The 60738-nt window shown below is 45.8% G+C and overlaps 1 pseudogene; it reads right to left on the minus strand.

The window, feature by feature from the left end:
* Positions 1-4870: 4870 nt before the first annotated feature.
* On the minus strand, positions 4871-42293 carry LOC115310438 (annotated as a pseudogene).
* Positions 42294-60738: the final 18445 nt, after the last annotated feature.

Here is a 60738-nt window from a genome sequence, read left to right on the forward strand (position 1 = left end):
GGCGCTACCCACAGCAAAATGGCGCTACCCACAGCCACCCTCAAAACAAGACGAAGCATAAGCGAAGTAAACGCTAATGGTTAGGCGACGAGGAGTTCTGCCGTTGGGGTTACAATCAGCGTGAACAACTGTTTACGATGACTGCAGGCCGCTAAAACCCACTCTTGTCACTCATTAAACTGAATAAACCAACTATTTAGGCAACACCCCCTCGCCTCCCCTCCTCCCCTCCTCCTCCTCCTCCCCCCCGCCTCTTTTGCGTTTTTATGATACGGTGTGCAAGTGCAGTTGCTATTCCTGGGTTTCGTGCTTCTGTATGCCTGCTACTTTCGAATCAGAGTTAAGAATTCATCAAGAAAACACCATCAAGTGCCAGCAATGGCATCAAATTGATCCGCAGTCCACCAAGACAAGGAGTAACCTTGACGAGTTTTTTGACGTCAGCGTGACGTTTTCAAAATGGCCACGCCCTTGATCAATATGCAACAGCCATGGTAGCAGACTATTAGCGCATCGCGGAGGAACAGTGGCCTGCAGTAATGAGGGTCTGGTTGGAGATTGTGGCACGTTCTTAACTTGTATCCATATGACTTTTGGAGATGGCAGCCATAGATGAAGAAAGAAGAGAGTGAAAGACGGCGGAGCGCGGGACACGGGTGCCCAAGCGGGCACGAGGGACTCGGGCAGTAAGTCGTTTGGCCGGAACCAGAAGGAGGACGGAATACTACCTACAGACCACGTTCGAAAACTATGAGATTAAACCACTTAATCACGCCTTGCGTTGTGCGACTTTCTTCGGTGATGAGCGGGGTATGGCCAGATAAGGCTGGGTAAAGCCATCGATCGACCCACGGACTTTAGATGAAAGTACGGGCTGTCGGTTCTGTTCTGTCTCATTCAATAACGGTGCCTTCGTCTACATTCTCGCCGTGCCCCATCTGCACGTTATTTTTCTTTATTTTGTGGCATGACCCTTTTTGATTCTTATTATTTCCAAGAGCTAGTGTTTAGAGTCTCATACGCAGAAGTAATTTGAGTATTGGGAGAGGAGGTCGAGCAGTCACCTTTATTTTTATATATGTATATTGTCAATCTCATCAATGGGGGACGACATGGCCAGTCTTACAAAGATGAGCCTATAGAGTTTGCTCGTCGCACTTAGTGTATCTAAGCGTTAATACGATGACTGATGAACGACTTAAGGCCTGTTCACACATATAGCGGAGCGCTTATGGCGAATTCCATTGGTCGTTTTGGAGCGCGCCGGGATCGACTTTTCTGGAGCGAGCCTATTTCACTGGGCGATCAGGATCGAGACCGACGTGTTTCACTGGTCGTTTTGGATTAGCTCCCGCTCCAGATCTCGATCTGGATCCGAGGAAAGTCGCTCCGACGATTTGGGGGGATTCAACCGGAAGCCAGCCGGGCCAGCCCTCGGCGCACACACGCTTCCTTTCTCGTGGGGCATCTCGCCTGATCTCGCCCATCTCGCCTCAGGAGAAGAAGAAGCACGTCGCGGGCTGGGCTCCTAGATTGTCTCGACATCAGAAGAATTCGTAATGGCCTCTTGCTTACCCCTTTAGTCGACAGCCGGTTCGTTTTTCAGGAAGGAGAAGAGAAGATATTTGCCGCGCTACGGGCATTCCGGCAATTTTTGCTAGAAGCGCCTGAGCCATTCCTGCCGCTCGTGCGTCGAACACGTACGTGTTAGCGCGGCGATTGCGAAAACGTCTTCGAAACGACCGCGGCGGCCGCGGAAAGGGGATTCCCGGGCAGTTGCATGACGGGAAGGCATCCGCTGATCCCGGAGCAGTGGTCATGTTTCACTTGTGATCCGTAGGCGGCGCGACCCCGTTCGGATCGTGTGCTCCAGTCCGGATCTGGTCAACTGATCCCGGTGCGCTCCAAAACGCCCATGGAATTCGCCATTAGTCAGCGCCAAGTGAGCGCTCGAAAGAGCGCTCATGTGGCGCTTCCTAGCGCGTGACTTAGTTCTATTATAACGCGCGATTAGCGCTTTAGTAGCGCCTTGTTAGCGCTTCAGTAGCGCCTTCTTAGCGCTTCTTGTACCGCTGTTACTGCTGCGGATTAGCGCGTGCACTGCGGTTCCGGTTCCTATGGTTAGGTGTGCATCAGAAGCACCATGGCATACATGTGGGACTCTGAAATAGAAGCGCGACAAATGCTGGTGCATACGAAATTTGTGCATATATGTGTGGACGGCTTAACTCCCAGAAGAGACTTCTGGGAGCGCGAAATCTTTCGCCTCCGAGATACCGACCGGTACCCGGCGAACCTTGTTCCCCGGCTGAGGAACCGAGACACAGAGCTCTTTCGAAGTTGATTATTTTTTTAACTGCGTGTCCTTGAAACTAGGGTCAAGCATGTCGAATAGAAAGCGATTGAGTCGTACCCAATCAACTAGTGGCTCAAAGTCCATATCTCTGAATCGTCTATACTCTGTTTCACCTTATGATGTACCGCACGAAAGGCTACAAGCCAAGCTCCTTGCTCTAGGGCACATCTCGGCGGCACAAGCTCTCGTGCGTCAAGAGCAGCTCCCAATGCTATGAGCTCGCGCTTCTAGCCTTCTCTGCGGTACGACATAAGGTGAAACGGAGTATACTCCACCGTTTGGTTGGAGAGTGGCTCTTTTACTTCCTCTTTTTTCCACCACCAAAAAAAAAAAAAAAAAAAAAAAAAAAAACATCGGAATTGCTGTGCACGTGATGTTCCGCAGCAGCAAGCACGGCATAAGGAGCGTGACAGCGCCTACACAGCGCTGCTAAAGCGCTAACCTAGAGCTGCTGAAGCGATGAAGGGGTATTCACACGAGGGAGAAATCCCCGGGATTTCTCCCCGGCACGCGCACCCCACGACGAAAACGTCAGGCTTTCCGATGTGCAAAAGCCTCGCGTTTTCATCTCGTGATGCGCTCGTGCCGGGGAGAAATCCCCGGGATTTCTCCCTCGTGTGAATACCCCTTAAAGCGCTAACCGAGTGCTAAGTCACGCGCAAGTCGGTGCCACCTGAGCGCTGTTTCTAGCGCTCATGAGGCACTAACTTAGCGCCCTTTGTATGTGTGAACCGACCTTAAAAGTCCAATTTCATCTTGCTATAATCATAAGATTCTCCCAAATTCGAGATTGACTTCACACTGCAAGTCAACAAAATACGACACTTAACAGCGACGTGACGTACGTGCGCGAAACCAAAGGAACTCCCGACTTATTGTTTACAACATAGTTGCAAAGCAAAGCACTACTGTAGAATACGAGTCAATCAGAAGGCGGTGATTTGATTTGACGCCGTTCCTCATCTGCTCGCTTCTGAACTGCTCTTAAAAGGATATGTACTTAATCTTCGTAGTTCTTCAGTTGTATGACATCTTGTTGAGAGGATTAGTATCAGACGTGGTAATGAAAAATGTTTGAAGCACCTAGCAAAGGATTTAATTAGCGGAAACGTTGACGATTATTCACAATAATACGAAGGTTGTCGGCAAATAATGATTTGTGGTTCTCGAGGAAAAAAAGATCAGGAACAGGGCAAATAGTCTAGCAAGACGAGAAACAAAGCACGCATACATACAAACAGGCATTCATGTTGATTTCGATCGGGTATGATCGTGTCACAAAGACAAGCTTTATTTCAGATTTCTAAGAGATCACCCAGCGTGGCGGATGAGCCAGAATTGCGTTGCAGATCACTTGAGTCCATTTAACACGTGTAGTAGAATTAGCTCACAAAGCGTAGTTTCGCTTGTCGTAAAATTTATACACATCGCGAGAAGCTTCAAACAAGCTTTCTGCTTTACTTGAATGACTGAAGAGGTTAAAACCAGCTCATTTTTCGTGGGGAAGTCCGGTTTTACGATAACGACCGCTCGGCTACTGACAGACAGTGGCGTCGGAGTTTTTCGGAGGAAGATGGGGGGGGGGGGGGGGGGGGGGGCGGTCAGTTGCCATATTGTTTATTTGGTTGTTTTTTTCTTCTTTAAATGTCGGGGTGGGGGAGGGGGGAGGGATTCCACGCCCCCTGTTCCGACGCCACAGTACACAGATGGCGCTCGTGCTAGGTTTGCCAGCCTGGTATGTCAAACCAAGCTGGCCCTCGATGTATTTACGTCAAGTGCTGGATTCAGTAGCATGGTCTCGTGCTTTTTGTGATAATAAATTGTTTTAATCGCCATATAATCTACTTCTGTGGGTCATGTGGCGAGTATCTCGTGCCCGCCAAGCAGGTGAAAACAAAACATCCACCATACAAGTACATGCGGTATGGGGTGGATATGCGAGCGCAGCTAGGGGCTGGCACCCAAACGTTTTGTTGCTCTCTCCCGCGATTCATTTGCAACATGGATGACAGTCAGGCGGCGACACTTTCGATAAAATAATGCAAACATTGCTCATCTTCTATTGCATTACCCAGACCTCGAACAAGCAAAACCGATAATGACGAAACTATACATGCGAAGCTATGAGAAGGCTGCATTCTTTAAGAGGATACACGCCTTTCGTGTGAAAAAGTGAAGTGAACAGAATAAATACACAAAATGTGTGGCTCATTATGACCATGCCCATGCACATTCGGCCGGGCTATCAAAGGTACAGGCGCGAGAGCGCAGCTGGACAACAATCTTTGTTTGCACTAAGGCACTCGCCAGGAAAGCACGTTCGAAGGTCACTGGGTGCACGGTGTCTGTCCGCGCACCGCATTAACGGAAGGAAGCCTCTCAACTCTTCTATGGTTGCCTTCCTCTGTCCTTTGTTACTCCTGAGGGTTGCTTGTTTTGTACACAGCTCTCTTTCGTTTTCCAAGCGCGACGTACCCGGTTTGCGCTCTTGTGAAGGAAAGTGGGCGGTAGTATCTAGCACCCCGGTTGACTTGACGCCGGACGCCGCCGCTCGCGTTGTCTGCCGCCAGGATGCTGTGGATCCAGGACAGGTAAGGCACCACGTTGGTGTACACTCCGGGCGAGTTGGGGACGGCGCAGCTGCGACCCCAGGACACGACGCCGATCTGAACGGCTGTGTCATTCAGGATTTGGAAGAGGGGGCCCCCGGAGTCGCCCTGTAGAAACATGAGACCAGCAATAGACTGGGCGCCGGATTTACGAAGAGTTTCTTAGGTTATGACAACTTAGCTAAGAAGTTCGTCAGTTAAGAACATCGTAAGCGGAGAAATTGATAATCACAAATGCGCTCTTAAGTGAGAGGAAGAACGCAACGGGTTTCGTATGGAGAAACTAGAACTTCCGGTGTCCCGCAAGCTCCCGATCCCCGCGAGAGCCGGCTGTTGCTATGTTGATGGCCATCTTCAGCGACACGAACAACCAATCGGAGAGCTCGGCATGGTTCGGAGCACGTGGATTTTCAATAGCAAACGCTGGCAGCCTTTTCGCTAACGCTGGTCTGTAGTTCGTGTCCGCGCAGTAAAATGTTGACACTAACACGATTTAAACGGGCCCGAATGCCGTGGCCGGAATAGGCGCCTTCGTCGACTGGTACGAACTCGATCGCTACGAAGTGAACACAACCGCCATCGTTGCTAAAGGAGACGGTTCACGCCGGTTGTTTCCAAAGTGGTGTAGAGAAACAAACCGCCGCGGCGTTTTTCGCGGCCTCAGAGATGCAGGAGCGAGCCGACATCCAAGATAAGTTTGAACCAGGGTTAGGCGGAAATACTCTCAAAAGTATGTGGAAATACAAATACTGGGATGCACGCCAAAATCAGCTAAAATACTGCTACTGCAATACAATCATAAAAATGTATCGCGATACTTATCAGAAATAAATTTGAAAAATATAAAAGTGTTTGGAAACAGAAATACAGGAATATATTTTGGTGGGGCTGAAGTACATTTTTGAATTACATTGTTATAAAAATATTATTTTGGATATTTTGGTGTGCACTCCTTAGAGCATACGAAGAGAAACAGAAGCACGTTCTAGAATACTAGATTTTGTTTTTAAACAAGCGAGCGAGTTCTCATGGCATGTTTGAGCCTGCATTAAGGTCGAATCAAATTTAACGCTGAATTAACATCTTGTATTTTGGGAAGTAGTAAGGGAAGAAAGCGATTTTTCATCGTGGCTCGAGCCAGTTTTATTTTGGCATCTCTTATCTTTCTGAGATAAAATTCCAGGGACATATAAATCAGTTTTGTGTCCTCCCAAACAACCTTAAAAAATCACTATGATCATGTCCAATCCGGACGCCTCCTTCAGCAGTGACCTTATAACGTCAACGTGGAATGAAGTTTAAGGAACTCGTATCCTTTTAAATGTTAGTTGGGTGCGCCGACAGAGCCTTCAACTTTTAAGATCGACTGCAATAGTTGACCACCTGAAGTGCGGGAAAACTTTTGTCAACTTTGTGGGCACTCTGGCGGCTGCTCAGCCCAGTTGCCCGACTACGGCGCACGGGGGCGAACTTTCCCGCGGCGCCGCGATGTGCACCGCGCGCGATTGAATCCGCTGTCTCTGTGTTATTCCTCTGGGTCGGGTATGCAGCAAGGCAAACCGACCACAACGTTTGCACAATAAAGAAGAGAGTCACGTGCGGTCAGAGACACAAAACTTCCCTGACGAAACTTGGTCGCGGTACGAAGAATGCACCCGAAAATGTATTTCGATGCAGAAATATCAAATCACAGTTCAAAAATTGTATAGCGATACAGAAATGTAAATACATTACGTATTTCTGAAATACTATCACGATACTGCCTAACCCTGGTTTGAACATCGAGAGTGTCAGCGAGAGCCATGTGAAAACCTGTTTACACTCGGAGCAAACGCGCGCGTTTGATCGAAGTGCTGGATTCGCGCTGTTGGACCGCGTCTAGGTAAGCGCTTCGGGACCGATCTTTTACGATTGCGACTCGATGCTGACGTCACACTCGGCAAACGGTGGTTGAACCGGCATCACGTACCTCCCATGAACTGTTCTACAGGGTGGAACAAGGAGACGCCAGGCTCTTTAAAGCGGCCGGAAAATTCGGTTTCTTAACCTATCGCGCTACGACTTTGTGCGGCGTTGCCCACAGATGGTGCATTTGTTTTTGTAAAATTTGCAAAGAACAAACTTACCCTAGGAAAAAGTAAAAGAAAGAAAAAGGCTTAGCTCCTATGGAAACGCAGCGACACCACCGGTCTGCAAACAACACGGCGCCGTTTCGCACAGGAGACAAGAGATGGCGCAAGCGGTCGCGACGCCAACTGCCGCCAACGAACGAGCAGACGACGCAGAGAACCGGCCCTTTTGCAGAAAAGGAACTGCAGTTCCTTGTTGTTACCGCGCCTGTTCTTGTTTCTGCTACTCTTGCCGCCCGCGGAACGCGCTCCGCTTTAGAGTCGAAAAGATTGTCTGCTAAAGACGCTGGCTCTCGGCGCCGTATGCTCGTTCGTTGGCGGCGTTCGTTGCGCCATCTCTTGTGTCCCGTGCGAAACGGCTCTGTGTTGTTTGAAGACCGGTGGCGTCGCTGTGTTTCCATAGGAGCTAAGCCTTTTTATTTCTTTACTTTTTCCTTCGGTAAGTTCGCTCTTTGCAAATTTTACGAAAAAAATGCACCATCTGTGGGCAACGCTGCAGAAAGTCGTAGCACGATAGGTTAGGAAACCGAATTTTTCGGTCGATTTAAAGAACCTGGCGTCTCCTTGAACCACCCTATATATATAAAAACAATCACCACAATATGAAGCCAATATTAAGACATTTTAAACCGAATCTAGTGGAGTTAAAGACGAAGAAAGCAGTTGCTGCTGCAAATATATTCGTGCCATTAATGGAGATAATGGGATTCGGTCGTTTGTTCCAGTCTTTTATAGCCAATGGTAATGTAGACAAGAGATAGTGGATGATGAAATGGCACCTAATTTACAATAGTGATTGAAACAAGAGATATAGACGCTTTAGACACGCGCCAAATTACAGCCGCCATTGCGTTTCAGTTTAAGTTGACACGCAACCGACGTTACGAGATGATGGGACCATTCAAGCAGCGTCAAAGGTGCAAGTCACTGAGCCTTTTCTGTTTGTGATTGGTTCAGCGATCATAGAACACGTACAGAAACATGACGAACACCATGACGACGCGCTTTTGACGCTGTCGGATTGGTCCCCTCAGCTGGTAGCGTCGGCTGGGTCTGGACGTAAGGTAAAAAAAAAAAAAATAATAGTTTCTGAAAAAAAAAACAAAAAAAAACGGAGGGTGTGGCGACTCTTTTGAGTCCTATTGTCGCTTGACAGCCAATGATATTGCCGCATTGCGTGATAAAAACGCCGAAGAGCCAATCACGAAGCAAGAAGTGTGAACATAGGAAGCCACGCTCCGCGCCTGATATGCTGCGCAGTGACCATAATTCCTATCACCGCGAGAAGTTAGTGGCAGTCTTACGGTGCAGGCATCCTTGCCTCCCTCTGCAAAGCCAGCGCAAAGGTTGGTGTCCTCGACAAGAAACCTGTTCAGTTCTTTGCATCTTGTAAGGTTGACCAAAGGAAGCTCCACCACTTGCAGTACGTCCGCTGTTGGACCATCTGTCGTAGAAAAAAAAGAAAGCAAGAAAAAGGGTGAATTGTATACTTTTCTAACGCGGGGGAGAAACATCTGAAGTATTGAATTCTACACTTTGACGTATCTCGTATTTCGTTACGAATTTCTTTAAGAAATACCTTACGTATTTCACAACGTATTTCGTTACCTTTTCCAGCAACGCCTACCACACTGTTCCTGGGTGAAAATATCTTAATCGGTGTCCAAATGCAGATATCATTTCAGGGTAAGAATGCTCGCTTGGCCTCGCCAGTTTCTAGGATTTTAAATTTAATTGCGGTGTTGGTTTTCTTAGAGTACTCCGCGCAGTTATATTGAGGCACGAGATTTTCTTTTTTGACTGCAGGCTCAGCGCCAATTGAGACCCTGGTTCGTGAACCATGGCTGTTGAACCACAGCGCCAGCCCTACCGTGTGAGCACAGTGATTGAGTGGCCATGGCAGTTTGACGCTTTGAAAATACATGATTTCTTGCTCGTGAGAGATTCAAAGACGCGTCGTTTTGCCGATCTCTTTGGGAAGGCGAAGTTGCCCGTTCGTACTCTCGGAAAGGTATCCCCAACCGGACACGAGTGCCCGGCCCCGGGGCTGGAACCCGGGGGGCGGCAGGCAGATGGTGTTCACGTATCCGCCGAGCCTCCAGAGCGGCACGCGGTCCTTGAGCCGGATGAGCGCAATGTCGTTGAGCAGCGTGGCCTCGTTGAACTCCGGGTGAATGAGCAGAGCGCACGGCGACGTGCGCCACTGGAAGAAGGACGGAAACGACATGCGGTGCACGCCCAGCCACACCGTCAGGTTCTTGGCCGTCTCTCTGCGCACATGGAAACGAATGCGCGGGACATCACCAGGCCGCATTCCCGCTGCTCGTTTATCATACAAAAGGCAGTGTTCACCGCAGGCACAAGGAATGAGAGAATTACCGACGGACAGGCGTCAAGCATTTTTGAAGCGTGCTTGCTTCTCACACATGCATGCTTCGAACATTCCTTCAGACGGATTTTGTATGATGTATTGGCGGTACGATTGAGGCTTGAGTCTAGTCGCACTATTCGAAACCTCGTGCATGTAATCGCCTTTCTTCTGTTTCACATATCGGCCACAAGGCTGTGCTAGGTTTTACTGCGCACTTGGATAGGCCGCAGCTCCCCGCTCGCGTCCTTCACGTCTTTTACTCTGAGTAGCCTCGCCTTCAGGTCACCCCTTGTATTCACTCCGGCATTTCATCCTCTCGCGCCGGTGCGCGCGTCGGTCTTCACCGCCTTGCACCGGCGTGCTAGGAGCAGCGGCTGATGCGGGGGAGCAGCTGGGTTAGCCAACACCACCAGAATCAGACTTGTACGTAATCTGTTTCAAGTAATGAAATTACTTGTAGTCCCTTACATTTATCAGTAATTTTGTAAGGGAATGATTACATATTCCAGAAAGTAATTGTAAAGTAATTTCCTTACTTATTTACGTAAGGGAATGATTGCAATCCGTTACATTTTTGTCTTTATTCGCGGAGAAAAAAGGTGGGAACTTTGAATAGTGGGAGAAAAAAAATATACATCAACATTTTTTTTTGTAAGGGTAAACTCTACCAGAATTACACTGTCAACTGCATTCACAAAACGCAAAGCCTGGCATTCTTTAGATGCCCACAGCCTTTTTTCACGTCATCTATAAAAGTCGACTCAAATCTTTTTTTGTTTTGTTTACAAATTGTAATTTGTCTGATTGCTGGTCCAAAACGAAGGAGGAAGCACACTGATACAAAAAACCGAACTCTCCGTGCAAACAATAAGGGGTTTTCGTAGACCGCGTTTCCCCCTAAGCCCTCCGCAACTGCGGAGGGCTTAGTGGAGGTGGAAAACAACCTTGACTGTAGAATTCCGGGAATCGTAGCGGGTTGCGGAGAGCGTTGCGGGACGGCGAAAACGGTCTACGAAAACTTCATTATATTAGGCAAACTCCCCAGTTCAAGGTGCTTCCTTCAAACACAAATCATATACAAAACAAAAATTCAAAGTGTACGCGAGCTGGTGTAGCGGTCTGTGCGCGCCTTCTCTTTTTGTCTCTTGGCTCTTTCTCAGCTTCCTTCTGGCCGAAAGAGAGAAAGGGAGAAAGAATATGTCTCCTTTGTATCATCTTCAGGGACCTAGATAATCTACACTGGGGAGAAAAGCGCGAAGTTCGGTGGAGCCGTAGTTAAGACACAGCGTCTCAATGGGCCACAGGATCTAGCTGACGTTTTGGGTGTCGAGCGTGCAGGGGAGGCCTTGCGAACACGTTGTTTTCTAGCCACTCAGTCGCGCGTCCAGGTGGCAGCACTTATCTGGAAAAAGGACTCAAAAGGTGTTTAGTGCAGCGGACGGCATCTTCACATAGAAACGAGGCAAAATGTCCGATGGGACTTTTCGAGAGCCAGATTTTGCTCAAGGTCACAAAAGTGTGAGTTATGGCAACAATAAGAGCTTCCATGACACTCGTGTCTTGTTTCTTACTCTAGGATAGTAATGTACAAAGTAACGAAGCTAAATTAACAGATTACGTTTTGAAGTAACGGTCACTTACTTTTATGGGAGTGTAATTGTAACTGTAATTATTTACATTTAGACACAAGTAATTGTAAATGTAATTCTTTACTTTTTTTAGTAATGTGTACAAGTCTGCCTAGAAAAATCAAAGCCTCCGCATCTCCTCCTGTTCCTTCAAGAAAAGTCATCACAGTCGGATCGCGCTAACTCGGCTATTGGGCCCGAGCCCGACTTTCGACGCGCTGATTGAACGCAAGCCACGGCCGAATACTGACGCAGCGCTCGTGCCCAATCACAGGCCTCGATCGATCTGACTGTGATCACAGTGCGGAGGCCTTCTGCTGATCTAGGTGGCGTTGGGTTAGCACAATGGACCCAGAAACGCTCTCCCTCTCTTTGGTCTACGTTTTTCTGGTTATAATTATAGACTGACCCATAATCTTAAATAAAAGCTGGAACACAAATAACGGGAGTAGATGGCTGTTCAAGGTTATGCAGGATGTTTTTCTAGGCTTCGCAGATTTGTTTGACAAATTTGTCATGGCTACACAATGCGGTCTGGGCAGGTGACGTATCTTCTCAGGGGGACGCAATGTTGGGAGCTAGTAGTCAGGATAAGCCGGATAATTAACTGAAACTCGTTAATTACATTTTTAATTAGTGAAAGTAAACCTAAGCTTTCAGGATAGTTGTAAACCCGAGACTGGGGATACGGACAAAGGACAAACACAAAACGACACCATTACTTCATAAGCTTTCAAATTTGAAACTTGCTGAGCGTCATCAAAAACCACTGAACGAATATCTTTAGAAATAATTGGAGCGCGCGGAAATTTCGGTAGCGCGCTAAGGTTTCTACCCCTGCAACGGGCGCAAAGCTGACCGTGGGAAAACGCGGATGATAAGAAACAGAAAAACCGCGCGGGCGCGTTTTTGCATTCCGAATCTTTGGCCTGTTGCACGAGTAAGAACTTTAGAGCACCACTCTGTCCCAAGCGCGCCAAGTCTCTCTAAACTTGCCCGATTTATAAGTTTTTGATAAGGCTCAGCAAGTTTCTGGTTGGTATCATATGTTTATCTTCACTAACTATAAAGTTAATTAACAAATTGGTATATATTAACCGGCTTATCTTCATGATTAGCTTCCTATCATGTGTGTCCCGGGCCGTATAACTCACCGGCATACACCAAATTTGTTTAGCTCGACGGCTTAAAAAAAAAAATCTATTTGTAAAGCCCAAGATAAAAACCTGTATAAAGATTATAAGATGTTAGATCGTTGAAAAAGGCGCCAGGCCCGCAAATCATGGTTTTATCTTTTTCTTTATCTAACCAGACTTGACGTGTTGCGCAACTTGCCGCTTTCACAGCTGCACTAACAGTCACCAACGGGGACATTGAGCCCAAGAGCATTTGAGCGGTATTTAATCTGCCTGGAAGTTACCACCGGATAAGTTGGAAACCACTCGTTTATCAAAGCTGAAACTGAACGCGGTGAATGACCCGAAATGCTCTCAGCGCGACCGAACAACTGTACATATTTGCTGGGTGGACACCAGCGGAGATCTCCAACATATTTGTAGTTCTGACCTGTCATTTTATGCTTGCCAGATTTGTTTTAAACCTTAAACAACGGTCGCTTTCTTTTTTTTTTTTTTTTGCTTTTATAAATTGCAGTTGCGACAGTATTTAAGCTAGCAATTTTTAAAAGAAAGGCAATCCGTAAAATTGATATTTAACGCCATTTCTTTATATCAGCAACCGACGTAGGTGGTTGCCGTCCATATCTCAACACGGGCCGCTCAAATTTAGATACATGTTCTGTTTAATTTATATGAAATATTGGTGTGTGTCCTAAGTTTGCACAAAGCAATGTAAACTACCTAAACGTATGAATACAAATTGCAGCTCCACAGGCCTCCGCCTATTAAGCTGAAATTTGCATTTGAACGATTGTGTTTAAAATATTTTTACAGCGGCTAAAACATACAGGTTAGAAAAAAAAAATTCTTCAGAGCTACGTTTTTGCTCGTGTGCATTTGATAGCGCAGCCAATAAACTCAAAAGATATGTTGCAACCAGGCACTCAGAAACTAAAAATTGCTTAGGAGCTCCTGCAAGAAGCTAAGCGCGTGGGCGTTTCTAGAGTGTAGATGGAGTTGCTCAGACCGGACAGTGTGATGTAGGTTGTTGGTCATACTTACAGGAAGGCTCCCTAGTTTATATTTCTTTCTGAAGCAGCTTGCCAACTCACCTGGCCAAGCAGTGTCCACAGGACAGGACGTATTTTTCTGTGATGAGGCTGCCACCCCCAAAGAAGACGTTCCTGCCGTTGGTCCTCCGGGTCAGTGCAGCCTGGCATCGAAGAGGAGCCTCATTGATCTTCAGATGGCGCTCTTCATTGTCTCTTACAGTTTTATATGCACACGTTTTTTTCTTTCTTTTTAAGCTGACCGCTTGAACCCAACTTGCTGACGTGGTGAGTATACCGGGCATTTATCGCTCCGGACTCAATGAGATTGTGGCATTTGGTTAAGAATGCCTAAGAACGAAGCACCAAGCGGGACGCTTGAACAAAATAAACCAGACCCTGCGTTACGTATGCTGTAAGTGACTATACTCAACTACTACTACTGCTACTACTACTACTACCACTACTGATACTACTATTACTAATACTAATTATTATGAACATAAGTCACTGATACTTCTGGGGACGTCTCTATCTCGGTAAGCCCGAGTACACCGAATTTCAAATTGGCATAGCTACGGTTGAGTTGGCACAGTTACGGTTGACTTTAGAAACCTCTGCAGAATGGAAAGGCTGAATTGCAAGGTGACTGTGCCCCTAAAAGCTAACAAGAAGATAAGAGCGCTTTTGCATTTTGCTTCTAGCCTGATCATCATCTAGTATATAATGTTATAAACTTACCTAAAAGTTTGAATGAGTAAATATGCCTTCTTCTTTGTGATTTCAAAATATACCGACATTGCTTCTTCAGCGCCATTGCAGTGTTCCTTCTTATGCTAGAGTTCATTTATAGTTTTGAGAAAAAAAAATAGTTTTTTGCAGCGCTATTACGTCGATACAAGTCTAATTACTTTAAGAAAAATATAGCGTATTTTCTCGAGTACTAATGGCGCACTTTTTATGAACAAGGCCCTTGCGTCTACTTGCCTGGAGAACACACATATAGCCAACCATTGCATTCTGCATAAAAAAAAAAAAAAAGAAACGCAGCAAATATAGGGTCGAGAATACGCTTTTCTGTAAAAAATGCGATCTGAGCACACGGAATTTTCGCGTGAAGACATTATCTCTGACCCGTAAATCGCGTACATTTTCCTGCCGATCGCGGTGGTTCGCTATCCCCGCGATCCGCGTGAAAGCACACGCACAGACTTTGTTTATAAAGAGCGCGGCTATCACTCGAGCAAATACGGCATTCAACGCGTTTCTTTTTACCGACGGCTCAATCAGAGTGCTTCGAATGAATAAGACGTTTAGCTGGGCCTCGACTGGGTCACCAGGAGGATATATATAAGCGTCGCAAGGGGGAGTACATACGTCAGAGGGCGTTCTTTGCGCGTGAAATGTTGACATCTAGAGTAGTTTCCTTGGCCCGGCACCACAGGCGCATTCGTCGATCGCCGAACAGCTATAGTCGCTGACACCTCTAGAAACTCATGACGTTATTATGCTCACACTTCTTGGTTCGTGATTTGGCTACAGAGCGATGATAATATCCCCGGGAATGTCCCCGCCCCAAGTTTTTAATGCTGACACTGGCTGTAGACAAGTGTCTGCGCTCTGCTCCATGGGCGCCGCCATGTTTGCCTATGCTGACGCCATGACACTGTAGGGGGCGGCGCGTTTTGCGAGACTCAATTTTTTTTAGAAATCCTCGCATATATCGGGGTGTAAGAACTTTAGGAAATGCTTATAGTCATGAAGCTTCATGGACAACAGCGATGCCAAGAGTGTTACAAAAAGCAACAATATTGTTTTATGCGCAGCCCCTCTCTTCATAAGAGCCTGCGTTTGAGATTATTATTTCCCATTTTTATCGCTGGGTGCTAGGATTTTGAACATGGATCTATAGACGCTTTGAAGGAGCTGTGCATGGACGCCGTCATAACCGACCTTCAATTTTTGTGCCCTCTTATTCCGTTCGCTTCACCTCATGATTACCACGGCAGGACAGGTTATTGCCATTTTAGGCGTTACTGCGTCCTTTTCCCCAGCATAGGCCTTTGTAGAGGCTCGTCAACGCCCGCTTCAGTGGTTTGGCGTCTCGGTAAGACAAGAGACGATCGGCTATGGCGGCTCAATCTGTCGCGTGTTTAAAGCGTCTATACCAGTCAACGTTTTGGAATAAACTGCATTAGAACGTCAACATCTGCCAGTTACTTCACGATCACCTAAATAAAACAAGAAAAAACAAGAGCACCATAGGTGCACACAGAAGAAAATACGCAAAGACAACAGAGTGGCCGTGGCAGGGCTCATTCCCAACATTTACTGAAAAAATAAATCGCTCATATAGGCGTGGCAAAATGCTATTATCGATGTAGTGCCCGTTTTAAGATTGAATATTCTCTTGAAGTCACAACAGAAGGCGCGCAATGTATTACATGACATGTCCATTTCCTTGTCGGCAAGGAATAGGCATTCTTGGAACTGAGGCTGTACAGGCGATAGTTGGGACTAATCATTGTGTTACGGCTATGTATAGACCTTTGAAAAAAATAGCCTTCTGCATGCTGCCATCGTTGTCTGCTGGGCTATTTAACACCTTCGGAGCATGAACTGTTGATCTGCTATACGGTATATCAGACCCTGCTTATGCTTCCACAGCTCAGTGACTCAGCAATTTTCACCCGGGTGATAAGCGTTGCAAATGTTTATAGGCGATTGGTTTTTCAATAAATTGTGAGTGCGCCCTGGAACGTCCACTTTCTTGTCCTTTGCGTATTTTAGGCGCTCTTTTTGTAGGTGTCTTCGGAATACTTCGCTTAGCCCCATACTGCTTGAAGCAGCGGTACACGCAAGAAACGCAGATGGGCGTAGAACAAAGAAACATTTAGAAAGCTTGTACCTTGTCCCACAGTGTGGCGGCAACACCCACGGCACCTTCGGTGCTGTCTCTGCAGTGCATCGTCGCTCTCAGTGGCACCACATTGCGAAATGATGGTGCTTTCGTACACTCTGTTATGACTTCTTTGTACACGTGCTATGTTATCACCGGAAATTCTGGTATTGTGTGACAAGTAAAAATACTCGTTAACACTCGTTTCTTTTCCCTTCTCACTCATACTGTTCACCACTGTAGATACGTGTCAAGTTTTAGTCCGTGCCGTCCATTCAGATGTATATCGCGTCAGTGTAAATAATAACCCATCGTCATTTGTTTAGAGTTCTTTACTTGCGGTGTTTCCTTTGTACGCCGCAGTAGTTCAACCCTGAGACGATTCTGTCACGGAGTTCATTCCAGCGCACACGGTTCTGGACAGCCACCCACTCCGCTGTGCCAGGCAATACAACAGCCCACCTCTTGACCCGAGTGTTATACCGCCGGACCCTGGGAGGCGAGCAGGAGCGGTCGGTCCCATTGATAACACATCAAGAGATCACGCAGCACTTAAGGTTGGAACGACGTACTTACCCACCCGCTCCCTACAGACGAACACCTTCCCCCATCCCACTAAAAATGTCATATCTTTTTCCCCACCTCCCATTCCCCGTTATGCCGCTTTTGCGGTGCCCCTGGGACACTCTTTAAGACTTTCACTTATCAAAAAAAAAAAAAAAAGAAAAAAAATCGCTTAGGTTTATTTACAACTCATACGGCAAAGATTCACACGTGTCACCGTTGTATACCGCCTCCGGAGTGTCTATATTATCATGTCGAAGAAAAGTAAAGCGTTAGAAATGTTTGCATAATATAATTTATAATAAAGCTGGTTTAAATTTTGATGATTATCTGCAGCATAACGCGAGTCGTGATACAAGGCAGAAGCACGAGAATTTGCTCCCTGAGTTCCGCTGTAGGAAAGATGTTTTTAAATACTAATTTTTTCCTCGCTCTGTTTGTGAGCGGAATGGGTTGCCACCAAGTGTGACGGCGATTGCTTGTACCGTTTTGTTTGCGAGTGCAGTTGATTAATTGTTTTCTGTCACCAATGACTAAGCTACTTGTTAATTGTTGTTTGTTCATTTGACTCATTGATGGTTTCTGATGTTGTCTATCATGCCTTGGCCATCAAAAGTTAGCCGTCAATATTCTCAAATAAAAAAAATATGGTGGGAGGATGCGACCAAAACCCCACCCAATCGTCTAATCCCTTCCAGTCTTCATACGAGCTTTTGGGAGGGAGCACTGACCAGTTCCAACCTCGATGACCAGCTCATGCTGGTGTCGAGGGCAGTGGAAGCTGGGAATGCTTAAGGCGTCTTGGACTAAAGACTCCTCCCCCTCGATTTCTCACAATAAAAATGTTTATTCTTTCTCTCTCTTTATCTCGGGTCGACTATTGTCGGGGCTAGCGTAGCTTTCACAGTGCTGCAATCTGCGAGAACACGTCCATGTGACTTCCTCTTGCATTCGCACGTGCTTGCGCAAGCAGCCTTGACAGGCTTGGAGCACTGCGGAAGCTACGCTGGGCTTGACAACGTAGCGTTAAATAGTTGACGCCCAGTATGAGCAGGGCCCAATTTATGGCTCTGACACAGCCAGAAAAGGGTATACGCACTTGCTAGAAAGATATCGTTTGTGTGACCATAGTGTACTTTGCCATAATGAGCCGCGCCAGACAGAGCTCTCAAGGCTGCCTCACACACTTGGGACTGCTTATGACCGTGTGCCTTAAAACTTAATAAATCTCGTCTGACGAGAGAACGCACTTACGCCATCTATCGGGTAGACGTAGAACACTTGCAGTTTTCGTATAATTCTCTATTTTAGAGCGCAGCTCTTAGGCTCCCGTTTCCGGCTTGAGCAGCGTCGGCGTCGCCGTCGCCGTCGGCTGGTACAAGTTTTCGTGATGAGCCGGCTGGCGTACGTTGTTCCCTTCATAAGACTCGGAGCGGCCGAAAAGTCCAAGCTGGAATGTATAGTGTGGAAAGGGACACAAGCGAGCCCTAGTGCTGCCGGACTCGACGCCAAACGAGAAGCTGGCGGGCCTGGGGGTACACAATACTATCGACGAGCTCATCGAGGCTCCAAAAACGGCCCAGCTGGAACGGCTCACGAGGTGCGCGACTGGCAGGCACATCCTTGAAGCGTGTTCCACATGCAGCGGTTTCGGCCCTAGAGCGGCTCGATTTTCTGCCGTCGCGGCGCTCTGGCCAGCACCAGCGGTTGAGCGGCACGAGCGCCGCGACGGCAGAAATCGCGCCGCTCTAGGGCCAAACTCGCTGCATGTGAAACACGCTTAAGAGCCTCGTCCTCCGGTACGAGACACATCGAGTCGAAAAGGTGGACGTTCCCCTACATATCAGGGAGATGCTGCAGATTTCTCCCATTCCAAAGCACATGCATCCCATACACGACGCCAAGAGAAGGGAGGTGAGGGCCAAAGCCCTGGGAAGAACTCTAAAAGAAGAGGAGGGAGTCGCGTATGTCGACGCGGCCGAGTACAAGGGAAGAGGAGCCATGGCGGCGGTGGTGGACGGTGACGGACACCTCGTCTCGAGCTGCAGCGTGAAGACCCAGAGACGGCGGAAGAGGTGGCGGTGGCGCTCGCGATAAGCACGCCCGGCGTCAGGATCGACAATCGTGTGCGACTCGCAGAGCGCGGTTCGCAACTTCGCCAAAGGGAGAGTGTCGCCGAAGACTTTGCGCGTCCTCAGGGGTGCGGCGTGTTTCGTTGAGAGAGAAAGAGTGAGACTCGTGTGGACACCGGCACACGCGCCGCATCCTGGCAACGAGGAGGCTCACCACGCGGCCCAAGGACTTACCGTCCGGGCCGGCACAACGTCTGGGGCCCCCGTCGCGTCGTCCGGGAGACAGGCTGGTGACATTTAGAGATATCTCGACCACTACACGGACGGGGAAGCGAGGGTTCCGCCCGCGCAAACCTCGCTGAATAAGAGGCAGTCCACGGTGTGGAGACAAACACCTATCCGTGTCCGGCTTTACTAAGTCGGTGGTACCCGGACAGATACACGGGCGCGTACAAAGTATGTGGGCAGAGGGCGAACTTGAGACACATGATGTGGGAGTGTAGTAAGATAGACAAGGGCGCGTGCGCGAATAAATAACTGACGCAGCTCAGAGATGAAGAGAGCTGGCAAACCACTCTCCTCCGCTCGGACCCTCGGGTCCAAGACTTAGTCCGACTGGCCGAAGACGCCGCCGGGGTCCAGGGGATCCTGGCCGTCGTCTGAGGGGAGGTTGGGAGGGGATCCTTTTGTTAGGTTCCGCAGGGAGGGACGAGAACGCAGGAACGTCAAGCCAGGGTAGGGTTTGGGATGATATAATTAAAAAGACGAGAATAGGAATGGTAGCTATGGCTCAACCAGACCGAGCGTTCCTCTGGTCGCGCGCCGCGCCTGGTCCCGCGCTCCCCTTTTTATAGGCGGTCCGTTGATGCACGTCACGGCTTGCGCCGCCTTCGCTCCGGTTGATTGGTAGAGCGGGAGGTGGTAGCGACAGCAATTTGGCTGCAGCCAGTTGTTCAGGATGGCGCGAGTCTTTCGATTGTAGTTGATGAAGTATACGCCGTGGCATGCTTGCGGATGGTAAGTGCCCGGGTCCTCTGGTCTGCAGTGCAGGTCAGTGGTTCCACTACTTAACACTTAGTGGGCTCCTCCCCACCTCCTAATCCCTTTTTCGGGCACTAATAAAGTTGTACTGACTGACTGACTGCCGTCGCTGTCGGCGTAACCGCGCGGCGCATTATGGGACGTTTCCCATGATGACGTCACACGTGACGTCACGTGTGACGTCACAAAAGTCACCAGTGACGTCATAAATGACGTCACCGCGCGTTGCATTATGGGTAAATTTCCCCGCTAAATTTAGCAAAAATTTTCTCCACTAAACTTAGCAAAAAATTCCCCGCTAAATTTAGCGGATAAAATTCCGCGCTAAATTAAGCGAAGAAAAATCCCGGACAAATTTTGCGGAAAAATTTCCCCGCTAAGTTTAGCGGAAAAAAATCCCCGCTAAATTTGGCGTCAAATTTTCTTGGTTAAATTTAGCAGAAAAAATTTCCACGCTGAATTTAGCGCTAAATTATCCCCGCTAATTTTAGCAGAAAACTTTTCGCCTAAATTTAGCGGAAAAATTTCCGGCTAAATCTAGTGAAAAAAATTCCCGCCAAATTTAGCGGAAAAATTTCTCCCCTAAATTTAACGGGAAAAGTTTGCCGCTAAATTTAACGAAAATGTCCCCCTAAATTTAGCGGGAAAATCTCTCCGCAAGATTTAGCGGAAAATTTTCCTCTAAATGGGAGGCGAGCAAGAGAGGAGGAGGGGCATAGCCTCCTCTCCTACCTTCCCCTCCTCCTTCTCAAGAGCTGCGCTCTAATGCGGCGTTACAGGGGATTGTAAACGCCTTTAATTTTTTTTCGAGTATCATTGGGTGAATTCATCTCAACTCAGACATAAATTTTGGGTCGAATTTTTATTTTTTTTTGTAAATAATGCATGCTCTCGTGCAATTCCTATAATAAAAAAAGACGCAAACAGCGAGTTCGTCGGTTTTTTGTTGTTTTGTTTTCAAGTTATGGACGGTTTAAGCGGCCAAGGTGGAAACTGACGTTTTTTCAGCTTATCGGGGTGCCATATTTCACTCCATCCCTTTTCTCTACGTTTTATGTTACATCAATATGGCTTTCTGGGAACACTCTAGAGATATGTTTTTTTTTATTCTAATTAATCGTCTAGGTCATAAGATCCTTAATGTATTTTTGTTTTATTGTCAAACCGCTTCTGTGCGACGATATTTGACGAAGTTCAGCAAGCTGTGCTGTGTTACTTAATAAACATATTTTTATGTGCTTTACATCACCGTAAAGCTCCAATTATGCTCTTCCTTTGAGTATAATTTGAATATTTTGCGATAAATATATATTGTGCAACATGTGCCTGAAAAACGAGTATTTAAAAAAAAAACTACCAAGTTAGGAGTCGAGTTTTTAAAGCAAAACCGCCTTTTATTTCTTTTATTTTTTATTCACAATTAGGTAATATAGTAGTCGATTAAGAACTATCAGCAGAAATTGCAATATATTGGTTGTATGGCCACTAGTAGGACTCGAACCTCGTGCTATGAACGTTTTGAACGGGACTTCGCCCAGGCGCTCTGCTGAGCAGAAGTTTGGCCTATGTAAGGTTTTCTGTTTATCGTTAGCAGTTGCCTCAATATCCAACCATAAACATTAATGAAATTTGGAGTAGTGCACTTAAAGAAAGTTTAGAAGTCCGTATCCACAAGTCCGGGTACAGCCCTTACTTCCTCTTGATTCGGGGGAATGCAGATCGTTAGAGAATTCCTCTGGGGAGTTTTGCTTTCGGCTTTGAGTTCGAAATACCGAACTTGATATGTAAGTGTAATATTTTCTTATGTCAAACAGATATTTAGTGCATACACATATGCACGATTTAGTATCTGACGCTTAGGAAGTACGGTTTATTTTGTGCAGATACGGACTCTTTCGTAAAATAACGAGCCTTTCGTAGCGTGTAAAGCTTCAAATGTGTTAGTCGTGTGTTTAGGTTTCATTTCTATTCCCAGTGATTCATGCCGGGTTACTTCGACATTTCCCTCTCGACTTAGATTTGTCCGGGAGTTTAGATGTTACGTATCTCCTCCGTCAATATATAGGGCGAAGCTCACACACCGTGCAAATCACCCCAGTGCCAAGTAAATAAATACTGTTAGGATAAATTTTGTTGCTTCACTCGCTTTTACGCTCAGATATTGAGGTAAGTACTAACATAAAATTGAAAACCTTAGGTACACCAAACTTCTGCTCAGCTGAGCGTCTATACGAAGTCCCGTTCAAAACTCTCATAGCACGAGATTCGAGTCCTAATAGCGGACATGCAAACAATGTATTACAATTTCCGTTGGTAGGTCCTGACATACTACTACATTACACAACTGTGAATAAAAAATGAAAAAAAAAAAAATAAGAGGTGGGTTTTTCTATAAAATCGACTTCAAACTTGCAAGTTTTTCTAAATATTCATTTTCAGCAAATATTTTGCGTTATATCTTTAGCGCAAAATATTTACAATATACTCAAAAGAAAGAGCTTAATTGGAGCTTTACGGTGATATAAAGATTATAAAAAGATATTAATTAGGTCACACAGCACAGCTTGCTGAACTTCGTCAAATATCGTTGCAAAAAGGCAGTTTGACAATTATAAAAAGAACATTGAAGATATTATGACCTCGACGCTTTATTAGCATAACTCGCGTTTGCATCTTCTTTTATTAAAGGAATTTACCGATAGCTACTAAAAATTTCAGACGAGTTTATTATGAGTTAGTGTATTTTTGTGAGTCAGGTGTGTTACTGGGCGCCAAGTGAACAAAAACCAAAATGCAAGCTTTTATAGCAGTCATACAAACAATATATTACATTTCCTGTTTATTTTACTTTATAAAGTACTGCAAGAGGCAACTAGAGAAAAACAATTAGCCAAATGAAAGGTAGGCTTTTTAAGAAACTGACCTCCAATTCGCACTTTTTTTTAAAAAATAGTTCTTGCATTACGAGAAAATACTGCCCTTTCCCTTTTACACACAACATCAAATTTGTTATCATTAAAAGGAGTATATTCTAAGCTTTCTGAAAATACCAAATATGTTAAGACACCTCATATAGGTCACACGGAAGAGCTGGTAAACTTTGACAAATATCAGCCCAAAACGTCATATTGGCAAATTTTCTAAAATATATTTCATATAAATAATCGCGTTAAAATATTCATCAGAGAATAAGTGTATTCGCAAGTATTTATTTAAAAAAAATGAGAGGTGCCAATTTTGAGTTAGTGTATTTTTGCGAGTAAGTTGATTTAGTGACAAAACAGTCAGAAAATCAGATTTCAAGCTTTTATAGCTGCTATACAAACAAAATATTACATTTTATATTTATATTACCTTATAAAGCACTGCAATAGGTAGCTAGAGAAAAAAAATCACCCAAATAAAAGGCAATTTTTTTTTAGAAAGTCAACCTCCAATTTGCCAAAAATTTGAAATAGTCCTTGCTTTACGAGAATACAGGGCCCTTCCTCTTTTACACACAACATTAAATTTGACATCAATATAAAGAGTATACTCTTAGTTTTTGAAAATAAATATGTTACGATATCTCAAATAGGTCACACGGAAGAGGTGGTCAAACTTTGACAAATAATTTCAAAGGGACCCATTTTCACAATATTTAAAACAAAAGTGAAGATAACTAATCACAATTAAATTATTGAGTATAAATAATCCCTATTCTGAGAGTGGCCGAAAAAATTACATTTCACTACCGAAGAAAGGCAAAAAGTTCAAAAGAGTGAAACATGACACCTCCTACAGGCTAGAAAAAGGTCAGTTTTCGCCTTGGCTGCTTAAAATGTCCATAAGTCGAGAACAAACAATTGCCCGAACTTTGCGGTTTGCACTCCATGTCACAAAAGAGATTTCATAAAACATGTATATTTGTTTTTCAAAAATTCGACCCCAAATTCGTGCCTGAGTTGAGATGAAACCACCCCATTCTTTCTTTTTTTTTTTCTTTGCTCGAAAAACTTGAAAATGTTATAAACGACCATTTCTCGTGGTAGCACGTACATTTGATATCGCAAATACCGCAGAAACCTTAGCTCTTGTGAAATGCGGTACCATAGATGGCGCCAGAGTGTTGTCTTGTCGCAAGAATTCACAATAAGTTGGCCCTAAGCAAACGCGAATGTGCGAACGGGCCTTCATTCGGGCAACACCCGTAAGTTGGACGGAGGAGTCGTGCTATTTTCCTCCAATATGCTGGTTGGTGGTGAAAAAAAAAAAAAAAAAAAGATAAAATAGAGATTTTTTAAATAAATCCGTTCATTTCTAAAATATCTAGAACGCATTTAGGAGTGTAGATCACTCCTAATTGTGTTCCCTACAATAATATATACAAAGCTAGAATAGCTCACGTCTTAACTTTCCTTCCGTGTGAAACTGGGTTTTACAAACTAAACCAAACAGCGAAAGGCATCTGGATGTCGCATGCCATAAAAAAACTGAATATTAATATGAATATAACCCTGGGTCAAAGAAATAACAAATAAGAAAGACAATATGAATCGATGAATCAATTGATATAATCAACGATGTGTTATATCAGTCAATACATCGATCAATTGACAAGTTAATTAATTACTTAAAATGTTTGTTAAACTGCGCTTTCATTGTAAGAAGCCTATATCAGGGTCGGCTTGCTTGAACAGCGTCTCAGCTGAGACCAGACTTGTACCTAACGCGTTACAAGTAATGGATTACTTGCAATCATTTTACTGTAATTTTGTAACGCTTCAATTACTTCATTTGAGGAGTAACGGTCCTTGTAATTGAGTCACTTTTTTGCCTGTAATCGATTACAAAATTACCCATTACAATTTTGTCAAGTTTTTTGTTTGTTTTTTTTTTGGGGGGGGGGGGGAAAGGGGGGGGGTTAGATCTGTTGTAGTCAATCAGTTCTGGACAGCAGTCACTTCTTTTTTTAATATTACGATTAGCACGGGATTTCGAGGATTAGTGGGTCACTTCACTATGCTTCGTTTTCTCCTCTTTTTTTTTTGTACACCGGAGGCTTCGTTTTTGTATGAAAAATGTTCTTATCGGGCCTCTTGTGAGTGATGTATTTGAACAGCGCCCTTGTTATTTTTATTTTATTTTCACAAGACGGATTGGGTGTGTTGGCGTCACTCACTCAGCTTTAAACAAACAAACAAAAACGATCGAGGCTTTTTTTTTTTTTTTTTTTTTCGGAAGAACTGAGCGCGAGATTCTAAGGATTATTCTCATGTAATAAAAAAAGTTGAATGAAAGGCAACGTGGGAAGTAATCGATTACTTTAGAGTAATATTTAAATTACTTTTTCGAGGCTGTAATTGTATTTATACTCAGTTACATTTTACAGTAAGATAATTGTAATTGTAATCGGTTACCGTTTTTGAGTAACGTGTACACGTCTGGCTGAGACTGGGTTAAAGAATGCATTGCAAAGTCTGGGGCGCGCCCCAGCATCCCGCTCAGCTCGTGCGCTGGCTTTGACAGTGCTTTCTTTCACCCAGTCTCAACGGAGAAGCTGTTTCTAGCAAGCCGGCTCGAATTTCGCGCACCCTAACTGGTACTGAACCTACAAACTGGAAATTCTCGGCGGGTTTAGTGTGCAGCTCACGAAATTGATAACATGACAAATGTACGAGCTACACTGAACATCGCCGATGCCCTTTGTAGCTCCGGACTGCTAGCGCCATTCAGCGAATGCTGCGTGAACCCGGACGGGCGTTATGAGAGAAAGAAGCGATGTTATCGCGTCCACCCGCCACGCGGCGCTGAACGCCTCTTGGCGAAGAGAAAGTGACTTGATAGAAAACTAAGGGCATATTTTGCAGGCCCTATATTCTAAAGAACGGAATGGTGTTACGTTTTCCTCAGATCATTCTGGGAGATAAACTCTATGATATAACCAAGAGCGCTCAGGGAATGACTAAAAGGTGTTTTTTTGATAAGGAACGTCAAAATGTCCTGTCTATTCTTTGTTTTCAATTAAGTTTTTATATGAGGTAGCAAAATATGTTCACAGGACCGGACGGACTTTTCTTTTGCAAGATACTTTCTCGTTTTTCTGTGAGAAAAAAATGCCGTCTGAGAGGAGATGGAACAAAGGGAAGGATCACAGGAACAAAGATTATAACTTAGTACACCATACAATATAAATCATTTTATGTATAACTCATGCAAACTGGTATACTAGAGTTAGTTAAGTTCATTTTATTTAGGTATATATTTAATCAAGAATAAAATTAATAACTTGTCTTTTTGAGCAAAGTTTTTATACTGAGCCAATGTTCGGCGAATTTCGAAGACGTTTTAGAATTACTTTTTTTGAGGTGACACTTTTCTGTGGACTATTTTATACTTTGTACAGTTTTTAAATAAAAATGTGGTGCTCTACTATTATGAACTTATTTTTTTTTTACATTGCACCCAGAATTTTTGTTAGAAATGGAAACAGTCAGAATTATGCAATATTTGTGCGCCAATTCAAAGAAAATAACTATTCTCGATTTTCTTCCAAATTCATTCGGTAGACCCTTCAAAAGTTATAAATTCCACATACACACAAAAAAAGTCCAACGATGTTACACTATTTCATAAAAAAAGTTTAGTCAATTACAGTTGATTAGCGTTAAAGGAAAGCTACGGAGCTTTTTGGAAAAAATGAGTTAGAAGTGAATTCTAGTGTATTTTTACCCCGTGAACCCGAATACCCAAACCATTTGCTGCGTAGGTATTGTTAAACGCGAGAAAAACGCGAAAGACAGTCGCTGTCCGTGACGTCATCGACGGCTCTTTTGGCTGCCCAAGGCTAGGGGGACGGGGCTTCAGCCCTATTTTGAAATTGCTCTTGTGGCTCTCCGGCGCGTCGCATTGAAATATAATTTTGATATCTGTTATTCTAAAGGCCAAATAAACGCAATTCAAGCGTTTTTTCGCAAATGTAGAAGTGCCCCATCTTCCCTTTAAGCTGTTTCCGTCTTAACAACTAATTGTACTCAAGCACCGCATACCACACTGGCCGTAATATGTCGTATTAGCGTCCAGGCATCATAAAGCAATACACAAAATTACGTAAACTTTTTCTTTCGGTGATGGGACCGATATTGCCTATGAAAACTGAACTTTGTGTTCCCTTCTTAGGGTGTTGTAACGGCGTAGGCAAGGTGCGGTATGAGGGGTAAAGAAATAAGATTTCAGCCCCCCCCCCCCCCCCACCTCCTCCCCATGCTTCAGGCTAAGCCACTAGGGGTGTTGTACTTGATTGAATAAGTGTTAATTGTTCTACTATTACAGGATAATATTTTAACGGGGGCAGGTTGCGGCAGACTAGCTTGATTAATGCTTCCAGGCATCGCTAGGAAAGGTCGACGTCACGGAGGCTTCTATTCCGACCGATGGCGGGCGTGGCAGAAAGATAGGCTTGTTATATATCACGCTGTCGGGCGATTTCAGATAACGTATGCTGTACACAAATATATAAAACAAATTAAATTAAAAAAGAAAATTACTGGTTACAAAAACTCGTAGATGATGAAGAGGTGGACAGCGGTTTTGCGGAATGGGCATCTCTAATCCATTCCAATTCTATTCCGGGGAATTAGAGCTTCCGACAATTCCATTACTTTTACCTCCTTGGAATGGAGACACGGGGCCCATTCCAACTCCAGGAATAGCTGAACTCCACCATTTTGTACATGTTATTTATGAACGTAAAAAAAAGGCCGATTTACAGCCACGCAGCATGTCAGCAGCATAAAGCTGCTGATGTTATTAAACGCGGAGACGACTGCAAAAGTATTTAAAAGCTTCCTCAAAGCACTAATTCTACTAAGCGGAAGGGTGGTCGCACAAAGCGCTTCGTGACACTTGGTGTCACTGCAGACGTCGATCCCGCGATCAAGCCTAAAAAACTCGCGAGTAGCAACAGGTGCTAAAAATTAAAACCACATATTTTCTAGGCAAACGGACTGTATATCCTTGGCAGATATATGGTTAGCGTGTTGATTGTTTAATAAGGCCTTAAAAATGTATAGTTCGTGCGTGGCACAAGAAGCTTCTTGCGGTCTGCTTGGAGTACTTGCACAACCGCACCGCTAGAGCCCTGTTAGAATAGACGCCACGTATACCTACTCTAAATCTCCATGCACTGCGGCAAGAACAGAAAACCGCTGACGAAGTGCAATCGGCACACGGCACCAGCAAAAGCGACTATTGCACCATATTATGGAACACTGCCTTAGAATGTAAACTTTACGTTTGGTGTACGATTTTTGCCATGACATTCAGTCATGGCACGTTCAGTGATTCTTTGTGAATTTTGCAGGCCTCTATCTTCTGGGATATTTGTACCACATAATGGTACGTTTTTTTATAATATTTACTTTACACAAAGTAGTATTTGCGCAGAACGGTTTGTTTATGTACGGGCGTGCAAACATGCCATCAATACCGTAAATCGAAAATTCAAACACTGACTAAAACATTTTATTGTTTTTATATTTTCGTCATCTATATTGTTTTTACGGGCCTCCATGCCCATGAAAAACTTGCATATTATACAACTGAGGAAGGTGATACAGCCCCTCTACGGAGCCCCTTTTTTGAGTCTGCACGGAACCATCAGCTGCGTGATATAAACGTCCACTCAATGTCTAACACCTTTATAAAAGTGAGGGGCATCACTTGCCTGGATATGCAATGTCGGGTCCAATGGCGCTGTCTATAGCTTTCCCCTTCTTCGCCGTTTTTCTTTTTAGACACAACCTGCTGTTGTTCTTTTTTCGCCACGCCCGCCATAGCTCCAGTAGAAGCTTCAATAATATCGCCTGTTCATGTACTCCGTTTTAACCAGTGTTAGACAAAATACTCCACAAAAGTATTTAAGTTAAGTTTCTAAATACCTGCTTCATAAAGTATTTAAAATACTACTAAAGTTACTTTCAGTATAAAGTATCTTGAGTAGAGTGCAAATACTTAGAAATGTAATTCAATTACTTTTGAGGATACTTCCGCATTGCGTAATTTGTATCAATGTTAGTGACAAACATACTTATACAGTTGCGAAAATCTGACTTACCAGAATGGTTTATTAGCACGAAACAACACAAAACGGGGGAAAAAAAACTTCAACGTCGTAGGGCTTTTTTATGCAGTCCAACTAGAAGGAGCGGGATATCACCTGATACATGTTACAAAACATTTATAAAACACTCCCTCCCCCCCCCCCCCCCTCGAGAAAAAAAGAAAGAAAAAAAAAAGAGGCCGCTTTAGTTTCGCGATTTTCGCGACCTATAAGAGGCGCGCTGGCGCCTATCAAAATGGCTGTTATCTGGTTGACCGTCGTAGAACAGCAGTACGAGGCGGGGTCGGCGACGCGTAATTAACTCTAGTTTTGCTTTATACGAGCTGTATTAGAGCCTTACTTTATTATTTCCCGCCAGGAAGGTGTAGGCAAGCATATTTTTTTGTCAAGCCGAACATCCAGGTGCTAGGGAGCGCGATTCTCACGCCGCGGTACCACCACCGCTAAAATTTGCGAATTGTCCTGCGGCGCACCTTGGACGCATCGTTTAACTACACTTCCTATTCCCTATATGAGGAGTTCACTAGCTATAAACGAACTTGGGATACAGAAATAAGTGAATGGTTAACAAAAGAACCTACGAAATAGCCACGGCACTGGTCTCACCTTCTTTAAATAGGTTGCGTTCAGAAAGGCTTTGGGGGACGCTTTCTTGTATTTTGAGAGGACATCCTGCTCCTAGTTCGTTTCCTGTTCTGTTTTCTGCTTATCAATGTTCACAGACAGACAGTGTTCGCGAGCGCAATAAGTGCCGGACTAGCGACAAAAAGAAAAAAAGAAACGAAAAAACTTCGACGCTTTGCCGTGGCGGGGCCAAATATAAAAAAAAAAAAAGGTTGTCTTGTTTTTGTGTCCACTTTTCATGTTCTTGTATTTGCAATTTTCTTGATACTGAAGTCTGCATTATTGTTGTGGGTCGATTCCCCTTCTGCGTCGCACCTCAGTATGGCAATATTTACTTCACTAAAACCACTCCTTTTGTTTTAGGATTTTTTGGGGAAAACTCTAGGAGACAAAAGGCGCCTTTGGGAAGGGAGGAGAAAAACCTTGACTGTACTAACTTTGTGGTGAAATATGAGCCACAATCGGCAAAAAAGCGATGTTTTCACGAGCTCAATCTAAGTCACCGTAGCTTATTGGAGCTAGCGACATGATTTGGTCGCTCGAAAACAATTTCACTTCATACCGAAAAACTCGGAAAATGGCGAAATGTCAAAAATGTATTTGAGATCATGAACACAACATACTCAGAAATGTAATTAAAATAGAGTATCAAATACTCTTGATCCAAAGTATTTGCAAGATACCAAGATACTTCAAAAAGTATTTGAAACACAATACCTTGAGTGGAGCATTTGAGATACGCACAAGTCTGGGTTTAACTTACGATGAACACACAGAGGGCTCTACGAGCAAATCAAGGTAAGACAATGCAGTGTGAGTGCTGCGTGACCTTCAAGAGGGGCGCAGTGACGCGTCATGTGATACGTCAATTGAAGTGACTGAGATGGCTCGTAACCTCCGCTACAGTCTATCGTAATAGGAAACAGAATATAGTGCCTAGAAAAATGAATAAACCAATTTGGCGGCAGTGCACCCAGATTAAAAGTACTACCCTGAGAAGGTAGTGCAGTGAACACTCCGGGCATTCGCCAGAAAACCGAACCTCGTTTTTCGCTCCACAAAAATAAACTAGGCACCGCGGAGAGCTCAAACTCCGTCAGAACATAGCCCCAGCAGTTTGATCAAGGTGCCAAAGTTTCGGCACCAACCGTTATCTCATTAAAAAGTTGTAAGTGATTTTCAATAATTTTCAATGAAAATACGGGGGCCATTTTTGTCTGTTTTTGGTTTCTGGCACCATAGAACTTTATGTATTCGAGAGCCCTACGTCGGCCGCCTTTTTTCCAATGAAAGTTTCAGAAAATCGCAATAAATTTTGAATAAGATAACGGTTGGTGCTGAAACTTTGGCATCTTTCTCGAACGGCTGGTGCTACTTTCTGACGGAGTTTGAGCCGTTCGCAATGTCTAGTTTATTCTTGCACTGCAAAAAACAGGATTAGGTTTTCTTGCGGACACCCGGTATAATCAACAGTGTACAACACCCTCAGGACCGAACGCGCAGCGAAGTTCAGTTTTCATAAACAATATCTGCCAGATCACTTAGAAACCAAAAAATAAAATAAAAAAAAACTTGCAGGATTTGATTTATAATGCGTCATGATATCTATACGACAATACGACCAAGTACAGTTACTGAGAGAAACCCTCAAGCGGTAATCATCTGCAACTTAAAACAGACAAAACATTTTTTTTTAATTTAGAACAAAAAAATGCAACCTATTTTCACAGATTTAGAATGACTTTGTTCGAGAGTTCATTGCTTGAGAGAAGTTAAAAAAAATTGGTAGTCATTGGTTCATTTTGCCGCACAAAGTTCGCACAATTTTGAGTTTTATTGATTTTCAAGCACAAACCGCGGGCGCAATGAAAAAAAAAAGAAAAAGAAAATGATTTACAAAATTAAAAGGATAACTTTTTTTAAGTGCACTAAAAATAAGAAACTACGTCCGCGAATTTCTAGCTTAAAAACTTTAATATATAATCCGTAAAAACAAAATGGCTTAGTTATGACAATGTGATAGAGATGCTCGAATTAAGCTTGCAATCTTATTTTTCTTCCATCCTCTGCTGGGCTGTCATCGCGGGACGCAACAGAGGCTGGCTGCACTATCTCTCCATGGGGCGCGGTGCCGCCGGGGCTGAGATGCACTCCGATAGCAAACCGAAACTTAAAAACCCGTCGATTTTGTGCGGCTTTTCAGAATGCCGTAAAATGCTTCGCGTGCCTTCCACCGTTCTACAGTTTGTTGATTTAGTGTTTGTCGATGATGCTGAGCAATTTTCTAAGTTAAACCATGCACCTAAACAAAACATTAAAAAAAGTTAATTACGCAAAATTATTAACAACTTAATTATCCCGGACTTTAATATTTTCCTAAATGGGCCCCTGGCCCAGGACCAATACGCCACAAGCCTTTTTTTCGTTGCGATGAGTAGTTTTCGCAGGAACGATTTGGCCTGCGTTCTCTGAAACACCCTGTATAACTGAGAAGAAAAAAAAAACCCTTAGTGAAAACAGCAACAACGTACGATTTATTCTTCGACGTTTCGGCCGGAGCACGGCCTTCACCAGGAAGGCCGGACTCCGGCCGAAACGTCGAAGAATAAATCGTCCGTTGTTGCTGTTTTCACCAAGGGTTTTTTCTTCGCCCGTTGTGTATATATATGGGTGGTTTCATCTCAAATCGTGCAGGCAAAAAGTGTAGAATTTTGAATTTCGATGAAAAAAATATATGTTATGGCGCCGTTTCTAAAACCACAGTCGCCACAAACCGCAAGTTCGTCGGAATTTTTGTTCTTGACTTATGCATTTTAAAGAGGCCGCGGCGAAAAGCAGTGTTTTTCACACCCGTCGTGGGTCGGATGTTTCGCTTGATCTCCCGCCGTGGATTTTCAGTCCACATTATTTTATCGTTTTTCAAGCACTCTGTGGACACATTTAAAAGGCTCCAATACCATAAAATAAGTTTAGGCGTTTTGCTTTTTTTTTCTGTAAAAATGTCAAAAACGCTCCCTCGGTCAATTGTTGACGAACTTAGACAATTAATTACTGGCGATCTACTTGGGTTACATCGGTATTTTTTATGTCCACAGATACACACTTTCTCGGCTTTATTTTCGTGTAGAAAACTGTCATATTTACATTTTAACAAAAAATAAAAAAATAAAAAAATGTTTTTTTTTTTAGAAAATTAATTTCAAAAATGGTACTTTTTGGTTTTCACGTAATATTAGCGTAAACGTACCACAGAAGATATTTCATACAGCCGAGTCATTTTATAATACATATAAAAAGCGTGTTTTGGGCTCTCCGTGGACATAAAAAATATCGATGTAACCCGAGTAGGTCGCCAGTAATTAATTGTCAAATTTCGTCAACAATTGACCGAGGGGGCGTTTTTGACATTTTTACAGAAAAAAAAAAGCAAAAAGCCCAAAATTATTTTATGGTATTAGAGCCTTTTAAACGTATTCACAGAGTGCTTGAAAAAATATAATATAATGGGAACTGAAAATCCACGGCGGGAGATCAAGCGAAACATCCGACCCACGACGGGTGTGAAAAACACTGCTTTTCGCCGCGGCCTCTTCACAAATTCATAAGTCGAGAACAAAAAAATCCGACGAACTTTGGGTTTGTGGCGACTGCGTTTTTAGAAACGGCGCCATAACATATATTTTTTTCATCGAAATTAAAAATTTGACCCTTTTTACCTGAACAATTTGAGATGAAACCACCCATATATTATAATGCGCAGTCGGTCAAGTCGGTTGTTTCCATCCTCTTCCCAGACGCGATATTTTCTCACGAAAACAAGGAAGTATACCGTGCAAAAATATTAGGCCCGCACTGTCACGTAAACATGTATTGCTACCTCGTATAAAAAAAGTAATTACCAATAATGAGTCGACAGGACACTCGTATGATTGTCCTTATCCGACACACCCTTTGGTCGGCGACATCTTAAGAAACTAAGGGATTGGCTTATGCTCACGCTTCCTGCTTTGTGATTTTCTCATCGGCGTTCTTATCGGTTGACGCTCCACAATCTAAGTGACTGCTTACTACAATTTTGTTTAAGCGGTTAAAGGGCAACATAGGCGCAGACTGTACTTGTTTGAAAATTTAGAGGTAATAAGACAGAAAAGTATCAACACTACAGATATATTTAAAAAAAATGTATTCCAAAAAAATCACGATGCAAAAAAAAAAAAAAAAAAAAAGCTACCGTGTTAAACCACTGTCAAATTTGATAATGCTTATTTGGTTTATTCTGGGCACTTTTGGGTGCTTATTTTGAGGTACTAACAGTTTTTATAGCAATTCTTGAATATATATTGAACTTCAAATTGTATCTTTTTTTGCAAGGTGGCATGAATACTTTCGAAATTAAAATTTGAAAAAGAAAACGACAAAAATAGTGTAGCTTATATTCTTGTAGATTATCAAAGAAGCAATACAGTTCTAACACAATACAGACAAACTTTGTAAGGTACCAGTACCAGCTCATGTAGTTTGAAAAAAGAAAGACTCGACACCATGGAGCTAGTCTGGGGACAAAACAAGTTCCTCCGAAAGCCACAAGTCTACTTCCATTGCAAGGGCAAGACTTAGATTGACATCGACATCTACCACATAGACATACTAAGGCTTATAGCATGTCGCAGTTACCGAGTGTCCGAACCCTGAAAACTATCAAACTGAACATTGACACAAAATATAAAAAAGCGTAGTTAATTGTTTGACAAACAAAGGCTGTCCCAGGTTGACGTGTCTACTTTTTAGAGCTCCGACAGCGTGTATTTTAGGTCGAAGAACAAAAGGAGGAAATACAAAAACGCAGCTTTCCCCGATTGTCCACACGTTAATTTGCTTCTGTGCCCACTCAGCGTTTGTTTCTTTTACTGTTGATATCCTGCCACGCGGAGACAACACGAATGGGTTCGCTTTTTTTTTTTTTTTTTTGAAACGTCAACTAAACGAGGAGTGGCAGATCTCTTCCACTTGTCGCTGTGACGAACTAAATTTACCGAGAAACCAGCGTTATAGGTCTCGTTTGGCGAGGACATTTTTCGGCAGTCGCTGTTACCGGGCTCGGCCCGTTAAAATCCCCATGAACTTCAAACTTCAAATATGGTTCGGTTTCGCAGCGGATCCCGTATGTATTTCCTGTACCTACGTCGTGACCCGCTAAATGTGTCTGAAAGTCAGTCGTAACATTGTGACGTCGTAGTGTCATTGCCGTCATGACTCATGATGTCGAATTGTGTCACTATATTTAGCGTATAAATGTTCTCCCTAAATTTAGTGGGGAATTGTTTTTGTTAGATTTAGCGGGAAACTTAGTGTCACGTGATGTTATGGCGTCAGGTGACGTCATAGTTTCACGCGAGCACAGTCCTTTAGGTTTGAGAGGCCGCAAAGCCGTTAATTTAAAGTGCGGCTTAACTGTATGCAGTAGTAGGCAGGGTCTCGGCTGTCGTCGCATTTCACTGGCGGGACACGGAAAGCAATCGGGGATTTGTTATGGCTCATAAACGTACCTGAAACGGGAACTCTGCCAGACTGGCGTCGCGTCCTCCGACAACCCTGGTCGTTGTGTCCAAGTTGGTGCCGGCGAGCCGCTTGCCGCACTGGTACAGGGGCCTCGGAAAGGGAGGGAAGTCTTGCCCCACACCAGGAACAGAGGACACGCGTGTTTGAAGTCACGTATAACACGACATTGTCGATGGCAACAATAAGTTATGGCTGTGCTGAATTATGTTATAACGAGGAAAGATTTGCATCAGTCTCGGGTGTTGTTCATGACCTGCGGCCTTCAATAGCGTACCTTTTCTCGAGGTTTATTTACAGTAAGCTGTACTCATTTACACCATGAGAGTGATGTCGCGGGTGAGCACGTTCAAGAGTGGCAGCTTTGTATTTTCATCTTAACGTGGGATGTGCACAGGTACTTGAGACATTGGGAAAATGTCGAATAAATAATTTAGCCTTCAATTGAGAATTGCTTAATTTTCGATATGAATTAGAGCACGTTTGTTTTAAATTATTATTAAAGGGACCATGAAATGATTTTAAAATCGAGTTTCATCCACCGCACGTCGTAAAAGGTGTGAAAAGAAACACAAAAACACAAAAATAGGGAGCCAAAAAAAATTATTTGCTGTAGAACTTTTAAAAGAAAACTGGACTCTTTTGCGCCTTCCTTCCTTCGCCTGTTAACTACGATGCATCCGCGGAAATGGAGCACGTCAGCCAAATCCAGGTCGCCTATTGGGTAAGTGCCTACCTCACCAGCACCGCGATCGTAAACAATAAATAGCCGGCGAATGTTTCCTAAAAGTTTTGTTAAATAATATTCAGATCCACATTTTGTAGCATAATTAGAGATGTGTGGCGAAAATTTCCAAATTTGATATGGATGGATGGATGGATCTGGCTAAACCCTGTGAATCGGGCGGTGGCTTGCGCCACCTAGCCAACATTATAAATCTAATTATATGTTTTGAATTCCAAGATTAAATCTCACCCCTGCCTCGATTTTAGCCACCAGTCTGATAACCTCCGCTTGGTTATTTCTACCCGTGTAAAGTCTATTTTTCCTTCACTGTCTTGCTGAGAGCCAAGCGCCATCTATCGTGTGGTAAACGAAGCAACTACTGCGCGTGCGCAGTAGGGCAGGGCCGACAGTTACTTGGGTGGCGGCGACCGACGAACATTTATTTTCTTTGTTTTCCTTCCTTTCAAAACTCTGACTGACTGAACGTTTATTTTTCTACGTGTTCTTCCCGCGCGTGCCGACTTCAAGCAGCAAGAAAACAATACTTAAAACAGACCACGACGAACAAGAACGCTGGATCCACCGACTCCGACGAAGCGAGCTGCTCAGAATATATATAGGCCTAGCAGGCATTCCGACTCGGCGCTGCGTTGCTTCGTCGCAAGACCGTCTGCCTACGACCGGCTGGCGTGCTAAATGGAATATGCCCGCGCGACCCTTGTGGACCCTTCCCGTATTATAGTTTGATCACTGACCTCAATTCTAGATTAAGAGGTGAGGTCAATCTCTTCCCCTTGTTTTCCGAGGCAGTGTTGACGAACACTCGTCGAAAAGGGACTCTCGTCGATTCTATCTTCTTGTTTTGTGTGATATAGAGCTGAAATAAACGCCGTATGGATTACCTTCGTAACACGGTATGTACACTTTGTTATTGGTATGCCATTTTTATTCTGACAGACTGCACGTCACTGTCGAGCTATAACAGTTCGTGGGAGGTATACGTACAACCCCGGTCCAACCTTTCTTTGCCGAGTGTCGCGTCAGTATCGAGTTGCAATCGTAAAAGAACGGTCCCGAAGCGCTTACAAACAGCGCGAATACAGCACTTCCATCAAGCGCGCGCGTCCGCTCCGAGTGTAAACAGGTATTTACGTGGCTCTTGCTGACACTCGTAGTTCAAACGTATCTTTTTTAACGTCGGCTCGCTCCCGCATCTCCGAGGCCGCGAAAAACGCCATCTACTTCGCTTTGCAAACGACTGACACGGGCCGGCCCTTCTGCCAACAATGACAGGGTGGTTGACTTCTGGAGTCTTACCGGAAGACTCGCTGCACTTCCCAACAGGCATACCGGCGTATGGGACTAGTCCCATGCTGTCGCTGTAGCGCAACATATCTCATTGAATTTCGCTCAGCTGCGATGCGGCGATGAGAGGCGCCGATTCAGGAAATACGTCGGTGACATCAGCGCAGTAAAACCTACCGGCGCACCCCAACTCGTTGCCGCTAACACTCCCATTCTCCTACTGCCGAGAGAACTTCCGGTTCCGGAAACGGTCTACGTCACGGCTTCTTTTGCGGTCAGTTGGAGAGAATGAAAAAGTCGATATTTCAATAATTTTTTGTGTAGAAGTTAATAAACCGAGACGAAAACGGATGCCTGTTCGGAATTCAGTGAACATTGACGGTTTAATGTAAAAGTTATCTGGAAAAAGTAAAAAGGTCATTTCATGGTCCCTTTAAGAACACTATTAGCGAAGCGAGAAAAAAAAAAGCAAAATCAAATCGGCAATGGACGTTTAATCACTTCAGTGGATACACTGGACCTGAAAGAGAAAAATGCAAATGCTAGAAAACATTAGTAAACAGAGTAATGAGCGGCCATAATCCTTTGAATTAAACGCAACTCCATAGCACTTATTGTAAGTGTCGGTTAATAATATATGCCAACACAGTCTCTTCATCACAAAATGGGGGATCATTTACTTTCATGGTAATTTATCATGCGACTGAGAAATGTTTAAAGCACTTATGTTTCATAAACGGATTTCACATTATTTCTTAAGCGCATATTTGATTCCATGTAAAGGTGGCACGGTCAAGAATGGATGAGTTGACAGAGGCCACTAACAACACATGGCTTGCTCGGCTGGCTCGTACAGACGAAATATAGAAAACAATGCACACGATGCGGAGCGTTGGGGCAGCATGTGCAACCGGAAAATCAGAAACATAGATTTGCCACTCGTAGCGATCTCAAGCTTTTCCGCGATAATAAAACTGAATCGAATTAAATTCCTTTAGTTTCAGTTTATCCGTGTCCATTTAATGCGGATTGACAAATCGAGTGCCGTTTTTTCCCATTTAGATGTTTTATTTTTGTTTTAGAAATCGAGACAACCATAGGTGCTTTCACTGCCGCTCAGAATTTTACAGCGAAGATGTTAAGGGCTTGTTTCCCCAGAATCGAGTCCGGTACCGAAGAAATTTCGACACCCGTGGTCGACACAACACTCCGGTTGCCGCCGTCACTGATAGATGGCGGTAGCTGTCCAGAGTGTTCTGTTTGCTGGTTGTCTGCTTGCCGCCGTCGCTCGTAGATCGCGGCCAGTGATTTTCCTACACCCCCCCAAGGGGGCGCACTCCTTCACCCCCTCCCCCTTGTTTTTCAAAAGGTACCCCCTTAATTCACAACGACTCCTCGATTCTCACTGCCCCCCCCCCCCCCCCTAAAAATTACACCCCCCGCCCCCTAATTTCATTTTCTGCGGAAACCCCTGATTGCGGCGATCTCTCCAGCCTCGGCAACCAGACAACTGGTTGCTGCCGTCGTTCATAGTTCGCGGCAACATTTCTTCGTAGGAAGAAGTGCGGGAACGGAACGAGCGGCGATGTGCGCAGCAGCGGAAATGGTTCAGCAACCACCATGAGGCCGCTATCGCCTAAAGTTCCACTTCGTTGAGCGCTCCAGATTGCCTTGCGAAAGAAGAGCAGATCGCTTGCCTGAAAAGCCACCGCCGAGAACAGAAGCTACAGCTCCGCTGGTCTTCCTTCACCAAAGTGGAAAGGCTGAACGTTTTTTTCTTTTCCTTTTTAGCTTTTCATAGGGAACTTGTCCTGATCGTTGACTGAAACATGGAGGTAATATTTAAACTAGTCGGTTAAATCTTTGAAAAAAAAAATACCCTACGTGTTTTTCTATTTTAATATTAAATTACTAATATAGGCATTCTTCAGGTCTGTTTTTGAGCAACGTACATAAGCAGGAAAGAAATGTTTAAGTTCAATATGTCTTACTTATGACAATTCACTGGGCGCATCACCCAGTTAATTGTGCCAAATACTGGGTTGGAATAAAACGATTGGAAATTACAGTATTATAAGTTTATGCAGAAGAAACTTAAGGCCATTCGTGCTTTCGATACAAGCGTCCATCACGTGTGAGGCTGTCATAATACGTGATATGTAACGGAGGTTATTTTTTCCGGGACGCCATGGGGAGGGTATTTCAAACTCTGCACTCTCTCGAGGACAGCACAGGAATGGCTTCGAACTGCCCAAGTGTCTGTCCCCTTTCAGCGGGAGCCGGGCCCGAAGGTCTCCCCGCACCCCCGATAAGCTGTCTGTGGGCCTTTGAGGTTACATATACGTACCTATAAGTACGCAGTAGAATAGATAATCATAGACTATGCCGCACCAAAGTTGCGCTTTTTTGTCGTATGACGCTTGGAACTAATACGAAGCAAAAAAAAATAGTTAAAGTGAAAAATATATATTTTAGCTCGAATAAAAGACATCACACCTAAAACGCTCATCTTAATCAATGCACGGGTGACAATCCTCGCCGAGAGATGTTTTTTGAGATTCGATATTTCACCATCGCAGATTTCACTGATTGTATTTCTATCTGTTCCGGTGGGAAGTGAAGCAGCAGCTCGCGGACTTTTTTTTCAGAGGGTCGGTATTAATGATTATACGGATGCTTCACATCAATACAGAAAACCTAATATTCGTAGAGTATCGATGTCTCGCTGTGGGCGAGAAGAAATGGTTGGATCTTTATTTAAGAGTGATATTCCCGAGTCAGAATCTTAAAAACTCCTTCGCTTTAATACAAGATCACCGGTACTCGGAGGGACGTATTAATGTTCTCTGGAAGGCGGAAAGGAGTGGGCCGTGTGTTGTCAATATTTAATCTCAAGAGTCCATTGCAGCTTTACAAGAGCGTGACTATACAAAGAGCTTTACTGCCGTACAAAGACATGTCTTGCAAAGCTACGCTATTGCACTTTTTTTTTGTATAGGACTTTACACAACTTTTCATAGAGAGTGACCTTGACCTTGCGTGGAAGTAGATGCACAATCATATTTTAGTGCCTGTGCGGCCTCCAGCCCGATCCGCCCCGATAGGGGCTTCGTATTCGCGTATGAGGGCGGGAGTGCAAATATCTCACAGACGCAGAAAGGTCGCTTTACAAAGGTGTTCTAAGGAACAAGCAACGGTATTACGTGCCCGTATTTTCGAGCGTGGCAAATTGGATATTCTTACAGGTTTAGAATTGAAGGTCATCAAAGATGCGGAAACAGCTTGCGTCGAGAGGCGGGGAAAAAAAAGAAAAGAAAACGAGATCACGTATGCATATTACAGGGTTTTAAAAATCCCGGAAATCTCCTTGGGCTGAGTGTTTGTAGAAAAACTCTATTCATACACAAGAAAAATAAAAGTTGGTAAGCTGGGAGAATTTTCTTCGCACAGCACTGGTTGTGCAAGGCGGCCCATTTTTTTTTTTGTTACCACTCGTTCGTTGGAATCGTAACCCGTACTTTCATTAAATATTGCTTGCTTTAGTCCTATGAACATTATTCTTGGTTACCTGTTATTGATCACGAACTATTGTCCTAGATCTACAACACAAGACAACTACGAAACTCTCCAGAACTCTAATACGTAACTCATCAAAAGATTTATAAAATATAATTTTTTTATTTTTTTTTGGTGGGGGGGGGGGGGGGGGGGGGGGGGAGGGCAAATGAGGGCATCTGACACGTCCCAGCGTAAAGTTCTGGATCAATTTAGACGACATAGCTCGGCATCTTCAGCGCACAACTGAATGCTCGACTAAACGGCACTTACACGGTTACTACCCAATAACACCCAGCCCCCCCCCCCCCCCCCCCCCCCCCCCCCCCCCCCCCCCTGGTCAGTTTCCTGGCACCTTAGCATAGGCCGGCATCATTACTTAGAACCCGGCACAAATACGGACACTAAAGTTAAACTAAATTCGCTAATAACGTTTCGTTAATAGCGTTTTCTATAGTGACTATTAGTTGCGTAGCACGTTTTGTACAATCACTTTCTACACTCCATTCCATGACAGCTTACGAAGCACAGGGCGTGGTTTCTTATGTTCACACTTCCCGGTTCGCAGTTGGTTCTTCGGCGTGCCTTGTGTCTAAAGCAACACTCTCATTGATTGTGGAGCAATAATAAAATGCACGTGCATTTTATGCACGTGCATTTCTTAAGTTGTCAATGATGCCTCAATGCCTCGCATTTCTTAAGTTGTCAATGATAACAAAGGGCCTGATGCTCTTGGAATAAGAGTTCACACGACTGGTGAGGCAACTGTGCGCGCATACGTCTCTAGATTTATTTCTTCACTCGGAAGTGGGTCGTCGCTTAAATGAACAGAGCCCAGCGAATGGCCCAACAAGCATAATTCGTACTTGAAAAAGAGAAACTATCCGCAATTAATTACTGAGCATGACGTTAACGCGTTCAAGATATTAAGGAAGGCATTATTTCTAAACCCTTCATAACCCCGCCATCTGCGGTGCCTTTTCCCTATACGCCAACCCGTTGTTTACAAACAAGCCTGCGTTTCTACCACAGCAGGTATGGGCGAGGCGCGTGCGTAGAAACCAGACTCGAGTGAACTGCGTGCGCATGCGCCGTGCCAAACAACAGCGTCACCTCAGCAGCTATGCAAAAAAAACCACACGTTGGTCTACGTGGAGATCAAGTTCGTCTGCTTCTTTTGAAAGGGTTTTGGGGACGTCAGAAGGCCGAGCTCTGATCGGCTCTGGTTGAAGGATAGCGGGGAGACCTCAAAGCAAGCTGCCTTTGAGGTCTCCCCACTATCCTTCGTTCAGAGCCAATCAGAGCTCGGCCTTCTGACGTCACCTCCACTCCTGCCAAAAAAGCAGACGAACTTGCGCTCCGCAAACAGTAATAATTAGCTAGTTATAGGCATTACTGAAAGGTATATGCGAGTGATTTCTTCATAAAATGGGCACGCTTCGGAAGTCGTCCAGATAAATATTTCACTTGAAAACGGAACAAAAGGGAATAATAACGAAGCCTAGTGGCATTACAAAGAAAGCGTCCCTTACATATTGTTTCTGCTGTGATGACCAATGTTCCCAGAAGCATGAACGGCCTTGTCCACATTTTTTAAGAGGTCAGTGTATTCCATGCGACGAGAAGCGGTTTCTTATTGCAGAAAGCGTCTTCACCATACCGCTCAGTCGCGCACGCCCATGGCAAAATGTCAGATTCCTTTACATGCATTCACGCCATCCAGATTACCGCGCACTCGAAAAAGGCAACGTGCGGTGCTGTGCTGCCAAGCATCGCTTATCACGCACGTTTGTGTCTCGTTCTTTGGATATTTGCATTATTCGCGGACGACTTTTGCGTTTTCGTGTCACGGTTAAACATGTCGGAAGTCGAAACGTCCAATGAGGGTTCTCGAAAAGATGGACGTCACATGATGTCAGGGTGAAATCATCAAATGGCAAGAGGTTCCGCGTCCTCTCAATTTTTTTTTACGCTGGATGAGCGAGAAGGGCCGGAGATGTGTTTCCGTTCACTGAATATTTAGACTGCAAGGTTGCAATCGTTTAGGCATGCGGGAAGTGACACTCATTCCGCGGAAGCTTCGCTCTTGTCGGGTCAACCTCCATCGCGTGTCCCGGTCCACCGACGAATGCGTTTTACCTTTTCGTTCCCGAATGCAGCTATACCTTTATATCAGACAATAATAAACGCAGCAAAATTATAATTCTATAAGATCTATCAAGCTTAATTGACAGTTGAATGGTGCAGGACTATCAGATCAGTGAAGGTTTAAACAACCTTCGTTGTATGCATCTAGAACTTAGCTTACTGCCACGGCTGCCATGACGGTGTTCGCAATATTTGTTCATTTATTTTATTTGCGCGTCAGCTGTAGTTTCGTTGGATATGTTATTTGAAAAACCAACAACCGTAAAAGTTGTTTAAATACGAAAAACATATTCAATATATACCTTGTTTTGTAAAACGACTGCAGTCCAGAAAAAATACATTTGGTTGACGCAGTCAAAGCATAAAAAGAACTAGCAACAACAAAGTGACAATAAAATAAAACACAAGCAACAAAAGCTGTGCATACGGAGGTATGACATATACCAGCTAAAATCAAGCTACTTTCCTTTGAATGTACTATCGGTGCTGGGCAGTATCGATACACAAATGTTTTGTGATATAGAGATACATCCGAGTGTCTGTATTTCTGCATCGAGATTCTGTACCACGCACCCGGTAGGTAGTACGAGGCGTCGGAAAAATGGCCCTACCAAACTAGGCGCCGGTCACTCACGACATCACGGGATTGCACGCGAAGTCGTGTTTAACAGGCTCCTTGTCGAGTTCGGTCACATTTCCGACGCGTCGTAGAATATTTCCGGTGATTGGTCGTGAATGTGTATTGCCCGACCTTGCCCCAAGTAATTATGACCCGTTCAAAACTATTACAAGACCTCTACGAAAGCATCATTTGGCAATCATCGATGAGCTAGAAGCACCTGTTCGGGCGTGGGGGCGATACACTTTCAAAAAGTGGTTTCGGTAGTGTGTGACAAGGCTGCTGCGCAAGTGGCAAAAGTACTTTTGGCTCCAGAGGGTGTACGTGAATAAGGTGAGCGTATTTAGAGACCTCTAAGTGACCGGTATATTGAAAAAAAAAAAGTAAATCAATACAGTACAGTACTCATACGTTCGGCAACACTTAGGCGTGCAAGCAGCCAAAGCACAATGGAAAGCAACGCGCGCGTGCTGGAGGTGGGGTTTCCCCTCCAGTTTATATGCTGCAACAGGTATTAGATTCCTAGGCTGCTTCGGGAGAAGCATATCTGTTTTACTAAAGACAATTTTTAACTATCCGAGAAAACCAGGTTAACCAATCAAACTTGCTACGTCTATCTTGTTCCACGTAGTCCTCAAGCATGGCCAAGCCGTGAGACCGGAATGTAAAAGAAGCGTCTTGTATTATTTAGGCTCTCCTGCGTGTAATTAAATAAGAAAAAAATATAAAGACACCGATCCCATTGTATCAGTTGTAAATATTTTGATCGTTCAAGTTTTGAGACTGATGACAGTTTGTTGCTCGAGGGGGGTTGCCAGGTTTCACCATTAAGAGAAATAAGTGTGGAACTGGAGAATGGAACAGATAATGACGTCTATACTCACTTAGAGGGTAAGAACAGCAGGGTGGTGTCAGTTACTATCTTCCCACTTCTGACTTCGGGATACGTTCTCCTGCGTTCTTCTAGGCCGCCATCTCGTTGACTCCGGAGCAATGATACGGTGCACGGAACTCTCCACGCCTCATGTTTTTGAGGCTGTAAGTGACGCGAGAACAGTCGATGCTCCTTGAAATGGACCGACCCTCTGTCTTTTTTTAAAGCGTTAGCTTTAAGGAGATCATGTCGCAGAAAAGCCGGCGTCGGCGGGACGGAAAAAGATCCAGGGTTGGTCGATAGGGTCATGACCTCACGGCGACATGACTTTGAGCAGGAATTTCAAACCCACAACACTCACGTGAAACGCCACGTCACGCGTGGAATGAAAGGGATTAAAATCCGTGACATGTAGTGCGAATCACGGTTGGCTGCATGTCTCGAATGATTTCTCTTTATGAAGTAATTTATTCGCCTTGAAGAAAAAAATCGAAGAATTTTAACCGGAAGCGGGATTTGAATCCACGACCTTTCGGTTGCGAGCCAGACACGCTAGCCACTAGGTCACGTAAACTTTTTTTTTTCTTTATTGCATAAAGCAGAGAACACATGTCAAATAATAATAAAAATGCTCTGCAAAGCTTTTGTAGGGCATGTTAAAAGGCTTTCATTTCCAATAGCTCTTTGCAAAGGACCAGCCATTCGGGCTTGGGCTCACGGGTGGAAAAAAAAACACTTTCTATTTGTTTAACAAGGTAAATAGGTCACGTAGACACTTGTTTTGTTTATTGTACTAGGTCAGGCAGACACGCTAGCAGGGCTTGGGAACGGGCGGATGTTTATCTGTTTAGCTATTGAGTCCCACTCTTAAAGGCGAAGCTTGAGTGTTCTCCAGTAATTTGAAATTTGTTTCACTGCACTATTTTGACGAATACACGTTCCATACAATGATCATGGTCCGGGAAGCCTATAGACGCTTTAAACACTCGCCAGATTGAGCCGCCATAGCCGACCTTCTCCTGTTTTACCGAGATGCTGAACTGCTGAAGCGGGCGTTGACGAGCGTCCACAAAGGCCTATATGCTGGGGAGAAGGACGCAGTAGCACCTAAAGTGGCAATAACCCGTCCTGCTGTGGTAATGATGAAGGGAAGCGAACGGAATGAGAGGAAACAAAAACTGATGGTCGGTTAGGGGGCGGTGCCCTGGCACAGGCTGCCTGAAAGCATCTGTTCCCAAAAAGCTTGTGAAATAAGTAAAAAACCGTTTTCGACACTCCGAATGCGGCGTTTTTATGAACGTCACATCCCCTGGAGTCTGCTTTATGGGGGCGAGAGAGAGAAGAGGGGTCCCTATCATTTTGTCCAAACTCGTTTCGTGGAATTACGTTTCGTGGACAACTTTTCGTGGACACACGTTTCGTCGACACTGTGACGTTTCGTCGAAAATCGTTTCGTGAACAGCACCCCTGAAACGTTTCGTGGACGACTTTTTTTCTTTATTTTTTTTTTCTCCGCGGCTTCAAAAGAAATGCCGGAAACTCAAGGCACAAGCGGTTGTAACAGACGACAAAGGCGATGCCCAGCGCAGTTGCTCTCCTAGGAGAGCAACTGCGCTACCTTCTCGCTCTCATCCGTGTCACATGGAATAAGCAATAGCGCACAGGACTTCGCGCGCGGCTTGTTCAGATATTTGGAAGTTCCGAAGCCTTAAGGAACCGAAAGTTACTCGAAGAAGAAAAGTGGTGGAGAGAAATATGCGTAGGCACAACACAAAACTTCGATCCAATGGTGGGTTGCAGAAAAGGGCGTGGATACTGAGTTTGTTCTTTACATACTGGTTATTTTTAAACAAAAATACAGCTTCCAGCCTTTTATTACTACATTGCAACCCTAATATTTCAATTTAAACTAAACATATACATTACCCTCAATTATTCGGAAGGAAACGTGATGCAGTGTTTTGATGGTTACTGCAACGTATCCGCGAAAAAAACTGTTTAGTCGCACTCGTTTTATCGTCATTTATCCTTAAAAACCGTTTAAGAAGGACATAACATAAGAAGGGGGCTGTAAGCAATGTCAAATAAAAATAAATAACAAAAGCACAAAAAACAATGACACTCGGACTCCCGCTAGCACGGTGCTCACGAGTAAACCTAGAAAACGCTACAATGCAATAATAATAATTTAAAAAAATTCAGAGAATTGGTAGCAGATAAATCAAACATTACCCAAAGTTTAGTCTTATTACACAAAGTAAACCACAGTTGACATAAAATGTGCAACTTAATTAATTATATAGCATCTCTCGAGCAGCCGCCACATCCAAGGCCTTGGAGGCGGTAGTACCTCTAGGCAGCAGCCGACTGGTCCTCACACGCGACGTTCAATTGTTTTTTTATCGATGCCAGCAGTCACATGCCAGGGGAAAGTTCGTGATCCAGCTCTTTGCATAAAAGAGCGGCTTCCAAATCTAATGTTCTTTGGTCACATATAGGTTTATGTGCATGCAAAATTTCAGTACAGACATACCATGTGCAGAACTATTGTGCTATTTAATATCCAAAAGCTAAATATGCTAAAGTCTAAAAATCGTACGCGGTCTGTACGTTGAATACCCGGTGTTTTGAGGAAAAAAGAACCATGTTTTATCACCGTAAAAGTAAACTACACGTAACCGAATGCTCAGCCTCCTCAAGAGTTTATTGCTAGCGGCTAAGAGCAGATGCCAAGTCTCTTAAGAACCGATTTTATGCCATTTACAACGTTAGAATGGCTGTGTGCTCCGCGAACAGGCCTCGTTTTTTCTTTAAATTTTTTTTAAAGAGTTTCAGTGCTTTGACATGTGGACTATCTATGCTATGTTCAGGTGGCTCTTGAGGATTCTACCAAAAGACACGACGGGCGGAAAGATACACTTGCTCTGGAAACGACCCGGCCACTTCGTCAAAACCGTCGGAGTTCCGGCGGCCAGCCCGCGAAGGGTTGCATTTGATGGCGTACAGACACCTCGACCACGTTTGCTGCCGAAAGTGTAGCCATCAAGAGCAGCACATATTGTTGAATGTTTTAAGAATTTAATTTGAGAAAGGACAGTTGTCGAGAACAAAACTTTCCGGCTTTGACAACGCTTCCCCAAAAGTTCGGGCAAAGACACGAGCGAAACCATACAAATCGTAAGTTCCGACATCAGTGCGATCAGTGCCCCCCCCCCCCCCCCCCCCCCAACCAAAAAAAAAAAAAAAAAAAAAAGCAGAACAAAAATTGAGATAGTTTAAGTCGGCGAAGCAAGATGGCTGCGCACTGGTTCGTCCTACTTGGCCCAGTCGGCCATCTTTCATCCATTCATTCATCCATCCAGCACAATGCCGCGCGCCGTGCAGGTGCAGTGGCCACGGAGAGGTGCAGCTGACGGAGCTAGCAGAGTAAGCTGTCGACCAAACGTCGCAACGTCTGTCGATGAAGCGAGCGGGTGCTTGTTTCCACGAAACGATCTGTCGATGAAACGTCGCAGTATCGACAAAACGATTTGTCCATAAAACGTCGTTCGACGAACTGACTGCCACCGCTCCAAATCGACGAGCGGAAGGTGGAATCGCATCTTTGGAGCTACCCGCCGGGGACAGCCTGTGGTTGAAAATGACCGCCGCTTAAACTTTCCTCAGCTAGAACTTGTGGAGCGGAATGAAATTTCCGACGACCGACTAATACTGTTGCTGTCCACCAGCAGGATAAATACCCGATAAAGGTTAAGCGCCGAACCACGGAGTCCATGTCGCAAAAAAAGGGAAATAGTTCCGCGTTCGCCTCCACGGAACGGCTCAGATCGTTGGTAAGACATTAATAAACACACACAGGTAGCAAACTATCACTTGCAAGGTCATTATCTAGCAGTGTTGCTGAATGGGCACTCCCATACCGTTCCAATTCCATTCCAGGGAATTAGAACTTCGAACAATTACGTCCCTTTCAACCAGGGTGTCGAACCGGTCATTATTTCGGTTCGGTTCGGGTTCAGTAGCATTGTATTTTGTTCCGGTTCGGTTTCGGTTTAGGGTAGCGCACATAATATTACTCCGGTTACCGGTTTTAGTAAGTGCGAACAGGTTCGAACCGGTTCCTAACTCCACCTTCGAATATTGACCGAGCAATTCCAGCAGCCTGTTCTGAGTTCGGGATACTTGCATTAGACCAATTCCAAACCTACTTCCTCTTCAGGCAGATCTGAAAACCCAGCACAGTGACAGTGCGCAAAATACATAATTAATGTGGCAAGGCTCTTACTTGCAATATACTGTTCTTAAGTGAACTATATATAAGCGATCGGCTTTCCTTTTTTATGCTGTCTTTTACACAGGCAACTGTACAGTATTTCAAACTCTGCCAGAAGAGGGCGTAATTTCGGGCTGGGTCTATAGACCTTTCCAAAAAAAGAGCTTGTGGTCGGTGCCATCTTTAGTGTTCGTGAGTATAGCGTGTGCTTTGCTCGCTTTCTGAAGCGACGAACACGCACATGCTGGGCTGTGAAGATCGCACGCTGGCCGAGCGGCTAAGCGGCCAGCTCGGCCACTCTCAACTAGCGCCCCAAAGCGTTCCCGCAGGTTAGCCAAGGGCTCACATACTGACAAGAGTGTTGTCGATCTTACCTTACGGGTGAAGCCGCCCACCGTGTTCTAACATAAATAGTTTTACTCACTAGCTTCCCAACAAACAGAAACACGTGCGGAAGGTGTTAGTCTCCAAAGATAGCAAAACATTAAAACGCACCAAAGATGGCAATGATCCTGAGGTGCCCCGTCTCAACTGGGCACCCCTCCCCAGACCCTCTCCAGACGGTGTCGGTAGCTTCTTCGCACGCCAAACAGACAACTCTCGATAGTCAACAGGTTGGCTTGCGAAAATAGAATTTAAAACCATAGAAGGTCGTTCAAATTTGTGACACCCATCCGCGCGGTGCCTGTCACAAAACGGTTTGAAAGGCACAGCAAGTTAGGCAGCACTCGCCGGGAGTTTGCTGCTTGCGAATGGCCGAAGTAATTTGGCGCGAAGTTTACGAGGCCGCCCTTGCGGAGACGACATGAACCATGCTAAAAAAAAGAAAGCATTCGCGTCGTATTTAAACGAATTTTAGAAGTTATTCAGGCCAAGCGTGTTTGTTTTGGCACGGGTTAAAACAGTTCGCTCATGTAATGAAATGTTACTACATCTTGACAGCGCTTCGGGTCCCGGTGGAAAAACGCTGTTCTGAAGATCTCGTGGCGATGCTTTGTCTTCTCCCTTTTACTTTTTATTGCAAACAACGCTCTGTGCAAATGACCCGGTCTGAGAGACTCAGAATCAGTCAGATAGCATGAATAATCAACGTTAAGTGCGTATAATAATATATAACAGTACTCACATTTGAAAGTGTCAGTTACTGAACCAAATTCCGGTAATGCCACCACAGCGAATGACGTTTCTGAATGCTCAGTTGAAGACAAGAGGACTTTAAAGAAAAATGAGAAAGTGGTTGGACAGGCTGCATGCTGGCCCTTGCTGGTCTGACAAACCTACAAAAAATATACAAAGAAGCATTTTCTTCTCCCCTACCCCTCCCCTCCTCCCCCCGGCCTCCTTCCAAGGTGCAGGGCGTCGGCGAATCATCGCCGAGTAAGGTTGCATCCGACCACACATGATTTTTTTTTAGGTAACAATCTGAACTCGCTGAAGAAAATATTGCCGCGCGCCAAGTAGGCAGCGCGGCCGTAGCCTAATGGTTATCGCGCTTGCCTCCCACGCGAATGGCCAGGGTTCGATTCCTGGCCGGGGCTACGCATTTTTGTTTACACTGTAATGTGATGTTCTAGTGAATTCGAGAACCGTCTAGCTGATTCGAGGTTGGAATGTTCTACGCGTCGAACCTTCTACATCAAATGCTCCAAAAGCCAACGCGTGTACAAAAGCGGCTCCGCCTGGCAAGCAGGAGTCAGTTTCGCCCCAGCGCTCGACTCTGCTGTCTCGCCGACTTTGACGCCCGCGACGCTCTGTTATTATCTTTTGTACCCTTTTATTTTTGGCACAAGTTCGCCACATTAAACGTTTATTTCTTCCTTTTTATTTCCTGTTTTTTTTGGTCACCACCCGTGACATTTTGGTCGAGGTGCGGGGTACCGCATGTCCGTGCAGCGTAGCCCTCCGAGTTCCCGCGCTACAAGTCCGAACGCAAGCTCCCGAGGACCCAACGAAGACCAGATGGAGACTCGATCAAGTCGCCGAACCCAAGGGCTACACCCGGAATACGGACTTTTACCCCCCAGGACCAGGCAGCCGACGATGGCCAACCAGTCGCAGACCCCCGCCGCTCCTGCCGTCGTCTACCTACCCGTCGCTCCTCGAACACCGGCTCCATTCCACGGCGAACAGTACGAAGACGTCGAAGACTGGATTGACCAGTATGAACGCGTTGCCCGCCACAATGGCTGGACCGACGAGCAGCGCCTGCACAACGTCTACTTCTCGCTTGAGGGGACCGCCAAGCACTGGTACGAGAACCATGAGTCCTCTTTGACGTCGTGGGACATTTTCAAGACCGATCTGAAGGCTACGTTCGTCAACCACCACCGCCGAGAGAGAGCCGAGGACCTACTGCGAACCAGGACCCAGGGCCCCAATGAAAGCGTCACGAGCTTTGTGGAAGACGTGCTTCGCCTGAGCTCCCGCGCCGACCCTCAGGCCACCGAGGGAAAGAAACTGCGCATTTTGATGCGGGGCGTGAAGGACGACATCTTCGGAGGCCTCGTCCGCAACCCGCCGGCAACCGTCGACGCCTTCGTCAGCGAGGCGACAAACATCGAGCGCGCCCTCCAAGCGCGCGCTTCCCACTACCAGCGGCAGCCAAGCGTCACTGCAACCGCTCTGCTTTAGCGGCGAAAACGCTCCTGGTACGGACATCCGCGAAATCATCCGGGAGGTCGTCCGGGAGGAAATCTGCCGGTTGCTGCCAGCTGCAAAACCGACCAGCGACGCTCTCCATCGCCGAGGTTGTGTGGGAAGAAGTTCAGAGAGCCATCCAACCAGAGGCTCCCGTCGCCGTGGCAGCCACCGAGGAGCCCACTTTGACTTACGCCGCAGTGGCCCGACGGCCACCACCTCCTCCTCGAGCCTATGTTGCGCCGCCCCGACGTCACTCTCCTGCCGCGCAGCACGACCGACGCCGCGACGACCAGCTCCAGTACGCCAGTCAGGAGCCCCGTGCACCCCGGAAGACCGATGTGTGGCGAACGCCCGACCGACGCCCTCTGTGCTTCCACTGCGGGGAAGCAGACCACACCTACCGCCGATGCCCATACCGTCGACTCGGGCTGCGCGGGTTCCACCCGAACGACCCGCGACCCCGTTATGGTGAACGGCCTCGGGAAATCGACGAGTACCTGCGACGACCTCAGTCCCCCGAGCCTGCGTTCCGCCGAGAGTTCCGGTCGCCTTCGCCACGACGTCCAGCTTCGCCGATGCACCGACCCCGACGTGAAAGCCTGTCGCCCCTCGCTCCACGCCGGGGAAACTAGGCGCGGCAACCCCTGGAGGTGGAGTTGCCGAAGACGACCGACGCCAAGATCCTCCACGAACGTCGGAGGGCACCCACTCGAACGCTACCAGAGAGCGAAACGACGCCCCGGCAGCGGTGTCCAATAACCTAAATGTCGTCATTGACGGGCAGGACGCATCAGCACTCGTGGACACCGGAGCAGACTACTCGGTCTTGAGTGGGAGGCTCTCCCGCCGCCTTCGAAAAGTCACCACGCCGTGGGATAGACCACAAATACGAACCGCCGGAGGGCACCTCATCACACCAGTCGGGAGATGCACTGCTCGCGTCGAGATCCATGGTGAGACGTGCCCCGTGAAGTTCGTCGTTCTGCAAGACTGTTCAAGGGACGTTATCCTCGGAATGGACTTTCTCTGCGAGTATGGCGCCGTCATCGACCTCGGGGCAAACCAGCTAACGCTGCGAAAGCCTGTTTTACCGCCGGTGGACACCAACACGACGTCAACCACAATCCGAGTTATCGCCGACCATGTGAACTTACCGCCGCGGTCGAGTGTTTTCGTCACCGTTATAACCGACGCAGCCATACACGGTGAAGCTCTTCTGGAAGGCAGCGTCCAACTGCTCCTAGAAAAAGGAATTGGCGTCGCAAGAGGCGTAACGGATCTCCAAGAAGGACGTACAACTGTTCTTGTGACAAACTTCCGAGAGGAGCCGCAGCACCTGACGAAGGGTACCACTGTGGGCCACATTGAGGAGCTTCAGGCGCCAGTCGTGGTCACCGCAATCTCCGAAAAAACCTCGTCGCAGAACAGCACGCCGCCGCCGCCGATCGACATTGACCCCGAGCTCCCAGCTCCTAAGCGCCGGCAACTGGTTGATCTCCTCGCTGAATACCGTGACTGTTTTGCCACGTCGTCGAAAGTTCGCCAAATACCAATGGCGAAACATCGCGTTATTATCGACGACGACGCGCTCCCTGTCCACCAGTCGCCGTATCGAGTCTTCTTAAAGGAAAGGAAGATGATTCAGGATCAAGTCCAAGAAATGCTCGACGACGACATCATTCAACGCTCAAGAAGTCCATGGGCGTCCCCAGTCGTCCTTGTAAAGAAGAAGGACGGAACCCTGCGGTTCTGCGTGGACTATCGTCGACTGAACGCTGTGAGGAAGAAGGACGTCTATCCGCTCCCCCGCATCGACGATACGTTAGACCGACTGCGCCACTCCCGATATTTTTCGTCGATGGATCTGAAGAGTGGCTACTGGCAGATTGAAGTCGACGAACGCGACCGGGAGAAAACTGCCTTCGTCACTCCCGACGGACTGTACGAATTCAAAGTGATGCCGTTCGGGCTTTGTACTGCGCCAGCCACCTTCCAGCGTGTCATGGATACCGTGCTGGCAGGTCTGAAATGGCAGAGCTGCCTCGTCTACCTCGACGACGTCGTGGTATTTTCACGAGATTTCGACGAGCACCTGAAACGACTTCGAGCCGTGCTTCAAGCCATCAATACCGCCGGCCTGTCATTCAAGCCAACAAAGTATCGATTCGCCTATGGTGAGCTTAAGTTCCTTGGCCACGCCGTGAGCAAGAAAGGTGTTCTCCCTGACCCTGAGAGGACCCGCGCCGTGGCTGCATTTACGCCGCCGTCTGACAAGAAGGCCGTGAGAAGATTCCTCGGACTTTGTGCCTACTACAGACGATTTGTTCGGGACTTCGCCAAGCTGTCCGCACCGCTGACGCACCTCACGAAGGACGCCGTAAAGTTCGAATGGACAGACGAACACCAGCGGTCATTCGATGAGCTGAAACGAAGACTCCAGACGCCCCCGATTCTTGGCCATTTCGACCAGTTCGCTGATACAGAGATTCACACGGACGCCAGTAACACCGGACTTGGCGCGGTGCTTGTTCAAAGGCAGGATGGGGCAGAGCGAGTCATCGCATACGCGAGTCGGACGCTGTCTAAGGCGGAGAGGAACTACTCTACAACTGAAAAGGAGTGCCTTGCTGTCGTCTGGGCAATAACGAAGTTTCGCCCATATATATATGGAAGCCCTTTTCGCGTGGTCACTGACCACCACTCGCTCTGCTGGCTCGCGAATCTGAAAGACCCCTCCGGACGCCTCGCCCGGTGGGGCCTACGACTGCAGGAGTTCGACACGACCGTTGTGTACAAGTCCGGCCGGAAGCACCATGACGCCGACTGTCTGTCAAGAGCTCTTGTCGAGGCCGGTCCTGCCTGTATCGAAGACGACGACGATGAGTGTTTCCGCGGCGCTTTGGACGTCAGCGACATGGCAGCACTCCAACGAGACGACCCTGAACTGCGAGTGCTCATCGAGCACTTAGAGGGACAAGCGAGTTCGGTTCCCCGTGCTTTCTTAAGAATCCTGCATACATTATCCATGCGGCGAGGGGTGCTGTACAAGGAGAACTTCGTCAACAACAACACAGCATGGCTGTTGGTTGTTCCAGCCAGCCTTCGAGACGATATATTCTAAGGATGCCATGACGACCCAACGGCTGGACACCTTGGCTACAGCAGGACGCTCGCCAGGATTCGAGACAAGTACTACTGGCCGAGGCTACCGAAGACCGTTCACCGATACATTCGATCATGCCACGAGTGTCAACGACGCAAGAAACCGCCAACGAAGCCGTCAGGACTTCTGCATCCGATTTCTCCCCCGTCTATGCCGTTCCAGCAGATCGGAATGGATTTACTTGGCCCTTTCCCATCATCAACGTCGGGAAACCGCTGGATTATCGTCGCCACCGATTATCTCACATGGTACGCCGAGACGAAAGCCCTTCCAGCAGGCACGGCTGTTGAAGTCGCCAAGTTTTTCATTGAATCCATTGTCCTCCGGCACGGCGCCCCTGAAGTCCTGATCACAGACCGTGGATCTTCGTTCATGGCCCAGCTGACGCAAGAGATCCTTCGTCTCAGTGGCACCGGCCATCGTCGAACCACTGCATACCACCCGCAGACCAACGGGCTGACCGAACGACTCAACAAGACAATCGCCGATATGATCTCTATGTACGTCGACGTAGAGCACAAGACGTGGGACGAGGTGTTGCCCTACGTCACGTTCGCCTACAATACGGCCGTTCAGGAGACCACTGGATTCACCCCTTTCCAGCTGGTACATGGTCGGAAGGTAACGACCATGCTGGACGCAATGCTGCCCCATGAGCCATCTGACAATGAGAGCGACGACGCCCAGGCGGTTGCTCAACGCGCCGAAGAAGCCCGCCAGCTCGCCCGACTCATAATTCAAGACCAGCAACGTGTCGACGCGGGCCGCTACAACCTTCGTCGCAGGGACGTTCACTTCCAGCCCGGAGACAGGGTGTGGGTGTGGACGCCCATCCGTCGCCGCGGCCTCAGTGAGAAACTGCTGAAACGGTACTTTGGACCATACAAGGTACTTCGTCGCCTCGGCGAGCTGAACTACGAGGTGATGCCCGACGGAACAAGAACATCATCACGCCGCCCACCACGACCTGAAGTCGTCCACGTCGTGCGCCTGAAGCCGTACTACGCTCGATAGGACTGTGGATCTTATGTGTTTCAAATGACACTTTAGTTTGCCGTTCTTTTTATGTGCTTTGTTTTGTTTTGTGTTGCATCGAGGCGATGCACTTTTTAAGGGGGGAGTAATGCCGCGCGCCAAGTAGGCAGCACGGCCGTAGCCTAATGGTTATCGCGCTTGCCTCACACGTGAATGGCCAGGGTTCGATTCCTGGCCGTGGCTACGCATTTTTGTTTACACTGTAATGTGATGTTCTAGTGAATTCGAGAACCGTCTTGCTGATTCGAGGTTGGAATGTTCTACGCGTCGAACCTTCTACATCAAATGGTCCAGAAGCCAACGCGTGTACAAAAGCGGCTCCGCCTGGCAAGCAGGAGTCAGTTTCGCCCCAGCGCTCGACTCTGCTGTCTCGCCGACTTCGACGCCCGCGACGCTCTGTTATTATCTTTTGTACCCTTTTATTTTTGGCACAAGTTCGCCACATTAAACGTTTATTTCTTCCTTTTTATTTCCTGTTTTTTTGGTCAGTGACCAAAAAAAAACAGGAAATTGCTTTTCATTGAAACGGACCACAGGCGGCCCTACAAACTATAATGCCGATGCAGCGCGGTTCTTGTCCCACCTTCCTTCAGCGTGTCGCTGCACTCAAGCGGAAGATCATGTGGAGCGCTCTCGGTGCTCGATTAGATAAATGGCTTATCCAATGAAACTGAGGTCCATCCTGAGGTCAAACATTCGCGGACGAGTAGACCTCCGTGCCTAGAGTGGCGCAATCCACTCCGACACCTGGACATTTCGTAGCCAAGCGGCCAATCCCAAGCAGTGCTTTGAAATCGCCGCGCCGCTACCGCGCAGCCAGGGTCAAGAAACAAAGTAAAGTTGAAGCTCTCCAGATGCCTCAGTAGACGTGGAAACTAAGCAGCTCACTGACCACGCGGTCTCTTTGTGCGTCTGCTTTTGAGGATGATGTATTTTTACTACTCATGCAATAAATACGAAATGTAAAAATATGTGACAGTATGTAGGATCAGTCTTGGCAATAGTATGAGAAAGAAATACGCCCGCAACCAATTATTGACGAAATTAGCCCTGAGCCGCTTTCATTGAACCGGTAACCGCAACATCAGAATATGGTTTCGTTCAGGTTCGGGTTCAATATGAAGCGTTCGATTTCAGTTTTGGTTTTGTACGGGTTCGGTCCAAAATAACGGTTTTGATCCGGTTTTCGGTTCGGGTTCTGGTTCGGTTCGACACCCTGCTTTCAACTCCTCGGAATAAAAACATTGAACCCATTCCCACTTCTGGAATGGCTGAACTCCACCATTCCATTCCTTTACATCCTAAACGTGAAAACAGTGGCAACTCACGGTCACACTGTGTTGCTGGAAAAATGCAGCATAAAGCTGCTGAAGTTATCACACGCAGAGACCACTGAAAAAGTATGCATACTTGCATACGCTTCCTCAAATCATTAATTTTACTGAGCCGAAGGGTGGTCGCGCAAAGCGCTTTGTGGCATTTGGTGCCACTGTAGACATCGATCGCTCTAACAAACGCAAAATGCTTGGGAGTCGCAATTAAAACCGTTCATTTTCTTCGTATACCCACAACAGATACATGGTTAGCGTGTTGTTTGTTTGATACGACATTCAAAATGTCTCGTTTGTGCGTCGCTCAAGAAGACTCCGCTTGCTCTCTGCTTCGAATACTTGCACAACAGCACCGCTAGTGCCCTGTGAGAAGCGACGCCGCGTATACCTGCTCCAAATGTTTACGCACCATGGCAAGAACAAAAAACCGCTGACAAGGTGCAGTCGGTATACGGCACCAGCACAAGGGAGTGTAGCAGCATATTATGAAAACTTGCATTAAAACGTAAACGTGAACATGGGTTAAAAGCAGGGAGTCGAACTGGTCATTATTCCGGTTCTATACGGGTTCAGTGGCATTGAATTTTGTTCCGGTTCGGTTCTGGTTCAGTGATGTGTTTGAAAAAACAAAAGCGGTTCGGTCACCGGTTCCATCGAGTGGAAACCAATTCAAACCGGTAAAAAAAAGCGAGAAATTATTAAGAAAAGATTACTTTGCGTCATCTACATTGAAAAGAAAAAAAAAAAGAAGGTAATCAGAAGCCGGGCTGTTGAAACGAGGACAGCAAAACAGATACACGCTTAATTTCCCTTTGTGATCTTGAATTTTTACGCGAACACAGTTCAATCAAAATTACGTGGTTATACAGGCGTTTCGATACATGTTTCCAATCAGTTGTACTCGCATGTGAAGTCAATCAGCCAGCACGCCCAGTGACAGCGTAACAGTAGCACGCACCGTACTCGCAAACTACACCCAAAAACGAATAGTCCTTAGTTGTTTAGACAGCGTTAGTTTAGGCTGCAAGAGTATGGTCACATTGTTGACCACCGTTGATGAGAAATTTATCCAGTGTAGTGCGACTGCTAGCGTGGATTCTTCAACGAGTATCACGCAGTACTGATACACAAGATACACGACGCACGCCGGTACGATTCTCATCCACATTGAAGCGTCAAAGTACCCATACCGCTTGCCCGAACGACTTGCTCGAGCGACTGAGTTGAAGAGGAGAGAGACAGCGAAGGCCCATCGAGAGACGATTAAAACAAAAAAATGACAAAAATACAACGGGCGTCTTGTTGTTTTTAGAAAACGCGCGCGCCACACACACACACACACACACACACACACACACACACACACACACACACACACACACACACACACACACACACACACACACGCACACACACGCACACACGCACGCACGCGCACGCGCGCACACACACACACACGCATACACGCACACGCACACGCACACACACGCACACGCACACGCACGCACACGCACACGCACACACACACACGCGCACACGCACACGCACATGCACACGCACACGCACACGCACACGCACGCACACGCACACGCACACGGACGCACACACACACACACACAAGTACTTTAATCAGCGTGCAAGACTGGTCGACTGGCGTTCCGGCGACCGGCGCCGCAGTGTCGCGCTCGTCGCAACTTCGGATCTTCGCGCGTACAGATTTCGCACGCACGCACGCACGCACGCACGCACCATTCCGAACCCCGCTCACTTTCTGGTAGTGTTCTCTTAGCTGTACGTTTAAACATCTGCCTGTCTGGCCGACATATTTCTTGTCGCATGAAAGTGGAATCTGATACACCACCCTTCCGTGCACGCGACAAACGAACTCTTGTGCTTGATTGGGCAGCCCGTCGGTGCCTTGCAAAATGGGTCTGTGAGCTTGTACATTTTTGCGAGCTTTTCGGGTGCAGAGTAAGCAACTTTTACATTTACACATTTTGCTATCTTTTCCAGACTGTGCGCTGTTCTGTGCATGTAAGGCACAACCGAAACTTTCTGTCTTGCTTGACCTGCCTCTGAGCGCGGACAAACGTCCTTTCTTCTTTTCTTAAGGGCGCTTTCTGCTACAAATACAATCACAGCCTTTGGAAACCCGGCACACTACAAGCGTTCGTATTGCTCAATCAGACTTAGAGACATTGCATGGTGGCAAGACCTTTTGAGGGCGTTCGTCAAACACAAGTTAATTATTAATCTTTTTAACTAATTTTGAGTGGGATGAGTTAAATGGTAACAACGGCTTGTTGGCCCTTGGGTGGTATGCCCAACACATGTGCTGTTCAGAGAGGGTGAGTTTAATGTCTAGAAATTGAGTAACACGCTCTGCAGGTACTTCATACGTGACCAGAAGGGGGTCAAGGACATCACCAAAAATGGTCAAAAGACTTTCCACCGTCGAGGGGGAGAGGGGAGTATCATTGTCAAGTAAAATTTAAAAAATCTTCAACATATCTAAAAACGTTAGTAACGCTAAAAGCACTCACGCGGTCACAAAGTACTCTGTCATAGTGCGCTAAAAATACATCACTCAAAATAAGAGCTATGCACGAGCCGATACACACCCCCTCGTTTCTGAATAAAAATGTCGTTATTCCATTCAGAAAAAGTTGAGTTAATATAAAAGCCTTCTACGACTTCATTTTGAAAAGCTATAATCCCGCGGTTGTCGATGCACCCTTCAACGCACCTAAGTAGTTTATCATGTGGAAGCGAGTAATAAAAATCTTTTACGTCTACAGAGCAGGCTAAGAAGCCTTTGTTCGAGTTTTCTTTAAAAATTCTACAACGTCATCCTAACTTCTGATCAAAAACGGATGGTCAATCTTAAGAAACTTTAGCTTCTCTTGCAAGAAAAGAGCGATCAAGTTTTGCCACGTTCCATGCTCTGACACATTCACCCTCAGAGGACATTCCATTTTATGTGTCTTGACGCTGAACATTATCTGCAGACTACAGCACCTACTGTTGTCAATGCTCTGCGCCAAACGACCAAGATTAAACTTCTTGCACAGATTCTTCCCCTCCGTCTTTAGCTTTTTCAATGACACATCTTGACGTTTGTTAAAAACCAAAAAGATGGCTCAAGGGCCTTACTACCATATTCTGCTTCTGTTACAACAACGAACCCTACCTCCTTGTCGGCAGGAAGAAGCGAAAGCCGACGTTCCTTTAGCAACGAGACTGCTTTCCCAATGGGCACGCCTGATGAATCTGGCTTGTTCCGAGTCAGCACCTCCACTCCCTCTGAAATGCTCTTCTCCAACTCTCCGTCCGGGCATGTCTAGACACTCGGTGTACTAGACCCAGGAGTTCTGGAGCACTCATCTTCGGCTCAACGGCGAACTTGGGCCTCCCCGTCGAGAACCTGCTTGACTTTGTCCAGTAGATGCACCTCACTCACAGATTTGATGGTGCACGCTGCGATCGGATGTTTCCTGGGCATGCCGCTCCGATGACGTTGTAGCGACTGCTGCCAGAGGAACTCAGTGGTGCGGTCCAGGAATCGTGTTTTCTTTTCAGCTCTTCTAACTTTTCTGATGTTTTCTATTTTATTGAACTTGCTTTCTTTATGCTGCTGAATGTCTCGCTCGTATTGCTCAAGATACTGTTTTATGCTCATATTTTAAAAAGAAACGAGTAATTAAAGTAATCCATTACCAATATTTTGCAACTAAATTACATTACAAATTACTTCAGATAAAAAGTAACATGGCAATTACAAAATTACTTGAAAATGTAACGTATTACAAGTAATTCATTACTTGCAACGAATTACTTCCCAAGTCTGGTTTTAGAATACACAAACTAACAGAAATAGTGTTCCTTTGTTTCTTCCTTCCTTTGTGTCAAAGCATTTCGTTAAAAAAAGAAAACGACGGTCGAGTCAGCAGGA

Source organism: Ixodes scapularis, unplaced genomic scaffold, assembly GCF_016920785.2.
Source record: "Ixodes scapularis isolate PalLabHiFi unplaced genomic scaffold, ASM1692078v2 PGA_scaffold0__279_contigs__length_252992795, whole genome shotgun sequence".
Taxonomy (NCBI): domain Eukaryota; kingdom Metazoa; phylum Arthropoda; class Arachnida; order Ixodida; family Ixodidae; genus Ixodes; species Ixodes scapularis.